Source organism: Pseudorasbora parva, chromosome 15 (assembly GCF_024679245.1).
Source record: "Pseudorasbora parva isolate DD20220531a chromosome 15, ASM2467924v1, whole genome shotgun sequence".
NCBI lineage: Eukaryota > Metazoa > Chordata > Actinopteri > Cypriniformes > Gobionidae > Pseudorasbora > Pseudorasbora parva.
The window spans coordinates 41,432,528-41,504,616 of NC_090186.1; the positions used below are offsets into that span (position 1 = coordinate 41,432,528).

A 72,089-nucleotide genomic window follows, 5' to 3' on the forward strand; every position below is an offset into this window, starting at 1 on the left:
CCTGCAGGAAGATCCATCAGCTCTTCAGAAGGCAAATAACCATCATAAGCAAGTCATTTTACAGTCCGAGCTAAATATGGCATATTTACTTTCAATCATATTATTCTCCAGAAACATAAACCAAATGATATTTTCTGAATTGGTCTAATATGTGTGGAAAACATCAATTTTGAAGAACATGATGTATATGCTTGGAGGTCAATATCTCAGCAATCCAATATACATAAGTCTATATGAGTTAAACCCTTTTACTCTAAGGATGAGAACTATGAAGATAACATGGTGTTCTAAAAATAGGATTTTTATTTTATTTTTTATAAATAATTCATGCCCTGGTTACACTTAATGTTGTCAAATATTTCTGGTTAAATAAACATAAGCCTGCATTAAAAAATAAAATAAAAAATAGGAAACCAAGTAAACTTCTAATTTGTATTTTCACATGAACAATGTTATTAATGTTCTCTTCCAAGTATAAATATAATCAAAGGAGATGTATTATCTTTTTTAAGTGACAAAGTGGTGATATCCAGCATACATACTTTTTAATTAGTCTTCCCATATAGTTCCATCATTGGTCATTCCCTATGGTAGAAATCTAGACGCATTCTAGCGGCAGCAAATCTAATCGGTCGCGATTGTCATATAGCAACTCTCAATACCCTTCTGAGCTGTAAAGGGGGGGGGGGGGGGGGCCTCAACATAATGACGGCCGAGTTGCATTTGCGTGCTTCTAGTAAACACAGAAACTAGCGAACGAAAAAAAAGAACAAAGAACAGCACTGAGGTCATTCTTAAGAAGGGAAGATGTGTTTTGAGTTTTGCCGACCGGATACGGCGAAAGTTTAATCTGTCAACTAGCTCCGCTTCACCTTCTTCATGGCTCTGGTTGGTTGTAGCGCTGGAAGCGCTATCCAACTGCGTGCAGAGAGAGTTTGAAAGACAACCGTTTATCCCGGATTGAGCTGTCAATGGTGAGTTTCCAGAGCAAACATCTCATTGTCAGGCTATAAATATGGGCTACAATAGCAGAAGACCCCACCGGGTACCACTCATCTCCACTACAAATAGGAAAGAGAGGCTACAATTTGCACGAGCTCACCAAAATTAGACAGTTGACTGGAAAAATGTTGCCTGGTCTGATAAGTCTCAATTTCTGTTGAGACATTCAGATGGTAGAGTCAGATTTTGGCATAAACAGAATGAGAACATAGATCATCATGCCTTGTTACCACTGTGCCTGGTGGTGGTGGTGTAATGGTGTGGGGGATGTTTTCTTGGCACAATTTAGGCCCCTTAGTGCTAAATTGAGCATTGTTTAAATGCCACGGCCTACCTGACCATTGTTTCTGACCATGTCCATCCCTTTATGACCACCATGTACCCATCCTCTGATGGCTACTTCCAGCAGGATAATGCACCATGTCACAAAGCTCAAATCATTTCTAATTGGTTTCTCCAACATGACAATGAGTTCACTGTAGTAAAATGGCCCCACAGACACCAGATCTCAACCCAATAGAGCATTTTTGGGATGTGGTGGAATGTGCCCTGGATGTGCATCCCACAAATCTCCATCAACTACAATATGCCATCCTATCAATATGGGCCAACATTTCTAAAGAATGCTTTCAGCACCTTGTTGAATCAATGCCACATAGAATTAAGGCAGATCTGAAGGCGAAAGGGGGTCAAACACAGTATTAGTATGGTGTTACTAATAATCCTTTTGATGAGTGTATTTTGATATGGGTAAACCCATACAGGTTTGGAACAACTTGAGTGCCAGTAAATGACAGAATTTTCATTTTTGGTTGAACAATCTCTTTAACTAACAGGCGTTACTATACAAGTCTGCTACAGCTTTATTTGTATTTGCATTGCCTTTCATAATCTTACTGCTCCCGTGTGGTGGATTGTGGTACTTCAGATGCCTCTCGTTTGTTATTGAGACGAGCCTCTTTCTCAATATTTTTTGTAATGCTTTGCAATGAAGCCTCATTTGTTAACATTAGTTATTGCATTAACTAACAAAAAATAACAATGACCAAAACATTTTACAGGATTTATTAACCTATTAATTTATTAATTATTGTTTTATTAGGGCCTATACTCATCATTTGCTGTTCTTATGAATCGAGATGAGGATGCTTCATCAAAAATGAAAAGCTTCATAACATAAACATATAATAATATAAATATGTGTCCAATCAAATGTTGACAGTTTTGACTCAAGATGATGTTCTGGTTAGCATGTCATTTGAAGAGTTAAACGTTACACCTTGAAGAACAGCGTCCTCTGCTGGACAGCCCTTTTCTTTACTTGTTTTGATGTAAAGGTTTGTTGGTGTATGTTTGCTTATGGGTTTTATTTGCTTATTTAAGTCCAATGTGTTTTACTGCATATATTTATCAAAATACGCTTTTTTTTGCAAGTGTCACAGATAAATCTAGTGGTTAATAAACCATAATGTTTTCAAAAATATGTTTGCGATGCTGCACATTAACCCTGTAATAGATCCTAACCCATGCATAGCAATAAAAACTAATTATACCAAACAAAACACATTTATAATGTATAAAAGAAACGCAGCAAAATGTGCCACACTAGTTTAACAGTGTACTTTTCCATTTCACAAACTTCCATTGAACATCAAATTACAATTCCTTGTACTAATGAAATCAAATAAAATATGTCAATGGCAAATGTGCAAACAGTTGCTCTTTAGTGGAGGACCCGGTGAATTATTCCTCATGTTTTATTGCCATTATTCCCATTATTATCATTCAGGGCATGCAAAGTGTTTTGGCCTTTCAGTGTAGTACCGAGTTTGACCAATGAGGATTCACTTGCACATCTCATTTTGCATTCATAACATGAACCATGACAACAATCCATCTCTCAAAGGCTCCTGAATGGACAACCTTAACACTCACATAAACAACCACAGACCAATTACTTAATGAACACATAATGAGGTTCCTTACAAATGATCATATAGATGCATTTAGGCAGGCGCAGTTGCACGTATGAGTTTCTCTGGTTTAGAAATAGAGGTTCATTACATTAAAAAATTACTTTTGATTCAACATGCATTCTATACGTTTAATATGCAAAAAGGTATACTGAATTATCATGTAAAATGTAATTTCATATAAAACATTTGGGGGGTGGGGGGTGAAATTATATGTTCTGTGAGATGTTTCAACTGGTAAAAATTACCCTACAAAATTGCAATAAACACACTTAAAAAGAGTTTTGAGATTTCTTTCTCTCCTTTTCACATTTACAAGTTGGAATTCAAACACATGTAAAGCTCAATCTCAATTCAATGCTACAAAGGATCATTTTACGCACCCAAGGCTGAGAGCGGGCCTTGAACCTGGGCCTTGTTCAGAATGCCTTATAAAGAAGCCCACTCAAGATGATTTTGTTTAAATAAAGGATAACGAAAAGCAATCCAACCCAACACCCAACTGACAACCATCACAATGAGTGTCTTCTAACAGGATTTTGTATTATATACATTAATGAGGAATTTGCATTAAGGATTTGTTGAGATGATCACCCAGTAGTTAACAGGGGTTGGGAGGTACTTGGCTAAGAGCAAAATGTCAGAAAATACAATAATCAACATTTCTGCAGATTACCTAAATTAAGGCATCTACTAATAAGCAACGAAGGAGAAAACTTACATAGGTAACAGCAACGTTTTGGCTCAATTGACATACTAAAGGAGATTTTTGGGGGAGATAAAAGCGGTCAGTTTGACCCACACCAATTAAAGCATACCATTCAGTTCCTTATTTTGAGCGAAAAAATATTTTTTGATAAAATCATGATGGAAGTAAATGGGTTCAGAGGAGCACAGATACAAGCACAAATGGCAACTGCATAATTGCCCTTGATTCGACAGTACATGCAAAGTCTTAATCAAAGTAGATTTGGAAAGGAAAATTACTTTGATCTGTGTTGAGTTAAAAAAAGAAGTGTTATTAAAGCCAATCAGGATGTTAATTAAAGCCAAGAGGACCTCTGAGCAAATAATTTGACCCAAATAAGTGCATTGGCTTTTGCGCATTTGGCAAGACAGCGGATAGTCTGCTTTAAAATGTCTAAACTTTGTTGGATATTAAAACTTCTAGAACAAACAGCAGATGTGACAAGTGAACTTTCTCACAAACTATCGTTTCAAGTAAGAATTATATAACAAATATTTGCAAAGGAGCTAGTCAGCTAGTCATAGTTGCAAAGCAAAAAGGCCTACGGCAGTGCAAAAGGTCACTAATTATCCAATAATTAAACAATCAAATGATTAAATAAATGAATAAATGAAATATTGACTATAGCAGAAATGATTTTTTAGGAAATATTACTGCCATTGCCGACAATAACCGATGGACCAATCAAAAACAAGTATGCGCAGTGTATTATTATTCATATGTATTATTGTATACAAATTTGATTGGCCGTCGTTCCAGGAGCGTTAACTGGAACGTTGCACGCTTTGTGATAGGTTTATGTCGTGTCGATATGTGTGAGGTGCTAAGTGGAAACGGAACTAGTTTTTTGAAAGTAGGCTACCTTCATCCTTTGAAAGTCTGTTTTGGTTTTCTCTTGCTCCGTGATCATCCCGGAAATTGAAAGGATCGGAAGACCCGGAAAATTTGATGGATTATAAACCCCAGGAACTCGGAACCGCATATGCTACTACTCTTACTATTTCTGCCATAAAAAGAGGTGTGGTAAAATTAGATTTCAGAATTCAGTTCAGAATTCAGCACGCAGTCCTTACTTCTAACTTTAATTTCTACATTTCCGTAATAATTCCATAATAGGCTACATTATTCTACATCGATATAAAGAGTTGTTCTGCGGTAAAGTGTATTCTGCGGGAGTGTGGGCGGTGCCTTGATATCGCGGCTCCACTTCACATGCACTACTGCTCAGACTTGGGTCCGAATCAGCATAAAAGTTCAGAATGAAGGTGCATTATCCATCTTTTCACATCTTTACATCTGACTTTACATCTGTGCGTTGCATGTGGAGACACAAAACCTTTTGTGCAGGGAATATAGAAATGAAGCCATTTTTTGTTGTTGTTCGAAACGTAAGTTTTGTAAAAATAACTTTTTTTTCTTTAATTTTTTTTATTATTATTAAGGCACACAAACATATACCAATCCACCCTCCCAACGTAACCCTATTCTGTACAATGGGCTACATAATGCATGAATAGCTTTTATTAACAGAAAAACGTTTTGTATTAATAACTTGTAGTCAGGAGACCAAGTGAATTCAGGTTATGAGAACTGGTGTCTTTTACTTTATTGACATATTTCCTTGATTACCTAATTGCTAGCTATAGAGAGCATTTCATTGGACAAAAATATTATTAGAGTGTATGAAATGTGCTATGTAAAGAAACTTTGATCACTTTTTTAAAACTTTCTTTTTAATGAATAGTCAACTTTTAGAAGTAGGCATACATTAGCATATCTACAACTATTTCATGGATGCGATGCATTGAAATTATCAACACTGTGCTTAAATTGGTTATTTATGTTATGATTGTGTTTATTGTTTTGAGCCAATGGTGCATGTAATGTTAATGTTTTTCAAGTATGTAGTAGTGTGACTTAGTAGCGTTCGTGGTCAAGTCTGTTGAATGCTGATTTAGTGTGCCGACCTCATGTTAGGGTATTAAACTGAAAGTAGGCACAGAAACGGCAGTGCATTTCAATGCATCAGTGAAACCTGGATCTTTATCTTTTAGCTTAATTGAAAAGAGTGGGTTTGTAACGGGGCTCTAAAATGCTCTTCGTGCAGGCAGAGCGCTTTAATTGGGCTAAATTGATGAGAATTGAAAGCACTCAGTTGAAAGCAAGACACCGCATTGGCAGGCGGCCTGTTGTGCCCAGTAACACAAAAGCACAAGGGCTCTTACCTGCGCATTAGCATAGAGATGCCAAGGGTGAGGATCCGCCCGTACACGATTTTAATAATAAACACATTTTCCCGTTAGCCTCCAGCACAAGAGGGAGTCAAACATTTTCAGAGGACGTTTGTCATGCATCTATAGACTACTTCAGCTCATTTTAGCTGTCATCCTGAACTAAAACATAGTTTTAGTCATTATGGCTTTGGCATTTTTTAAGAAACTTAAAAACCGGGTGAATAGTTTGAACATTTAATGCTTAAAATAAAGACTCAAACAGTGGAAATTTCAACATTCACCTAGAACTCATTCAACACCGGTATTAGCTAGGCTATAGTGGTTACCATTAAGCTTTTAGTGCAAAATGCCCCATGTCACCTGATACTAGCATTCTTTAAAATGTTTAGGGGCTATTAAACAGAAGTCTGTCTTATACTTAGCACGTTTTATTCATGGCTACAAACGATTAAAATATTATTCAAGGATTCAAGATGAAGTTTCTACTCATTTTAATGAGATTCTGAGCTACAGTCGAGTCAACCTCAACAATTTAAAGTGGAACTAAATGTGGGTCATACACTTAACGGCTGTCATTGCAATGTAAACATTGTAAAGGAGTTTGGCCTTATTGCATATGTAACCATTATGTGGTTTTGTACTATTGAAAGGATTAGATCGCTCCGATCTTGTCCAGCTGAGCTCTGGTGCTGTAATAATGTCTCTGTCCTTCAGTCATCCCAGTGTCTTGTGTCTCTATCTGCTGACCTTCAGCAACAGAGGTCACATCTGAAGCATTCTTATCTCTTCAACCAGAGCAAATGTGTTGACCTTGTGTGTTTATCATTTCTCATTCATTATTGTTCATCATATTTTCCCCATATCTTAGCTACCGGGTCTCTTAGTAAAATGGGAAAATTTATAAGAACTTGATAATATAAGAACACATTTTTTTTGGGTTGTTGTTGTTGATAAACTTATTTGTTGGATCCTCTTCCTGCAGTAATTTTGTAAGAATATTTGAGCAGGACCTTCAAATTATGTTATAAAGTTTGCATGCAAAACACAGTTGATATTGACTTTTAGAAACGGGCAATATATATATTTATCAATGAGTTATATATCAGTTCAAAGTTATGACATTAGCTATATATGTTTCATCCACCTATTGTTATGCACATTTGGATATCACACTGGAAATGTAAATGTGACCATGATTTCTAAAATTGTGCTTAAAAACGTATATATGTGCTCAATTGAGGCAATCACTTTTTTTTATTGGACAAGAAGACATGCACATAAACTATGATGGAAATACATTTACTGACTTAAAACCCCTCAATGCGCAATGAAAAATTCATGTGACTTTGCCTCAAAAGAGAATGTGATTGGATAACTGGACTAACCAGAGGACCAATCACATCGCATCTAAAATGTTGGTTTGTTCATTCTGAAATGTCTGAGCCAAAGTCTGTCATTAGTTGAAGGGGGTGCTGTAGTAGAGCCCTCCCACCATGCCTGTGTACCAGCTTTGGCCCGGCCCTAATGGCTGACAATTTTGACTTGTCCCAGTTTAGGACCCCAAAAGCCCTAAAAGAAATATAGCTGCATGCATTGATAATGGGCCCAATCCATGTATGCGATTTTCCAATTTTGCAAGTTAAATTCGCAAGTTTGAATGGAAACAGCTAATGTTGCATTTTTTTTCTTTCAGAATTGAAGGTCAAAAGTTGGGATATGCCAAAAACATCACACCTTTGGTTTGTCTAAAACAAGCTTCTTCCTTCATTCATTTTATGGTGAGTATCTGACATATCTAATAACTCACTTTCCAAAGACCACTGGATTTGTGTTGGGTATTGTAGATCGTTACCAGGGTGTTGTGGGTGGATATTTAGCTGATGATAGAAGGCTGTTTTTTTTGTCTTGTTGTTGGTCTGATCTCAAGGGCTATTGTATTGTTTTGCCTTGAAAATTAATGCAATCATAATATGTTTGAGAAGCGTTCTTGAGAGGAAGATAAGTGCATCTAAATGCTGCAGTGGTGGGCGAATAGCTCTGTTTCTCTTCATGGTCATAATTCTCTCCTACGCTCCATGATCTGGTCAGCGATTACAGTTTTGATAGACATCTGGTCTATGAAGGAACGTGCTGTTATTACATCAAAAATATTTGGACATTGAAGCCACACATATTGTTTGATGTCAAGTGTCTGTATCTGCCTGTCTCAAATGCAGGGTTTTTTCCTCATCGTTTTTCAAAGTCCCAATGTGTTTTAATTCAGCGGGTGTTTTGGGGAATTTTAGTGGATTTATAAAGTCAGTTCTCCTCAAGTTCACAGGTGTCACACATTGAATCCATTTTCTCAACCTTTATCACCATCTTTCCAGACCTGCATGCATTTCATTCTTCTCTCTATTTTTGCCCAAACAATGAAAGTCAATGCATAGTGGAAGCATTTTTCAAATATCTGACAGACATTTTTTATATTTGGGTTCATTTGAACTATCCTATACCATTTTCAATTAATGTTTGACAAACACAATTCTTTTGCCTCTTTTAGATACTATTTTATTGTGAAAAATAAATAGTTAATAGAGAAGGTCAAACCTCACTCCCCTGGCCTCAAGAGGCACACTAGAGTATGACCTACAGTCTTTAGCGTCGTTGTTAGCGGGTGCGCCTCCCATTCCGGAGATGCCAGTTCGAGTCCCGCTCGGAGCCGGTCGAGTAGGACTGGCTACATTCGGTGCCATGTAACAGTATGGAGCAGGTCACTCAGTTTGAAAGTGCATGACCAGCTGAATGCTACAGAGTTTATCTTGATAAACACCCTTATATTGGTCACTTTTACAGAATATATTAATATGCCTTACCTCCGTCCGCTATGTCTTCATGGTCTAGTAAAGAAGTTTGTGGGGGAAGGGGCAAGGTAGGTCCAAGTCAAGACCCCAGATACTGGCCAATTGGGCAGATCTTGCAATTGGAAGCTTTTAGCTAACTTGAATCACCTGAAAATAACTACCAATCTCAGACCAGACCTTGTGCTTCAGTCCTCCTCACTTCATCCTGTGTATGCTGTGCTAGCAGCTGGCGTGGGATGGGCCCTGAGCCCTCTGCAGGTGTCGTGTGCATATATAATCAAAACACCAAGGAAAGAGGGTGCCCGCCGCATGACCCTATTTAAGTTTTGTATCTCCCGTCTCCCTATCACTACTGTATTGCTCCATATTTTTTCCACATTCGACTCAGAAAGGTGCAATAATAGCAAGGGATATTACCATCTAGTCCTAAAATGTGACCCTGGACCGCAGTCAAAAGTTGCATGGGTATATTACATCAATGTATTGTTATGAGTACAGTAATATGCATTGCAAAGGCCTTCATTTGAACAACTTTAAAGGCGATGGCCTCAATATATATATTTTTTCTTCTTTCAGATTGCAGATTTTTTAAGTAGTTGTATCTCGGTTAGTTGTATCTCAATTTAAAAAAAAAAACCCTTATGACTGATTTTGTGGTCCACAAAACAACTATCATAGCTGATTGTGAGTAATGAATTTCCATGATGTTGTCAGTACCTGAAAACCGTCAGATGCTGCATCCACTCTAGGTATCAGTATAAAACACAAAATATTCAATTTTAACCAGCTAAATATAAATAAAAAAATCACAGTAGGCATTTGAATTTGAACGAACTTCGCAACCGTTAAAACAATACGATTTAAAGGTGCACTATGCAGCTTTTGTGCACTGGAGGGCGCCTATATGCAAAATAAATGCGTAATTTGATGACGCAAAGTGTGAGCGCAGCATCTTGGGAGATGTGGTCTTCTCATCACAGCCGGTGAAAAATAGGACTCGGGCAGAAATCACGTTCATGCATGCGGTTATTAACGTTACTGTAGTCTAAAGCAGAGCAGGACCGAGTGTTATGGACCTGAGCAAAGCTGCTGGAGCGATTGTTAAACAAATACCCGCCTTGTGAATACCGGGACTTTTATTATGACGGGACGGGACTCATTTGCCGGGCGCCTGCACAGATCCGCTCTTCCGGTTATGATTTTGAGGTAATGGAGCTCTGTTTATCATATTAGATACATTTAAGTGTGTTTAAAACGATGTTATGACGTTACTCCGTGCGTTCAGTTGTTCACACTGCTAAGATTAAAGCTCTCCTGCCAAATAAAAGCCGAAACCGAGGGTAATGCAGATATGACGCAATTGACAGGCGACTCTCTCAAATGCAATGCTGCAACGTCCCGTCCTTAGTTAAAATAGCAATTTTCTCACAATTTACAAATAGTTGGAAACATCTGGGATATTGTAGGTACTCAACTGAACAAAATATATAACACTGGCCTAGTGGTTTTTGGATATTTTACTGCAAAAATACTACATAGTTCACCTTTAATATGATTTAGTATGATTGTAATCCATATATTCATCCGACATCTTGTCATTTTCATGTGACCTAACAGCATCAGTTACATCCCTTCACCTCCATTCATAAATCGTCTCCTGTGGCCTCATGGGATAGTAAAGTATCCATCGGATGCTCACTTCAGAATCTTGCCGGAAGTAGTAGGTCATCCGGGTACTGTTCGCCCTCTGTTTTTCGAATACTATGAATTCGGACTTATTACTCTGTTGCCATATAATTTTTTTATATAATATAGTAGAGAAGTATTAGATTTTCAGCCCAAGTGTGCTAAGTGACATAAAGGGATAGTTCACCCAAAATTTTTGTTTTTTTCCACAAACAAATCACTCAAGTTTCTAAAATTGAGGCTTAACCGTGGAGTCACATGGACTAGCATGATGTCTTTACTACCTTTCTGGGGCTTGAAAGTGGTAGTTTCAGCTGTCAATAGAGGGGCTGAAAGAGTTCAGATTTCATCAAAAAGATCTTCATTTGTGTTCTGAAGATGAACGAAGGTCTTACGGGTTTGGAACGACATGAAGGGAAGTAATTAACGACAGAATTATAATTTTTGGGTGAACTAACCATTTAAGTATCTAAATAGATTTAGTGGACACTGACTGCATCCAACAGTCTTGTATGTTTGTTCTGTTTGCTTCTGCTCAGAATAACATGATCACTGCAGCGTAAATAACAAAATCGCTGTTAATGAACAATGAGACAATTCAGACCATGTTTACTCTTTATATCTATAATACCCATTTATAAAAAACAAACAAAAAAACATAGCAAATAACTAAATTAGAGCATCATCTAATGCGTTGTGTTTTTGTCTCGTATGCATTCTTAATTCTTGGATTGGCACGAAATGCATTCAGCACGCAAATGACACATTTATGGGACACAATAGCGCAGGTAGACCTCATTAGAACGGTATGCATGTGAGATGGAGCCGATCCATCAGACCGGGGCTAATGGAGCTGTTCAGAAATCCTCTAAAGTGTTTAGCGCTCTTGCCTGCGTGCTCTCTATCGTACGGGTCAAGTTCTGTCTGTCTGTTCTCTCGGTAAGGACCAACAGTGGGCTCGTTTTATGTTCTCTCTTCAACAATGAAAAAAATTGGTCTATACTTGTAATGTAAGTTAATTGATGCCCGGATCTCGACAATAGAAAATAATTTCTGTATTTGCATTTGTTGTTACAAAAAAAATGCATGAATGACTTTACTAGATGATAAAGTATCAAACGACGAGTGGCCTTTATTTGATTGAATAATGAACTTATTGCCATATCTTCCACCCTTTGAATGCAATTTAAATAGCTTTGGGTGAAGCATCGATCAGACAAATGCATAAACGGAAATGTTGATGGATGGAATGATACTAACAAAAGAGTATTGTTTTATCTTTTTGTTGGTGTTGGTGTTGATATAGTGAATCTGTGGTTACGCTACTGTGTGAATTTTTAAAGAATTGCCTTTTACATTCACTAAAAAGACATTGAGACTTTAGAAAAGTGAAGAGATGCAGCAGCATTTGAGTACATATGCATTTTTTATTTTATTTGCTTATTTAATGCAGCAACATTCAGACACTTTAAAGCATGTGTCCAAATACATATTAAGGCCACCATTAGTACATATGGTCAAAAATAATGATAGTGAAAATGTAAAAAGGCATGACAGTCAAATTGGTTGAACTATTACAAGCAAGTAAACATGATTCACTCTTCTACTCCATCAAAACGTCTCTTTGAGAAAATAGCCTCAAAATAGCCACGTCTGAAAACTGCACATATGAGCATCAGCGGATTCATTTAGTTGGTTAGAGGCTTATATTGCCCAAGAAATGATTGTGTTTTGTCACACATACAGTAGAAGAGACAGAAGTTATTACCAGAATCATTACGAGAGAGTGAGAGATCACTAGAATTGGTGTGCTTGAAATAATTATGCATGCAATTTTTCCTACACACTCATGACAGTTCATAACTATTTTACATTTTGGTGGATATGAATTTGAAAAATCTCATTCATACACTTAAGTATGATCTGCAATACCTGTTATTGCTAGTTTAGGGTTGGGGTGGACATTTATGCGTCTAAAAAATTATTTCTGTACAAATCACATCGAAGGAATTCATGCCAAATAATTCCATTAAATAGATGCATTTTCCCATGAGATTGGGTTGTATTTGTCTCTCTTTACTAATGTTAGGTAGTAGGTAGGTCATTTGTTCATGCAAGTGTGAACACAAATGCTTCTTTGCATTTCATAAGCTGTCGCAAGGCAGTTCATGCATTCTCAACATATTGGACATAAGTGCCGCAGTCAATTTTCTCTTTCAGGTCCGCAACAGGCAGAGAAGAGGAAACGTTTAGGAGAATCCTGCTAGTTAGTTAAAGGGATAGATCACCCCAAACTGAAATGTGCTTTAATTCGTCTGTAGAACACAAAAGAAGGTTTTTGTTGTCTGTACAATGAAAGTCAACAGGGTTCGATGTTTGGGCTTCAATGTTCTTCAAAATATCATCTTTTGTGTTCTTCAAAATAAAATAATGCATAGAGATTTGTGACGATGTTTTTTTGTGAACTATCACTTTAAGTTTAGACAACTTTCAGAGAGGGAAAGATTATCAGTAGATGGCAAATACACACACACACACACACACACACACACACACACACACACACACACACACACACACACACACACACACACACACACACACACACACACACACACACACACACACACACACACACACACATGTTGGTCTATGTGGTTTACAGGGACTCTCCATAGGCGTAATGGTTTTTATACCGTACAAACCGTATTTTCTATCCCCTTACACTGCCCCTGTCCCTAAACCTACCCATCACAGGAAACATTCTGCATTTTTACTTTCTCAAAAAAACATCATTTAGTATGTTTTTAAGGCCATTTGAATTATGGGGACATTTGATATGTCCTCATAAACCACATTTATAGTGTAATACCAGTGTAATACCCATGTGTAAAACCACATAAACAGGCTCACACACACACACACACACACACACACACACACACACACACACACACACACACACACACACACACACACACACACACACACACACACACACACACACACACACAATCCCTTTTCATGAACACACATCACTCTCTTGAAATGCCGTTCAGAACCAAACCCGAATACCTGCGGATGTTGGTGCATTGCGCCTCTCACCCCAGCCGTGAGTGTGTGCCCTCTCATTTATCACAATAGATCCCTCTGAGCCGTGTGTGCGAGTGTAAAACTGTCCCCGGGGGGCCGTGACGGGGCGGACCACCAACACTCCCGGCCGGCAGACAGGGTAAACAAACCCAAACAAAAGCGCAAAGGCACCCGAAGAGGAGTCTTTGTACCCTCCGACTCGAGGGATTTCCATTTAGCCCAGCAGCATTAGTCTGTTTCCTGTTGGCCTTCTTCCACAAACCCAGAGCTGCCCCCTTAACAAGACACTGGGCTCATTAGAGATAGATACCCTCACCCCTGAGCCCCCGTGTGCTGGGGTTATTGTGTGTCGCAGGGCTGCATGTGAAAACATATGTTTGAAGACGGACAGTAATGGAGGGCAGGTGCTGAGGGGGTGCTGATCGTTTCTATAGTGGCGTTGAGCTCATCCGTAAGCCCGCTGAAAGGAACCAGCTGTGGGAGAGACGCACATTAAAGGACACTTTTCTGTTTAATGATCCATTGCTGTGCTTTACCTCTGGTGTTATTAAAAACCAGTTTAATTAGTGGCCAAATGTGTCATTTCTCATAGCAATGTGATCACACCTCTAAGACTAAATATTACACTTTGAGTTAAGGTGAGGCCATTCTGCACCGTTTTGCTGTGGTTTCAAATCCGTGAAAAAATGCCACCATTATTGATTACTTGTCTGATCATTGTTATTCTATTTAATAACATATTAGATAGAATAAAATAATAATAATAATAATAAAAGAATAAATATTTATTTGATGTAATTGTGCACTTAAATTTGCAGTCAGGTTGTGCCATCCAAATAAGAGAAATTTAAGAAATATAATTTAATGCACAATATTGTGGCTCCCTTTCCAGTGTGGAAATGAGAAACAGTGGAATAAAGAATCAGGAATATGAATATATATAATCTTTATATGAAATAAGGCTTGTGGGTTTAATCAAACTGCATTTATATTATAGTAAAACGTGGGCCTATTTTATTATAATTTTTATTATTTTGCGTAAAACATTAAAACATATAACATACTATGGTATACATATAACATACTAGACTTAATTACAGAGATTACAGAACATAATTAAATTGTCAGCACAGAAGTCATGATGATTTTTTTTACAAAAATAGTAAATTTATTTTAATGAATTAAAAACATTTTCTTTGTTTTGCTGTTTTAGTAACTGTCAGCATCTGCAAAGTCACTTTCGTAAAACTTTCTGTATTAAATGAAGTATACTTAATTAAAAATATTTGTATTTTCTAAAGAAAATGTAAGCAATTCCGGTTTACATTGAAGAAGAGACTTGAGCCAAAGGGACCAGAGTAGCTCAGACTAGATTTGGACCTGAAAACCTATATTCTGACAGAATTTGTAGTGCATGATAAATTCTTAATTAAAAATCTTAATTAATGCAGGCTGAAATCTGGTTGTCTGTGGCAAGTACACAGAAAAAAATGTATGCATTATGCTATGACCTAAATGTATTTACACTCTAAAAATGCTTGGTTGTTGCATGTTTGCATACCTGTTCAAAATGGACAAACCCAACCTTTGGGTTTAAACATTTCATTTAGAAAATGTAAACTAAGGATTGGGTTTGTCCATATTTGACATAAACATGGGTTGAAACAGAGTTTAGTTATTTAGTAATTGTTTTGATACATCTTTAAATAGTTGCTCCCTGTCTCCAAGACTGAATACTGCTTTTATGGAGATCTCTGAAATGATGTCGAGTATTGATCGTTTGTCTTTAGAATTCCCAGTCAATCGCTCGTTTCTATGGTGGAGAGTCTTGGGATTGTGTTCATTTCTGGTCACATTGTGAGTAGTGCTCAACCTAATATATTTGCACATGACCAAAGCTTTTTATGTCCCTCAGAAGAGAACTATTAATAAGTAAAAACATGTCACCCATTACTCCCATAATGGAGCTGGGGGCTCCTGCACACCATTAACAGACGGAAAACCGAAAATCAATACTGTGTGCTTTCCTAATTATGGAACTAGTTATTTAGATACAATTGGCAAACGCCTTTAATTTACGGTGTTTACGATCTATCAGACATTATGTTGTTTTGAAAACCGGAAATATGAGTTTTATTAGAGTATGTAATGTGTGTTCATACTGACCTCAGACCAGTTTGTGAATGGCTGGATGGAGGCACTAGCAGTAATGATTTTCTACTTATAAATGTATGAATGTGTTGCATGTTGTACAGTAACAAGGAAATCTTTAATAGATTATCGTTTCTTTACTCTTTGGGTTGATGTGATGTTCTTTAACGTGATGTCTCGCCATATATTTGCCTTAACATTTAGAGTTGTAATGCATTCCTCAGGTTAGAATTAGTGCTAACAAAATTATAAATGCAACACTTTTGTTTTTGCCCCTATTTTTCATGAGCTGAACTCAAAGATATAAGGACTATTTCTCTCAAATTTTGTTCACAAATCTGTTAGTGAGCACTTCTCCTTTGCTGAAGAAATCCATCTGCCTCACACAGGTGTGGCATATCATTATTGATATTATTGCCAAGTGTGCCTTAGGCTGGCCACAATAAAAGGCCACTCTAAAATGTGCAGTTTTAATGACATGTCCAGTATGCATGCTGGCCAAGAACTTGGATGTTTTCAGCTGGGAATGGTGTACAGATCCTTGCAACAAGAGGCCGTGCATTATCACGCTGGACCATGAGGTGATGGTCGTAGATGAATGGCACAACAATGGGCCTCAGGATCTCGTCACATTCTCAGTGCATTCAAAATGCCATCAGGAAAATGCACCTGTGTTCGTTGTCCATAACCTACGCCTGCCTATACCATAACCTCACTGCCACCATGGCCCACTCAATCAACAACGTTTACATCAGCGAACTGCTCACCCATACGACACCATACACGCGGTCTGCCTTCTGCCCTGTACAGTGAAAACCGGGATTCACCTGGGAAGATAACAGCTCTCCAAAGTGCCAGACGCCATTGAATGTGAGCATTTGCCCTCTCAAGTCAGTTAGGACAACGAGATCGAGACCCTGATGAGGACGACGAGCATGCAGATGAGCTTCCCTGAGACGTCTCTGACAGTTTGTGCAGAACTTCTTTGGTTAGGCAATCCGATTTGGCATTAGCTGTCCAGGTGGCTGGTCACAGACTATCTTAGAGGTGAAGATGTAGGATGTGGAGGTCCTGGGCTGGTGTGGTTTCATGTGGTCAGCGGTTGTGAGGCCGGTTGGACATACTGCCAAATTCTCTGAAATGCTTTTGGAGACGGCTTATGGTAGAGAAATGAACATTCAATTTATGGGCAACAGTTCTGGTGGACATTCAGCATGCCAATTGTACGCTCCCTCAAAACTTGCGACATCTGTGGCATTGTGCTGTGTGATAAAACTGCCCAAGGCACACCTGTGCAATAATCATACTGTCTATTCAGCAATTTGATGTGCCAAACCTGTGAGGTGGATTGATTATCTTGACAAAGGAGAAGCTCTCACTAACACAGATCTAGACAGATTTGTAACAATATTTGAGAGAAATAGGCCTTTTGTGTACAAAGAAAAAGTCTTAAATCTTTGAGTTCAGCTCATGAAAAAGTGTTTATAATTTTGTTCAGTGTGTACACACACACACACACACACACACACACACACACACACACACACACACACACACACACACACACACACACACACACACACACACACACACACACACACACACACAGTGTTTCCATGTTTTATGGGGACTTTCCATAGGCTTAATGGTTTTTATACTGTACAAACCGTATTTTCTATCCCCTTACACTGCCCCTGTCCCTAAACCTACCCATCACAGGAAACATTCTGCATTTTTACTTTCTAAAAAAAACTCCTTCTGTATGATTTATAAGATGTTTTCCTCATGGAGACCAAAAAATGTCCCAATAAGGATATTGCCATCTTTGTGGGGACATTTTGTCCCCATAACGTAGGGATTACACGCGCACACACACACACACACACACACACACACACACACACACACACACACACACACACACACACACACACACACACACACACACACACACACACACATTTATAAAACTTTAATGTTAGATGTGGTTAATCGCGGTTGATCGATTTGACAGCACTAGTTAAAGCTAATATTTTCAAACAGCTAAATATTATATTAGAAATATTATATTACAGTACAAAGCAGCAAAGATGGATGGATGGATGGATGGATGGATGGATGGATGGATGGATGGATGGATAGATGGATGGATGGATGGTTGGATGGTTGGATGGATGGTTGGTTGGATGGATGGTTGGTTGGTTGTTTGGATTGAAAACATTGATGTAATCTGTCCGTGTAAAACTGCGTTGCTATTTCGTTCCTAAAATATTCAGAGAGCCTTCGATTGTTAGTAAATTGGTTGGTTGCTAGGGTGTTCTGGGTGGTTGCTAGGGGTTTTTGGTAGTCCAAGTCAAGAGTCACTCCTCAAGTCCCTGTGATTTTCTGGTCTCCAGTATCTGTCAGAGTTACAAGAAACAAACAGGGTAGGCATGTTTACAACATAATTGTGGTGACAAGCTAGAAAATATAATACAGAAAGTACCACAATCCTCACATAATACATGACAATAGCAACTGTAACAGCCTAAAATAGACTGAAGCATGAAGACACACACACACACACACACACACACACACACACACACACACACACACACACACACACACACACACACACACACACACACACACACACACACACACACACCAGAGAACGAGAGGGAAATGTGTGTATGTGAGATGGATGGATAGATGGACAACGAGTGAAAGAGTGTGTGTAAGAGAGAGAGAGCTTCACTGTTGTGTCCTGTAAGTGTTCAGGTGTAAGTGATGCTACAGCTTATTTTAATGGCCACTTATAGGGTTTGCTCTTTTCCACACACCCGTAAATGCATCTCTAGTGCTGTGTGTGTGTGTGTATGTGCTGTGTGTGTGTGTGTGTGTGTTGTCCGGTAGTGTGTAGCATGCTGCTCACAGAGACAGGTTTTTGGAAAGGAGTGTGATGTTTAATGCATACTGCAGTCTACTGTATCATGTGAAAGTTTCACAGACTGGGTTTAGATTAAGGCAGGATTAGGCCTTTGTTAAATTAGGATATTTAAGTAGCTTTTTAAAATGTGCATTAAAGAACATTACTGGTCTGCATTATAAGACAAAACAATGCACTGACGTATTTTCAGATTTTATTCTGGGACTATAGGCTTAAAGACCCCGTGAACCGGAAGTTGCAACTTTATTTTAGTGTTGTGATGTATTTCCAAGTGTATTGAGGATGGGCTTTTACTTTAGCGCACCTCCTCTGCATCCCTCGCTGATAGAAGACTGGCGGTCGGAGGAAAGTGGTTAAGGATATTCATTTAAAACTCAGGCCGTCAAACTGTCGTCATCAGAGTTGGAGCAAGATTTCTGTTTTTGATTAAAGATTACCATGACAAACTGTTTTTTCTTTTTCTTTTTCAGTTTACATTAAACTGATTTTAAAAATAAGATAAATCTTGTATGACTTAAATATGGCTTAACTTATTTTAATGAGTTTAAGCAATGTAAAAACATATGACATGGCTTAATTGATCATATCATTTTGCTATTTTTATTTTCAATCTGAGAGAGTCGTCATGTATTATAGTATTTATCATAGTTATTTACTAAACCATTAAAAACATTTTCATTGTTTAAAAGGAAAAAAAATCATTTGAATTTAGTTCTCATTTATTTCAACTTAATGCAATACGATTTAAAATAAAATATATAATATAAAAGTGCATAAAAAATTATAAAAACTATAGATATCCAATAAACAAATAAAAATGCAAAAATGCACAATGAAAATGACTAATATTTCAACTAAAATTAATATAATTCAAAATATTATTATTGTATTAATTATTGTATTAATATAATACATATCCAAATGTCCGATAAAGCTGTTCTCATGTACATATTTTCTATCAGACAAAGGAACTGTCACATGCCTGTCCTGTCTTGTGTGCACATGTGGGTTTTGTCATGTCTTGCATGTGCTCCTGTCATTGTCTGATCCCTCCCCCTTGTTATCTGATTAGTGTTGATTTCTCCCACCTGTTCCCTCTTGATTTCTTCCCTTTATAAGTTCCTTGTGTTTGTCAGTCTGGGTTGGATCCTTGTGTAATGTCTGCGTCTTCCGTCCTCCCCGTGATTCTGTTGGTTTGTTTAAGTTTATATTTTATTAGTCTATTATGTGTTTTTCCCCCTCGTGGGTTGTTGATTTGAGTTTTATGTTTTGTTTTTGTAAATAAATCATCTTTCTCCTGCACATGAGTCCTCGCACCATTTTCCCTTGTTTGTGACGTGACAGAAGGATCCAACCATACAATGAGGACTCAGCAGAGAAGTTCTCCCTCGGTGCCAGTCCCGGGGGTCCCGAGTCCGGGAATCCCGAGTCCAGACATGGCCTGGAGGGCTGTTATGGGAGGCTTTGTGGTGGCAGTCCTGCATGCTTGGGAGAAGCACAGGGTGTCATCCACAACTTCGGTGGTCCCAGTTCCGGTGGATCGTGTTCCGGTGGTCCCAGTTCCGGTGGTCCCTGTGCCGGTGGATCGTGTTCCGGTGGTCCCAGTGCCGGTGGATCGTGTTCCGGTGGTCCCTGTGCCGGTGGATCGTGTTCCGGTGGTCCCTGTGCCGGTGGTCCCTGTGCCGGTGGATCGTGCTCCGGTGGTCCCTGTGCCGGTGGATCGTGCTCCGGTGGTCCCTGTGCCGGTGGATCGTGCTCCGGTGGTCCCTGTGCCGGTGGATCGTGCTCCGATGGTCCCTGTGCCGGTGGATCGTGTTCCGGTGGTCCCTGTGCCGGTGGATCGTTTTCCGGTGGTCCCTGTGCCGGTGGACTCTGTTCCGGTGGTCCCGAGTCCGGAAACGGCCTGGAGGGCTGTGATGGGATGCTTTGTGGTGGCAGTACTGCATGCGTGGAAGGAGCACAGGGCTTTATCCGAAGCCCCAGAGGCAGTTCCGGTGGTCCCAGTTCCGGCGGATCGTGTTCCGGTGGTCCCTGTGCCGGTGGATCGTGTTCCGGTGGTCCCTGTTCTGGTGGATCGTGTTCCGGTGGTCCCAGTTCCGGCAGATCATGTTCCGGTGGTCCCAATGCCAGCAGATCGTATTCCGGTGGTCCCAGTGCTGGTGGATACTGCTGGACTGGAGAAGTTTCCCCAACGCCCTGCCTGCGCCGCTGAGGCGTCCTGCTCTCCGTGCGCCGCTGAGGCGTCCAGCTCTCCCTGCGCCGCTGAGGCGTCCTGCTCTCCGTGCGCCGCTGAGGCGTCCTGCTCTCCGTGCGCCGCTGAGGCGTCCTGCTCTCCGTGCGCCGCTGAGGCGTCCTGCTCTCCGTGCGCCGCTGAGGCGTCCTGCTCTCCGTGCGCCGCTGAGGCGTCCTGCTCTCCGTGCGCCGCTGAGGCGTCCTGCTCTCCGTGCGCCGCTGAGGCGTCCTGCTCTCCGTGCGCCGCTGAGGCGTCCTGCTCTCCGTGCGCCGCTGAGGCGTCCTGCTCTCCGTGCGCCGCTGAGGCGTCCTGCTCTCCGTGCGCCGCTGAGGCGTCCTGCTCTCCGTGCGCCGCTGAGGCGTCCTGCTCTCCGTGCGCCGCTGAGGCGTCCTGCTCTCCGTGCGCCGCTGAGGCGTCCTGCTCTCCGTGCGCCGCTGAGGCGTCCTGCTCTCCGTGCGCCGCTGAGGCGTCCTGCTCTCCGTGCGCCGCTGAGGCGTCCTGCTCTCCGTGCGCCGCTGAGGCGTCCTGCTCTCCGTGCGCCGCTGAGGCGTCCTGCTCTCGCCGCGCCGCTGAGGCGTCCTGCTCTCGCCGCACCTCCCTGGCGCTCCCTGCACTGGCCGCACCACCCAGGAGTTCTGCTCTGCCCGCGCCTCCCCGCCCTGCTCTACCCGCGCCGCCCTGGCTGCCTGAACTCTCCGGGCCGCCCCGGCCGCTTGAACTCGGTGGGCCTCCCGAACTCGGCAGGCCGCCCTGGCCATTCGAACTTTGTGGGCCACCATGGCCTCCTGAACTTTTTGTTTTTAGTGGAGCGGTAACGTGAGATCAAATCTTCCGGAATCTGGAGCAAGACCACGCACTAGACTAAAGAGTGACTGCGCGGTGTGTGTGTGTGTGTGTGTGTGTGTGTGTGTGTGTGTGTGTGTGTGTGTGTGTGTGTGTGTGTGTGTGTGTGTGTGTGTGTGTGTGTGTGTGTGTGTGTGTGTGTGTGTGTGTGTGTGTGTTCAACACGTCATCTCAGTTTCATTTTTGTATTAATGGTTACAAATGAATTGTTTAACCCGTTGAGCGGTATCCGGATAATTGTGCTTTCGCTGAGCCAGAGACGGACGCGCTCAGCGCTGTCATATATCACAACTATGCAGTGTTTTCAACCTCATAATGTTTATTTTAGGTTTCAGCCATTTTAATACACATAAGCACTAGTGAAACAATACATTTGGAGTTTGTAATACACACTGATGTCTGTGGAAGCAGCAATAACAATCTATTCAAATATAATTTGCCGACGTGTGTTATTCACATCAGACAAACATAGTGGAAGTAACTATAAAGTTTACTCTATTCTTCTCTGAGTTCACCGGCCACTTTCTTGCATGTATTTCGGGAGAAACTGATGGCAGACAGGATTCTCTGAACTGCGTCGCAAAGAAACATTGCGGCGCCCATCTCACGTTATATATCAAGATTATTTATGAAGGTTTTGAATCGACCAAACACACTCACTTACAAATTTTTGAGAATCGGAATATCAGATAGTTGATGACATGGTAAGCAAGTTTGTGAATATTTTGAAATAAAAAAAGGAAAAAGGAAATTAAGGCGATCTGTTATTGTGGCTGCGGAGTGTCACGTGACAAATGACGCGTCGCCATGGAAACATTAAGCGGGAATGTTCTAAAAAAAAACAATAACAAAACTAAAATAACAGTCGCCTTGAAAAAAACAATAACTAAACATGGATAAATTTGTGACACGGACCTCAAAAGTTGTCGAGCCAGCGCCAGCAGAGAGACACAAGCCAGACGGACCTAATCAACCAAAAAGCCAACCGAACAGAAAATATGATGATGGGTATCTTGCTCTTGGATTCACGGCAGCGGTGGTGGGGGCAGAGGAGAGACCGATGTGTGTTCTGTGTCTTAAACCGTTAGCAGCAGATAGTATGAGACCCAACAAATTAAGACGACACCTAGAGACCACACACCCCAGTCACGTCAATAGGCCACTTGATTTCTTTCAAAGAAAACTTGAAGAATACCGTCAACAGGAGACTCGCATGGTAAAAGCAGCCTCAGTAAACAGTAAAGCACAGATGGCGTCATATAGAGTGGCATACAGAATTGCACAATCCAAAAAACCACACACAATTGCAGAGCAGCTCATTCTCCCCGCTGCGCTAGACATGGTGTCAATTATGCTCGACGAGACAAGCGCAGCAAAATTAAAAGCTATTCCCCTGTCAAACGACACAGTTGCAAGACGTATATGCAACATTTCAAGTGATCTTGAGGAACAACTCATAGAAAAATTAAAAGACAGTCGTTTTGCATTACAAGTGGACGAAGCTACTGACAGCAATAAAGACTGCTTGTTCATCTCGTACGTCCGCTTTGTGAATGGCGAGTCACTGTGCGAGGATTTGCTGTTTTGCAAATACATAAAAAATAGAGCCACAGCTGATGAGCTGTTTAAGATCATGGACAGTTACCTCAAAGAACACGGCCTTAAATGGGAAAACTGTGTGGGCTTTTGCTCTGATGGCGCACAGACCATGGCAGGGTCAAGAAACGGGCTGCAGGCACTAATAAAGAGGGTTGCGCCAGATGCGCACTGGACGCACTGTGTCATTCACAGGGAAGCGCTCGCGTCAAGGCAGCTCAGCCCTGAATTAAATGAGGTTTTGACAGAAGTAGTGAGCGTGGTAAATTTTATCAAAACCCGACCCCTGAAAGCGCGACTGTTCTCCGCACTTTGTGAGGAAATGGGAGCTGATCACACATCTGTGCTGTTTCACAGTGAAGCAAGGTGGCTGTCCCGCGGCAAAGTGCTGTCGCGCGTCTTTGAGCTCAGGGCAGAGATTCGGACGTTCTTGGAGGAGGAGCGTATGTATGAGGCTGCAAGCAAGTTCAGTGATGAAGAATTTCTGTTTAAACTGGCCTACCTCAGCGATATGTTTGGCAAGCTGAATGAATTAAATCTTCAGCTTCAAGGCAAAGACAAGCACATACCTCACCTGGCAGATAAGATCAATGCATTCAGCCGAAAGCTTGAGGTATGGGGCAGGCGCCTCGATCAGCAAAACATAGATGTCTTTGAGAACCTGAGTGAAGTTGCTGAAAACACTGATTCTGGAGCCACCACAGTTATCCCTTGTATTAAGCAGCACATCTCTTCCCTCAAAGAATTGTTTCAAAAATACTTCCCGAACAACAGTGCTCAGTATGCCTGGGTTATGGATCCATTCAATGCAGCAGGTTGGTATTTTGACATTTTATTGAATATTATACTCATATATTATACATGCATTTTATTTATGGTATGCTACTTACTAACTGGAATAGACTGTTGTCAAACATATTTCTTTGTCTTTATTATGCAATGACAAATAAAGTAAGCCTATTTATTTATATTCTGTCTGCAGCACCTGCTGATTTTGGGTCTGCTGAGGAGGACCAGTTTATTGATCTGACATCTGACTCCACCCTGAGGCTCAGGTTTAAAGCTCAGAATCTAAGTGAATTCTGGTTTGGAGTGGAGAGGGAGTATCCACTCATCGGGCAGAGAGCTGTGTGCATTCTTCTTCCCTTTGCCACATCATATCTCTGTGAGATGGGGTTTTCAGCTGTTGCTTCACTGAAAACGAAGTACAGATCTCAGCTGAACATTGAGCATGACTTGAGAGTGGCAGTATCAAGCCTGCAACCCCGCTTTGAGAAATTGTGCAATGCAAAACAGGCCCATTGCAGCCACTAATGCAGGGATAACCTGCCGAATGGATTTCTCTTCTTGTCTTTTTTTTTTTTTTTTTACAGATTGCAAAGTGGCACTTTTATATCTTATCTATTTTTGAAATTAGTAAAAAATTTGACACAGCTGCACTTTTATTTTCTTTATTTTTGAACATTCTGTTATTTTATGTATATAGTTTGTATTTTAGATACAACTTGTTACTCTGATAATACTTGTTAGTTCAATAAATTGGAACATGTTAAGCTTGTTGCGCATTTCATTAGCATTGTTTTGGGGCGATGGGGGTAGGTGGGGCTTTAAAATTCCCCCTTGTCTAAAGTGGGGAATGACCAAAAAAGTTTGAGAACCACTGATCTAACTTGAAGGTGCAGTTTGCAACTTCTCCATCTGCTAGAGGTCGCCTATTCAAAACAAAGGCGTAGTTTGACACAAATTTTGAGCGCAGCATCTTGGACACGTGGTCTTCACCTCACAGCCGGTGGAAAAGAATCGGGATAGGACTCTGGCAGAAATAGTGTTGATGCATGCGGTTATTAACGTTACTGTAGTATGAAGCAGAGCAGGGCCGAGTGTTGAGGAGCTGTTTGTGTTTGGGATATTGTAATTACTCAATTGAAAAAAATAATAACACTAGTCTAGTGTTTTTTGGACATTTTACTGCAAAAATGCTACATAGTGCAGCTTTAAACCTTTGGCATTCATTTATCAGCAAATGTTTGGCCATCTGTTTGAGCCAATCAGAAGTCGCTCCTCTGCGGAGGTCATGACTGAATCTTTAAGAGTTTCCTATTGTTGAGAGAGACTTTGAAAAGGTCAGGACCAGTAAATGAGGGTTTAACTAAACATCTATTAGAGTAACCCGGGACGGCATTCCTGCTCAAACAGGGAAATGTAATTGGCATTGTTGCAGCAAGCTGTTTAGTTGTCGTGCTGTCGGGTGGAAGTGCTAGTTTGTCTTTATTAGAGGATCACGTCTTGCCTGTTTTTAAATAAGAAAGAAAGTGTCAGTTCAGCCTGCAGTGACAGATGAAGGCTGAACCAAAGAAAATAATTCGAACTGCTCTTAGGGCAATATTAAGATATTAAATATATATAAAGGAGCTAGATGTCATGAAAGCAATTACAAAATACAGAAATAAAGGTTCTAAGAGGGTGGAATATGGCTTTAGACAATACAATTATAAACCACCTTTTATACGAAATATATAATCTTGCATGTAACATTTTAAAGCCATATATATAAAAATCCTCAAAGAACCTTTCAGTGAACAGTTCTTAATAGAACCATTTTTTCGTATAGCGTAATTTACATTTTAATAATCAAAGAACTCAGTGGATGTTAAAGGTCCTTCATGGAAACTACAATGCTGATAAAGAAGCTTTATTTTTAAGAGTGAAGGTTTTCTGTGAACCTTTGCAGCAAATAGAGGTCGAGCAAAGAACCTCCGATCAAGAAGCAGTTTTTGGTTCTTGAGCTGAACTCTGGCTTGTGGTTCTTCATGTTTGTTTGAGTTTCTTCATATCTGTGTATTGGTTCTTTAAAGCAGCAGTACAAGATAAAACAAAACATTTTTGATTCAAGTTTTAAGACCTGAAACCCAAATATTTCCAGCTACTCAATATATGATTTCTCTTGTTTAGAGAACAGTGCTTCCAGTTATAAAGTCAGGTCAACTACAGCTATAAATTCCATTTTATTTCTCCAAAATGTGTTTTCTATTTATTTTATATATTTAAATACATGTTATAATCAAAGATCATACACTCTAAAAAATGCTGGGTTAAAAACAACTCAAGTTGGCTTGAAAATGCACTAACCCAACAATTGAGTTGTTTTAACCCAGTGGTTGAGTTGTTTTAACCCAGTGGTTGGGTTAAATGTTGCTTAAGACAACCCAATTGCTGGGTAAGAACAACTCAAACATTGGGTTAAAACAACCCAATTGTTGGGTTGGTGCATTTTCAACCCAACTTGGGTTGTTTTTAACCCAGCATTTTTTAGAGTGTAATTAATCAATTGAACAAATAAAACTTCTGTATTGTGACAAATCCAAGTGTAATAATGGATGATCAAAAAACATTTTTTTTGGTATAATTGGTTTTATGCATCATTTGTTGAATGGATTATGAGCGTTGCACTCAGAAGGGAAGGCAGTAATTTTCTTAGTTGTCATGATTAATAATTCAATGGTTAGCAAGCTCATGGAGCTCTGACTGTACTTCATCTATGTACTCATGTAAAGTGTGGTCGTGGTGATGATGGCCATATGGACAGTGTAAAAACTCCTGCCTCATGCTATGTTATGGCCAAAATTATCAGGTGTACTAATTTCTGCTCTGATCTATTCATCACATCATAAATAAACTCTAACTGGAGATATTTCCTCTTATTTATTTTAGTCATTTGGACAAACCACTAACACGACATATGCATCTCATCATAGATCATTTGGGCTGACACATTTGAACCAGTATGAAACTAATCAAGACATCCTAGTAACCACTGAGCAATATTCCAAAAACACCCAAAACTCCCTACAGCAGTCTAAGCACCTATAGTAACCTTCTAGCACTGTTCTAGCAACCTCACAAAACACACGAGTAACCAACTAGCAACCTTCCAGCAACATTTTAATAACCACCCAGAACACCCCAGTAACCACCTAGCACCCTAGTGTCCACCTAACCTTCAAGAAATGTTTTAGCAACCACTAAAGACGTGTGTGTGTGTGTGTGTGTGTGTGTGTGTGTGTGTTTATATATATATATATATATATATATATATATATATATATATATATATATATATATATATATATATATATATATATATATATATATATATATATATATATATATATATACGACTATTGCACAAGTTGTGCTTTCAAAAGGTGTGCATTCATTAGAAGTGCTCTGAGTTTAAATGTACACAGGAGCCTGTGTGTGTGTGAGAGAGAGCGTGTGAATATCTCGTTGAACATAAATGGCACACAGTGTCTCGTGTTTTGTTTTGTGTGCAGCGGCTCATTGCATTGATTCATCACGTCACTTGTCTTTTTCATGTGCCACTCATTCTCCGTCTCTCCTTTATGAGCCCTCCCCCTCAATGAGTGTGTTTCTTATCTTGTCTCCATCTGTAGCGCTGGGTTTCACAGAGCACTCTGAGAGCTGAAAGACCCACGGACACCTGGAGGTTACAGCATGGATGTCTTTTTAGGCCTGAGAATCTCAAATGAGGGACAGCTGCATCTTTATGAGAGGCTTTAGCTCACCTTAAACCTGGAGGCAGAATCTCTCGCTCTCTTACCAAAAATGCCATTTATGTCATTTATTCACCTTCATGTTGTTAAAAAAATGTTAACAACACATGCAGTAGTTTAATAACACATATGCTGCAAATACTCACAACACAACCAAATACGGAAACACACTGCAAATGTTCACAACACAACCAAATACAGAAACACACTGCAAATACTCACAACACAGCCAAATACAGAAACACACTGCAAATACTCACAACACAGCCAAATACAGAAACGCTCTGCAAATACTCACAACACAACCAAATACAGAAACACTGCAAATACTCACAACACAGCCAAATACAGAAACACTGCAAACACTCACAACACAACCAAATACAGAAACGCTGCAAATACTCACAACACAGCCAAATACAGAAACACTGCAAATACTCACAACACAGCCAAATACAGAAACACTGCAAATACTCACAACACAACCAAATACAGAAACACACTGCAAATACTCACAACCAGTGTTCGAACTATATCGTGGCCTTTGGGGGAGCCCACTTTTCGGGTGTGGGTGTGTGTGTGTGTGTGTGTGTGTGGGGGGGGGGGGGGGGGGGGGGTTGTGCGCGTGGAAGAGAGGACGTGTATATTCCTTCACACACTGGTGAACGGGTCAATCTATTGCTTAATGCGTTGCGGAGACTCTTAATATACAATTTACAATCATTAAAGAACATCTTTGATTTTAATGAAGGAAGAAAAAACAAGAATTGATAGGTCAAAAAGCCCACAAATAGTCTATAAACAAAGCATCCGGCTGTCTTTGAGTTCACATGAACGGTTGAAGTTACTCGTCATACAGAAGAATACCATAATTCCTCCATTTAATTAACGTTAGTCTTATTAGGACATCGATAGTCGCGCAGACCTATATCAACCCAGCCACAACACATAATTGGGAATAACATGCCTTATCACAGAATCGACCACAGAGGCCTGGGGTCAGCTTCCTTTGCTGTTCTTCCAGAAATCCAAGATCAAGAAGTGGATATTCGTTTTAGTTTTTTCTACGAATCTTTGCGTTGACATGTACTAAACATGAGTGGAATTTGCACCGCAGCGCCACCACACCTTGATGGTCATGACAAGAACAGCATGTATAGTTATCTTTATGAAAGTGAATTAGATTTAAATTGCCGTCATGCATGAATTAATTATATATTTTTAGCAATTTTACATATAATAATCCACGATGATCACATTACAGAAAACTGAAATTGCACCTCAAAATAACACGGTGTCAATATTTTTGAGACCCCCCAAAATTTCTCAAATCACGTTTTCAGGGGAGCCCATGTCTTATTTAGGGGAGCCGAGCTCCCCCTAGCTCCCCCTTAGTTCGCACCCTGCTCACAACACAACCAAATACAGAAACACTGTAAATACTCACAACACAACCAAATACTGAAACACACTGCAAATACTCACAACACAGCCAAATACAGAAACGCTCTGCAAATACTCACAGGACAACCAAATACAGAAACACACTGCAAATATTCACAACACAACCAAATACAGAAACACTCTGCAAATACTCACAACACAGCCAAATACAGAAACACACTGCAGATACTCACAACACAACCAAATACAGAAACACTGCAAATACTCACAACACAGCCAAATACAGAAACACACTGCAGATACTCACAACACAACCAAATACAGAAACACTGCAAATACTCACAACACAGCCAAATACAGAAACGCTCTGCAAATACTCACAACTCAACCAAATACAGAAACGCTCTGCAAATACTCACAACACAGCCAAATACAGAAACGCTCTGCAAATACTCACAACTCAACCAAATACAGTAACACACTGCAAATACTCACAACTCAACCAAATACAGAAACACACTGCAAATACTCACAACACAACCAAATACAGAAACACACTGCAAATACTCACAACTCAACCAAATACAGAAACACACTGCAAATACTCACAACACAGCCAAATACAGAAACGCTCTGCAAATACTCACAACTCAACCAAATACAGAAACGCTCTGCAAATACTCACAACACAATCAAATACAGAAACACTGCAAATACTCACAACACAACCAAATACAGAAACACTGCAAATACTCTCAACCCAACCAAATACAGAAACACACTGCAAATACTCACAACACAGCCAAATACAGAAACGCTCTGCAAATACTCACAACACAACCAAATACAGAAACACTGCAAATACTCACAACACAGCCAAATACAGAAACACACTGCAAATATTCACAACACAACCAAATACAGAAACACTCTGCAAATACTCACAACACAACCAAATACAGAAACACACTGTAAATATTCACAACACAACCAAATACAGAAACACACTGTAAATATTCACAACACAACCAAATACAGAAACACTCTGCAAATATTCACAACACAACCAAATACAGAAACACTCTGCAAATATTCACAACACAACCAAATACAGAAACAAACTGCAGATACTCACAACACAGCCAAATACAGAAACACACTGCAAACACTCACAACACAACCAAATACAGAAACACTGCAAATACTCACAACACAGCCAAATACAGAAACGCTCTGCAAATACTCACAACACAGCCAAATACAGAAACACACTGCAAACACTCACAACACAACCAAATACAGAAACACACTGCAAACACTGCAAACACAACCAAATACAGAAACACTGCAAATACTCACAACACAGCCAAATACAGAAACACTGCAAATACTCACAACACAGCCAAATACAGAAACACTGCAAATACTCACAACACAGCCAAATACAGAAACGCTCTGCAAATACTCACAACTCAACCGAATACAGAAACACACTGCAGAAACTCACAACACAACCAAATACAGAAACACACTGCAAATACTCACAACACAACCAAATACAGAAACACACTGCAAATACTCACAACACAACCAAATACAGAAACACTGCAAATACTCACAACACAGCCAAATACAGAAACACTGCAAATACTCACAACACAACCAAATACAGAAACACTGCAAATACTCACAACTCAACCAAATACAGAAACACACTGCAAATACTCACAACACAGCCAAATACAGAAACGCTCTGCAAATACTCACAACTCAACCAAATACAGAAACGCTCTGCAAATACTCACAACACAACCAAATACAGAAACACTGCAAATACTCACAACACAACCAAATACAGAAACACTGCAAATACTCTCAACCCAACCAAATACAGAAACACTGCAAATACTCACAACACAGCCAAATACAGAAACGCTCTGCAAATACTCACAACACAACCAAATACAGAAACACTGCAAATACTCACAAAACAGCCAAATACAGAAACACACTGCAAATATTCACAACACAACCAAATACAGAAACACTCTGTAAATACTCACAACACAACCAAATACAGAAACACACTGTAAATATTCACAACACAACCAAATACAGAAACACACTGTAAATATTCACAACACAACCAAATACAGAAACACACTGTAAATATTCACAACACAACCAAATACAGAAACACTCTGCAAATATTCACAACACAACCAAATACAGAAACACTCTGCAAATATTCACAACACAACCAAATACAGAAACAAACTGCAGATACTCACAACACAGCCAAATACAGAAACACACTGCAAACACTCACAACACAACCAAATACAGAAACACTGCAAATACTCACAACACAGCCAAATACAGAAACGCTCTGCAAATACTCACAACACAGCCAAATACAGAAACACACTGCAAACACTCACAACACAACCAAATACAGAAACACACTGCAAACACTGCAAACACAACCAAATACAGAAACACTGCAAATACTCACAACACAGCCAAATACAGAAACACTGCAAATACTCACAACACAGCCAAATACAGAAACACTGCAAATACTCACAACACAGCCAAATACAGAAACGCTCTGCAAATACTCACAACTCAACCGAATACAGAAACACACTGCAGAAACTCACAACACAACCAAATACAGAAACACACTGCAAATACTCACAACACAACCAAATACAGAAACACTGCAAATACTCACAACACAGCCAAATACAGAAACACTGCAAATACTCACAACACAACCAAATCCAGAAACACTGCAAATACTCACAACTCAACCAAATACAGAAACACACTGCAAATACTCACAACACAGCCAAATACAGAAACGCTCTGCAAATACTCACAACTCAACCAGATACAGAAACACACTGCAAATACTCACAACACAACCAAATACAGAAACACTGCAAATACTCACAACACAACCAAATACAGAAACACTGCAAATACTCTCAACCCAACCAAATACAGAAACACTGCAAATACTCACAACACAGCCAAATACAGAAACGCTCTGCAAATACTCACAACACAACCAAATACAGAAACACTGCAAATACTCACAAAACAGCCAAATACAGAAACACACTGCAAATATTCACAACACAACCAAATACAGAAACACTCTGCAAATACTCACAACACAACCAAATACAGAAACACACTGTAAATATTCACAACACAACCAAATACAGAAACACACTGTAAATATTCACAACACAACCAAATACAGAAACACACTGTAAATATTCACAACACAACCAAATACAGAAACACTCTGCAAATATTCACAACACAACCAAATACAGAAACACTCTGCAAATATTCACAACACAACCAAATACAGAAACAAACTGCAGATACTCACAACACAGCCAAATACAGAAACACACTGCAAACACTCACAACACAACCAAATACAGAAACACTGCAAATACTCACAACACAGCCAAATACAGAAACGCTCTGCAAATACTCACAACACAGCCAAATACAGAAACACACTGCAAACACTCACAACACAACCAAATACAGAAACACACTGCAAACACTGCAAACACAACCAAATACAGAAACACTGCAAATACTCACAACACAGCCAAATACAGAAACACTGCAAATACTCACAACACAGCCAAATACAGAAACACTGCAAATACTCACAACACAGCCAAATACAGAAACGCTCTGCAAATACTCACAACTCAACCGAATACAGAAACACACTGCATATACTCACAACACAACCAAATACAGAAACACACTGCAAATACTAACAACACAACCAAATACAGAAACACACTGCAAATACTCACAACACAACCAAATACAGAAACACTGCAAATACTCACAACACAACCAAATACAGAAACGCTCTGCAAATACTCACAACACAACCAAATACAGAAACGCTCTGCAAATACTCACAACACAACCAAATACAGAAACACTGCAAATACTCACAACACAGCCAAATACAGAAACACTGCAAATACTCACAACACAGCCAAATACAGAAACGCTCTGCAAATACTCACAACTCAACCGAATACAGAAACACACTGCAGAAACTCACAACACAACCAAATACAGAAACACACTGCAAATACTCACAACACAACCAAATACAGAAACACACTGCAAATACTCACAACACAACCAAATACAGAAACACTGCAAATACCCACAACACAGCCAAATACAGAAACACTGCAAATACTCACAACACAACCAAATACAGAAACACTGCAAATACTCACAACTCAACCAAATACAGAAACACACTGCAAATACTCACAACACAGCCAAATACAGAAACGCTCTGCAAATACTCACAACTCAACCAGATACAGAAACACACTGCAAATACTCACAACACAGCCAAATACAGAAACACTGCAAATACTCACAACACAACCAAATACAGAAACACTGCAAATACTCTCAACCCAACCAAATACAGAAACACTGCAAATACTCACAACACAGCCAAATACAGAAACGCTCTGCAAATACTCACAACACAACCAAATACAGAAACACTGCAAATACTCACAAAACAGCCAAATACAGAAACACACTGCAAATATTCACAACACAACCAAATACAGAAACACTCTGCAAATACTCACAACACAACCAAATACAGAAACACACTGTAAATATTCACAACACAACCAAATACAGAAACACACTGTAAATATTCACAACACAACCAAATACAGAAACACACTGTAAATATTCACAACACAACCAAATACAGAAACACTCTGCAAATATTCACAACACAACCAAATACAGAAACACTCTGCAAATATTCACAACACAACCAAATACAGAAACAAACTGCAGATACTCACAACACAGCCAAATACAGAAACACACTGCAAACACTCACAACACAACCAAATACAGAAACACTGCAAATACTCACAACACAGCCAAATACAGAAACGCTCTGCAAATACTCACAACACAGCCAAATACAGAAACACACTGCAAACACTCACAACACAACCAAATACAGAAACACACTGCAAACACTGCAAACACAACCAAATACAGAAACACTGCAAATACTCACAACACAGCCAAATACAGAAACACTGCAAATACTCACAACACAGCCAAATACAGAAACACTGCAAATACTCACAACACAGCCAAATACAGAAACGCTCTGCAAATACTCACAACTCAACCGAATACAGAAACACACTGCATATACTCACAACACAACCAAATACAGAAACACACTGCAAATACTAACAACACAACCAAATACAGAAACACACTGCAAATACTCACAACACAACCAAATACAGAAACACTGCAAATACTCACAACACAACCAAATACAGAAACGCTCTGCAAATACTCACAACACAACCAAATACAGAAACACTGCAAATACTCACAACACAACCAAATACAGAAACACACTGCAAATACTCACAACACAGCCAAATACAGAAACACACTGCAAATACTCACAACACAACCAAATACAGAAACACTGCAAATACTCACAACACAACCAAATACAGAAACACACTGCAAATACTCACAACACAACCAAATACAGAAACATTTGTCCAATGAAAGCATATTTTATAAGATCCAATGAAGCTTCTAAACCACCGTTTCAGTCAGTTAACCTCAACGATTAAAATAAGAACAACAATAAAGCTGATACTAATTTGAATAATAAACAGGCTGGATACAGAGTGCTTGAATGGATATGCGTGGTTTCAGTTCAGCATAACACTACTTGAATAAAACACACAGGATTAGACTGAATGATCCTTTATGTGATGGATTTTTTATTTATTTATTTCACGCTGATAACACAAAAGATCTTAACCCGACAGCGAGATGTTTCCACAGAGTTCAGCTTCTGACGCGCTGATCTCTGCCTGCTTTAAAAACACAGAATTCATCATCATTTGCTGAAGAGCCTCTCCTTCATTGTTTCCATCTCATCAAACCTGAAATCCCTCTAAAACCCACAAACACTTGTATTCCAGCAAAACGGGCCGAAACGCACAGATTTCCTGTGCTGTGAATTTGAGGAGCGTGTCAAGTGTGCTTCTGGTTAGGCGCAGGGTCATTAGGGGCAAATTAATTTAGCTTCATTAAGGTGTCAATTATTCAAACATTTGGCTGAGATAACGTGGATTTCCGTTGGATTTGTGAAGACGTGGCCACACTTTTGATTGCATTCGATGTAGACATGATTTGTTGAGATTGAAGATGAGGATCATGAGAATCAGAGATGCTGCTGAGAGAAGTGTCTGGAAAGTATTTAATACTCATTAACTCAGTCCACCTTCACATCGAAAGGAAACACACACACAAATAAAACGAAACTTTCAGATACAGCATAACAATCCAGCACATTCAACTATGTGTGTGTGTGTGTGTGTGTGTGTGTGTGTGTGTGTGTGTGTGTGTGTGTGTGTGTGTGTGTGTGTGTGTGTGTGTGTGTGTGTGTGTGTGTGTGTGTGTGTGTGTGTGTGTGTCCTGTCCTGAATAAGATGTTTACACATGAGACATAATAGCTGACTATATGTAATAATGACCCCGTTCAAAAATGTATGCCGTTTTTTTGTTTTGTGGTTATTCATGAGTCTCTTGTTTTTCCTGAGCAGTTAAACTGCCCAGTGTTCTTTAGAAAAACTCAAACTCCTGCAGATTCTTGTAGTTTTCCAGCATCCTTTGCATATTTGAACCCTCTCCAGCAGTGACTCTATGATTGAGGAATTGAGGAAAACTGATGGACTCAGACACAACTATTAAAAAAGGTTGAAACAATTACTGATGCTCCAGAAGGAATCAAATATGCAAAAGGTGCTTATTCAGTGTCTGTGTAACTTCCAATTACCAATTACTTAATTACTATAGACAAACTTTTCATTATTTAGTATTTTACAAATCATAATTAGGGCCTTACATAGGTCAGGTGACTTAAATTTGTTTTTAAATATATTTATAATTCTGAATCTCTACATATTGTATTTTTTTCATGTGCAAATTGTCTTTTTATTGTTTACAAATCATAATTAATGCAAAATACTAATCATAATTATGTAATTTAAATAATATTGTTGATTGCTTTTGTTGTTTTACATTGATATTATTTTGTATTTTTATACACTATAATTCAAATATATTATTTATATATGTTATAATATATTTTTACATTTATATTTATTTTATACATTATAAAAATGTATTAAATAATAATGAATAATATTTATAATTATTAAATTATTTGATTTGATTTTATATTCAGTTTTACTAAAAAAGAATTTTCATACTTTTTTGGTGGAACTATATTGCCTCCTAGTGGTCACTATTAACTTTGCTCTTTTGAAAATGTCTATTTTTAGAAGTAATGCTATTAAATTTATAATGAAAGCCAAATGTATAAGACTAATGAGTTTAATTTGATCTGAGCGTTTATCTGTAAATTCTATTTAAATTGCAATAATATGACCTAAATAGATAGGCCTATTTTCTCTTTCTTCATTTTTTATGCTTCCAAAAAAGGAAAAAGGAATGCCCATGTAAATAAGGCTCGCACCAGTTTCTGAATGCTCATAAATACACTGAACTAAGCTGAAATATTTTTGTCCTTCATCCTTCATATGAGATTCTTTTAGAAAGAGCTTGACCTTCAGGTGCTCCTGAATCACAAAACTGATGCCAAAGCCGTTTATTCCTGACCTCTGTGACCTTCTGCCCTTCACTGTTAATCAAACCCCTCCGCTTTCACTCACAGTGAGGGGAAACCTTTTGTGATATATTGTCCTCTTTCAGTTTGTTATTTTCAGTGACCTCTAAGAGTAACCCTGAGCAGCCAGCCAGTTCTCTTTTGGACGAGATTGAAGCAACTATTGACTTTTGTTGCAAGATAGATCGTCTTTTTACAAGATACAATTTCTGAAATAGCGTTCTGGGGATTAATAGTTCAGTCGATATTATTTATAACATTATTGTAATCAAGGTTTTGAGAATGATGCTACAGAAATGAAAATATGCTACAGGAGGTGTATAATAAAAAACTATCCAATGCAATATTTAAGATTTCACGGAGCTAGTGTTATAGATATTACTAAATGGATTATATTTACTTTTACAGAAAAGAAAAGAAAAAAAGATCGATCAGTTTTGACAACCTATGTTCAAATTAAGGCCAAATAAGTTAAGAAATGTTCAACTTTTTGTATAAGTTATACAAGATTCAACTTATTTTTAAGTCAGTTTAATGCAATTGATGTGAATAGATTAATTCATTCAAAAATGTCTTTTTTTTTTAATAGCAAGTGGTACAATTTCAACCATAAGTGACAGAAATATTTTTTAGTATTATAAATGTATTTCAAATAACTGCTTTTGTACTTTCTGTTCATTAAAGAATGAAATAAAAAAATAAAATATTTTATCATGGTTCCCACAAAAAAAATATGAAGCAGCACAAATGTTTTCAACATTGATAATAATCAGAAATGTTTCTTTAGCAGCAAATCAGCATATTAGAATGGTCCCCGAAGCACCATGTGACACTGAAGAGTGTTGTAACAATATTTCAGGATATTGCTGTTTATTTTCACAAGCGCGCCAGGCTTCACCGATTCCCAGACACCACCCTCACCTGCAGCTCACCATCACCTCATCATTGCCTGCACTTAAAGGCGGGTGGACACTGTGAGAATACGGACACTCGGGAGGTCCTGAGATATTGCAGATGCTATGAGTCAGTTAATTTGATAATTGCATCGCATCAGCTGGTACACGACACGACACGACTGCACTGCACTGCATGGCGAGCCGGCGGCGATCACACGAGCTTTTGCGTTTAACACAGAGACTGGAGCTTTCAATGTTGCTGATAGCTTCTAATACAAAAAATAAAGAAAAAATGTGTGCAAATTATTTGTTGAAAAGCAGAGAACAGTAGCCATTCCTTTCAACCGAAACAACCAGAGGGAGAGAGAGGGCATGTGTGTGAGAGAGAGAGAGAGAGAGAGAGAGAGAGAGAGAGAGAGAGAGAGAGAAAGAGAGAGAGAGAGAGAGAGAGAGAGAACGAGTGTGTGTGTGTGTGTGTGTGTGTGTGTGTGTGTGTGTGTGTGTGTGTGTGTGTGTACGCACGCTATTGCAGCCACTGAGCTATAGCCTAATAATACTCATAGACCAAGCCTATGTGACGTGGTTTTGCATGATTTTGCAATATGGGACAGCCATACGCTGGTGAAAATCAGGTTGACTCCACAAATTTTTAAAATGTGATTAGCGTAAGGTCGGGAGGTGCTCCTAACATGCTCGGCTTGTTTCGCATTTCCTCTCACACGCTGTGAGCCACAAACATAAGAGCATCCATGATGTCCACGCGATTTCTCCCGAGAGAAAACAAATGTCTGCGAGTTCGTATGACAGCAAAAATCGCACTGTGTATGCCTGCCTTAATTCTGCATTCACATGCTCTCGGAATTATCGTAAATATAGCTTTAGGTAATAAATAATAATATTTTTCTAGGTAAAAATTGCACATGAACGCCCTCACATTTCACAATTTGAATGGGATGAGCTCGTAATCACAACTTCAGAGTGGGAATTATCAAATTTCCGATAGCACGTGAAGGCGGCATAAGCCATAGGCTCACTCATGTTCATAGAGATCAGCGCGTCAGAAGCTGAACTCTGTGGAAATATCTCGCTGCCAGGTTAAGATCTTTTGTGTTATCAGTGTGAAATAAATAAATAAAAAATCATGTTCATTGTCCTCATCTCCTGTCTCCATCATCTCCCGGGCTCCAGCGTTCCTCCTCATGGTTCTCCTGCAAAGGCATTGAGTATTACCCATCGGTTATCTGCTGCATTACCCTGCTTATCTGCTACTTCACTGCTCACCTGATCCACTCCACTCACTGGCTTTCAATAAACAGTCTCATTACCTTCATCTGTTCTCCTTGTATCTGTCCCTTAACAGAAGACCGGACCAACACCACACACTCCCAGCATGAGCACCCTGGATCCATTCCAGGGATTGGTTGACGCACTCCGACGCACGTTTACCAGCATTCCTCCCACACCATCACCATCCCCAGCGAGCATTTCCACCACGGACATCACATCTCCTTTGCCTCTGGCGAATGCCAGTCCCATGGCCAAACCGGTGCCCTTCCTTCTCCAATGCTTACTGGTCCTGGAGATGCAACCTAAGCTATCCAAGATGACTTCCTTCATATCCCTACTCTCTGACAAGGCCCTCCGGTGGGAAGAACCATTGTGGTCACAGGATAATCCGCTAACCCACTCTCTTGCCAGTTTCACCACTCACTTTCAAGAGGTCTTTGGAGAACCCTCGTGGGATTCAGCAGTTCGTAAGCAACTTTATCATTTAAAGAAAGGCACGAAGTCTATTAATGAGTATGCTCTCCAGTTTCGCAGTCAGGCAGCTTCTAGTGGGTGGAACAAACGATCGCGTCTGACCACATACCGTCAAGGGCAGACTGTCCAGAGCTGAGCGGCAGAGGCGGCTGATCCCGTAATCTGTGTCTATATTGTGGTACACCCCCGGGCATTATATCACTGAATGCCCAGACCGCTCTCCTCGTCCAGTGGTGAGTGCTATCATCCTGTCTCTTAACCAGATGACACCCTTTACTACCATTGTAATAGCACCGGAAGCATTACTGCTTCCGGTGTGTCTCTTACAGTTGTCACCCTCCTCGCTTCTTGGTCAGCCGGCAACTTTATCTCGGGCACCCTCTGCAATCTCAGGACGACAGGTACCCCGTCAGTCTACCAAGTCCACTCGATAACTGGGAAACTGCTAATCCGTGGGCCCTCTGCAGCTCAGAGTAGTACTTCTCCATGAGGACCAACAATATCTACTGGTTGTGGAGGAGTCCACCGCTGACATCATTTTAGGGCGCACGTGTTTGGAGCAGCACATGGAGGACTCATCTCCTGGAGGACTGGAGAAATCCTGAAGTGGGGCAACGGCTGCTTCCCGAACTGTTTCTCTGTACTTCCTGTCCCAGTCTTACCCCTTCCTACGAACCTATCTGCCTGCTCCACGTTGATTGAGAGCCCGTTAGAGAAGCGCTCTGTGGACATCCCAGCCTGTTACACCCAGCTCCGTTTTCTGCCCCACACGTGCCTCCACAACAGCCATGGGACTGCACCATAGATCTGCTGCCAGATGAGTCAGTGCCCGTGGGAAAATCTACCCACACTCACACCCAGAGGAGAAGCCCATGGTGAGGATCCAGGAGGAGCTCGACCAGGGTTACATACGTCCGTCTACTTCCTCTGCTGCTTTCAACTCTTTCTTCGTGGTGAAGAAGGACGGAGGCTTGCGGTCCTGCATAGATTACAGAGCACTCAACAACATAACTGTCAAATTCTGTTATCCTCTTCCTCTCGTCCCTGCTGCACTGGAACATATCCGTGGTGCCACTTTGTTCACAAAGCTGGACCTCCACAGCATGTAAAACCTCATCCGGATATGTGAGGAGAATGGATGGAAGACCGCTGTGACACCAACAGGCCACTACGAATATTTCATCAGGACATATAGATTGGCTCCGTATTCCAGGATTTCATCCATGAGGTGCTTCAGGAGTTTCTCAACAAGTTCGTTCTGGTCTATATCGATGACATCTTGATCTACTCCCGGAGCCTGGCCGACCATTGCCGTAACATTGCGGAGGTCCTCCAATGCCTGAGGAGCTTCCATCTCTTTCTAAAAGCTGAGAAGTGCTCCTTCCACCAGCCCTCAGTGCAGTTTCTCGGCTACATCATCGATCATAGTGGCATCCGGATGGAGGAGAGGAAGGTGGAGGCCATTCAGTCCTGGCCCATTCCACCTAACATCAAAAACAGCTCCAAAGATTCCCGGGTTTCACCAATTTCTATTGGCACTTCATCCAGAACTACAGCTCAATCGCCAGTCTCCTCACTCATCTCCTCCAAAATCAGCCAGTCTCTGTCCTGGACCGCCGTAGCCACCCAAGCCTTCGAGGCCCTGAAAACCACCTTCAACACTGCTCCCCTCCTTGTTCATCCCTAACCTGATCTCCCGCCTCTGCGGTGCTCTCGCAGCAGAAGAATCTCAGCAGAATCTCAGCAGACTCCATCCATGTGCCTTCTTCTTTTAAGGCGGACGCTTTGTCCCGCATCCACAGTCTGGAGGAAAAGGTAGAGGATTCTGAGCCCATCCTTCTGAGCCAGTTATTCGTCAGCCACATTGTCTGGTCCGAAAAAATGTAGGCTTTTATTCACATATAAACATTCATCAACTCACACATCAGTTATGGTATACAGAACAGAGAACCAATGAGGTTCATTCTCGTGTTACGCAGCACGTTTGAGCTTCAGTGAGAACCAATGAGGTTCATTCTCCCCTATCCGCGTTGGCATGATCATGCACTGTTTAATAAATGTCTAAATGCAGTGTATGTCTTTTTCCATGTGACGTGTCATGGTCCCACAAAGTCCTCTGGCTCTGCCTGCCACAGTAGCCATGCCTTCCAACTCACACTATAGGTTGAGCTCATAGACTGTAAAAAAATTGACATAGTGTCCTTGACATCACCCATAGGTTTCTGAAGAGCTTTTCTGAAGCCTAATGTGCTTCCATTGCTATCTTGGCAGCGCGTCACTCCCATACATGAATATGGGCGAAGTGGAGCTAACAGGTGGAGTGTGTGAAGCTAACAGACAACTGATAAACGGCTAGTAGTGACAGCAGCGGCAACCTGTCACTCAAGTGACCATGCCCTAAATTATGCAGAACTTTTAGGCTTAATATGATTTTAAATAATGAGTTATAAAAAAAACCCACCCTCCTCACAGTTGTCATGAAGGACAAAATTAGCAGTATCAATCAAAACCATAATTTGTACCAGGCTGTAAACGTGCTGTTTTTTTTTTGTTTTTTTTTTACGGTAAAATTGGCCATTTTAACATTTTAATCAGATTTTGCTCCCTTCTGGATCCTGTCCCTAGTTGATGTATTGTAGTTAAGTCGCTTCCGTACTGGCTTCAAGAGAAACTGGGGAGGTTGTCGTTTGGTTTAGCTGTAAAGAGTTTGACAGATCTGAGCAGACCGCTCCCAATGCTTTGAATAATCGCCTGGGGTGCTCAATGTGTATGCTTGGGAGAGATAAACCCATTGATATATTAGTAGACGAACAATAAACTGGGTTGAGAGAATGTATTTTAAAGTTTTAAAAAAATCGTACACACTTCATCTGTAATGCCTAAACGTGTCATTTTGTGACCTTTTATACTTACAGCAGTCAATCTGCCCAAATGCCAACACCAGGAAGTGCTTTCAGCGAACACCAGGTGGTGCTATTGTTCAGGTTTTAATTCTTCTTATTCTACAATTCTCATTTCACGGCTGAATCTTTCCATCAGGCTGCTAGCAAACGTCTTCAATCACATGATTCCTGTCTGTCTGCATCTTTTAATTAATTTTTAGCCATTCACTTGTGAGCTTTGTCTCCATAGAGTTCTGATCCGTATTTCTGAATCAGAGTGTGGTTATGAGAGTGTTGCTATTGTTTTAACGTGTTAATAGTTGCAATACCACTAGAGACACAAACAAACCGTTGAGTCTCACATGGTTTCGGCTACATAGCCTTGGTGGTTGTCGCAACCTGCTTTCACAGCAAGTGTCATTCTCACCCCTTCTAAAGCATCCCAACATGCACCTGGCTCCTGTTCAAAGTGTCTGGCCATGTGCCATCCCAAATGGGTCCTTTTGTCAAACAGCACTATGATCCCATGAGAAACACTGCTCCTCAGAAAAGAGAAGATCTGGATCCGATCTAATAACCGACTGATTGGTGTTCTTCTCAGCTAGTACTGAAGCTCACATTGTACAATACAAATAGAACCCTGGGTTCTTGACTACATTTTAAAGAACCTTTTATGCCAAAAAGGTTCAATATAAAGAGAAATGTCTTAAATGATTGCATAATACTTTAACGTTTAATGTTGTCTAATCATAATGTATGTTTAAAAGCTGTTTAATTCATAGAATGTAATCTAAAATATTAAAAATCAATTAAAGGAAATTAATTAATAAAACATTAATCCATAAAATGATCTATGTTTGGAGCCTCTTGATGTTATATTATCTCCCCTTACATATCAGAGTATTAGCATATGAATTATAAATAGATAATACATGAAGTCTATAGAAATAGTTATGAAAAAGCCATGAAAAGAGATGCATTTTTTCATATTGTTGTATTAAATATAGGACATTTTATACCCCAACTTAACCCTTTTAATTGCTGGTTGTAACTAGTATATGTGTACACACACACACACACACACACACACACACACACACACACACACACACACACACACACACACACACACACACACACACACACACACACACACACACACACACACCAGATCAGGCATAACATTATGACTACCTTCCTAATATTGTGTTTGTCCCCCGTTTGCTGCCAAAAGAGCCCTGACCCGTCGAGGCATGGACTCCACTAGACCCCTGAAGTGTGCTGTGATATCTAGCACTAATATGTTAGCAGCAGTTGCTTTAAGTTCTGTAAGTTGCGAGGTGGGGCCTCCATGGATCAGACTTGTTTGTTCAGCACATCCCACAGATGCTCGATTGGATTTTGATCTGGGGAATTTAGAGGCCAAGTCAACACCTGAAACTTGTTGCTGTGCTCCTCAAACCATTCCTGAACCATTTTTTCTTTGTGGCAGGTCACATTATCCTGCTGAAAGAACCACAGGCACCAGGGAATACCGTTTCCATGAAAGGGTGTACATGCAACAATGCTTAGGTAGGTGGTACAGTACGTGTCAAAGTTAATCCACATGGATGGCAGGACCCAAGATTTCCCAGCAGAACATTGCCCAAAGCATCACACTGCTTCTGACACACACACACCCGGCCATCAACATGATGTAAGAGAAAACGTGATTCATCAGACCAGGCAACTTTCTACCACGCACGCACGCACGCACGCACACGTGACAATGCTTTGCATACTATTTATTGATTTAGTTGGATTGATAGGATTTATTTGGCCTATGCAAAGGATTTGTTTGAGACCAGGGGTGTCCAAACTTGGTCCTAGGGCCACTATCCTGGAGAATTTTGCTCCAGCTTGCTTTAACACTCCTGCATAGAAGTTTCTAGTATCCCTAATAAGATTAGCTGGTTCAGGTGTGTTTAATTGGGGTTGGAGGTAAATTTTGCAGGACATAGGCTACTTGCCAGGATTAAGATTGGATTGACTTTTTTTCAATGCTAGGGGGCGCCATAACTGAAAAAAATCTTTAACAGTGTGTTGAAATTTACCATTAAAGCAACTTTTATATCCACAGCAACATAATGTTTGTTCAGTTGAACCCTCTGACTATATTTAATGTTTAGATTACTTTTATCATTTTACAAGTAACTTGAACTTGACAGTGTTTGGTGACCCGGTCCTCTGTTGATCCTCGTGGAGGTAATTAATGGTCGTGTGGATCTCAGTCTCTGTGTGTGTGGAGAGGCACAGGCGGTCCGGTCTGATGGTATCGAGCTTTGGCTGAGATCAGATCGCTGGCACCATCACCAGCCCCTCCTGCGAACCTGCGGCGCTGCTGCATGAAGGAACCAGGTGCTGCCTATTCATTAGCCATTAGCGCTCAAAGCTCCAGCCAGACGGGCTTGCTGCTGCAAACAGGTCTGATGTCCAGATTCATTTCCTTTACTTGGTTAGATGAGTTGGTTTAGTTTATTAATATTACAGAGTCATAAACAACATCTTAAACGTATATAGACGGATGCAACAACTTGTAGGCTTATAAATATTATAAAGACTTTCTTATAAAGATATAGAATATAAAGAATATAAAGATATTCTTATGAATCTTCTTTTTTCTTTCGGCTGTTCCTTTTTCAGGGGTGGCCACAGCGAATCATCTGCCTCCATCTATTCCTAAGACATATTCTTTTGAATAACGTGTAGATATTTTAGTATCTTACTATTATATATATATATTTTTTAATATTCAGAATTTGATTTAAAAAATATATATTTTCAGTTTTGATTTGTCATTTGTATTATTATTATTTTTAATATGCCTGTTTATTAAAGTTTTAGTTTTTTTAGTACTTCAGTTTAAAGGGTTAGTTCACATAAAAATGAAATTGATGTCATTAATGACTATGTTAATGACTCCCCCTAATGTCGTTCCTCACCCGTAAGACCTCCGTTCATCTTCAGAACACAGTTTAAGATATTTTATATTTAGTCTGAGAGCGTATCTAAGTGTATGCACACTATACTGTCCATGTCCAGAAAGGGAATAAAAACATCATCACAGTAGTCCATATGAGACATCAGTGGGTTAATTAGAATCTCTTGAAGCATCGGAAATACATTTTGGTCCAAAAATAACAAAAACTACGACTTTATTCACCATTGTCTGCTCTTCCGCGTTTGTTTTCAATCCTCAAATAAAGATTCAAACAGTTATGAATCAGCGTATTGATTCATGATTCGGATCGCATGTCAAAGTGTTCGTCGCTCGAGTTGAGACTGTTTTCCAAGATGGCGCCTGTCCATGAATGCGTAATGTACTGTCTTTATAAAGTATCTTCTTATTAAACTGTTTGTTCACTTACAAAGTTCTCAATGCTTTGGTTTGCATGTAGGGACCCTCATGAAGCTACCGTGTTAGTGTGAGGCTATTTTGAGCCTTGTTAGTCGTATTAATAGCAATTTAATTTCACTTACCCTGTGCCCCATAGACAAGCGTTATAAGCTAATCTGTTTTTAGAGATAGCACTCTTTACATTCGATTTTTATGAAAACGCATCCCAGAGAACGATCTACTCGGTAACCATCTGTTAATTACCCCTATAGGGTCATTTCTCACCGGAGTTGTCCTTTAAATTTGTAACACAACTATTTTAGATTTATGGCTTTGAGTTTCTCACAGTTTTAGAGTAAAACATTTCTTTGAATATATATATTTTCATATACAATTTAAAAATATAATTTTTTTAAAAACTATTTCATGTTTTTCTTTTTTCTCTTTTTTCTTTTTAATTTTAATCTGTGCTCCAAAGCATTCAAAATTTATGAAGTTTAAGTTGGATATTTCATTTTATAAATGGATTATAACTACTGCATAACTAGAATTTTGTACCATACAATTCCCTAAAAATATAAAATAAAAATAATACTTTATATAAAATAATCAAACAAAAATATAGTACATTCATTCCATTGACATTTATTATTGTCAATGGAATGGATAATTATTTAGTCAGGTTTATCTGAGCACCAATTGTCCAGGTGCAGACAGAGCACAGTATTTACAGAAGCTGCAATAAAAGTGCACAATATTTAACTACCCTGATTTGTCCTGTGTGTGTGTGTGTGTGTGTGTGTGTGTGTGTGTGCGCGCGCGCACTCGCCCGCAGATGCTGAAGGAAGTACAAACAACCAAGGACCTCAGATAAGACATTTGCTCTCCCTTGTGTCTCCCAGTATGAGGTAAAATTATGACAACCTTAATATGCAGAACTCTATTTTGTAATGCATTTTAAGACTAAATCACTGCATGAATATTATAATCGTGTGCTGTAGTGTTTCCAAATAGATAAATACTGATGGAAATGAGAGGGGCAGGAGAGCATATTTATCTCCAAGTATAAAAATAAATGTCTTTTATTTTTAAATAAATGTCTTTATTTTTAAATTAAAGTCTTTATCAAATGCAAAATCTAATTTTACATGATCAGATCTTCTATAACATGATAAATGGTGCAACATTTGAATTTTCAATCAATCGCCCATCTGCATGTAGAAATGCTAGTGCTGAGGTGTATGTGCATTAATGAATGGCTCTGAATTAAACGCTTGTGTTTTTAATCTGGAGATTATGTTCAGATAGGCCTCGCTCTAAAGCCTGGATTAAATGCAATCCTCCCTTAGAGCACAAAACATCCAGCAGCTTCATTCTCTATAGCTTTGGCTTTTACACACACCACAAAAACAATGAGTATAGCTAACAGTTTTGAAGAAGAAAAAAGCATTTTTAGTATTTTTTACTTTTTTCATCTGTATAGTTTTAACCTGGAATATTGATCCAGAATGTGTTATTTGTTAACTGTTGTAATATTTACCCTGTGTATGACATTCACTTACTGTATTCATCTTGTGAATGAAAAACCATCAGTGCACTAATGTGCGTTTGTGTATCTGAATTATTTATATTTCGACTGTCTCCAGGCGGCACCCCTGTTATTTATTCGCTTTGTCCAAGAATATAGTGTAGATGGTTTGATCTTGAGTTGAAATATCCATTCGGTTTGTTTTATGAATATCGTCTACGTCCTAAAGCAGAGGAGACAGTGATGTGAGTGATGTCATTTGGGGTCTGTACTGACAGAACCCAGAGGATCTTAATGTACCAGCGCAGCCACCCTTCTCTCTGTACTTTAATGCATTACTGGAGCGGTCAGAACACAGCTTGTGCACTTAATGTTATGAACGTGTGTTTTGTGGCATCTGGATGGTTCTGCTGGCAGGCTTGAGGTCCAGTACTGACACACACAGACACTGAGCAGACGCAACATGAATGAGGAAAATAACAGATGATTATTATAAGACACACACACACACACACACACACACACACACACACACACACCTTTGATCAGAGATGTGAAGGTCCATTAACAGAGCTGAGATCTGATATCTATCTATCTATCTATCTATCTATCTATCTATCTATCTATCTATCTATCTATCTATCTATCTATCTATCTATCTATCTATCTATCTATCTATCTATCTATCTATCTGTCTGTCTGTCTGTCTGTCTGTCTGTCTGTCTGTCTGTCTGTCTGTCTGTCTGTCTGTCTGTCTGTCTGTCTGCTGTTCTGTCTTTTGATTGTTTTGTCTCATCTAATTTTTATTTTCCTCTCTTTTTTTCTCAGTGTTGGCACGCTGCTGCTGCTGTTTTGGCTTTAATCTCGGCTGATTTCAGGTTGAACACACTCTCACACTTCCTCTCTGATCTCTGCGAGCCGTCACATGGGCAGATGGTCGGCTGGACCTCTCACTGACCTCCACACCTGTAGCATGGCCTCACCTGTGTATCTTGTTGTGAGAATTATTTTCCCTCCTAGAACTCCTGAGAAGGTTTGAGACATTACACTCGGTCTGTTACTGGTTCAGTATATTGTCATGATAAATTGACCCCTTTGTTGTACTGAAAAAAGATATTCAAAAAGTGTCGGAAAAAGAAATTACATTTTAAGTACTTTAAACATAATGATTGCATAAACATTTTGTACATTATAACAATAATATCATTAGAACAATTTAAGTACCCATTTGGGGACAATTGAGAACCCTGTATAAGATATTCATTAACCAATCTGAAATTAAGATTTTAGCATTCAATTTAATGCTCAAATTATATATTCATTTACTCACCAAACATTATATCTTACAATAGTCTAATACCTAATAGTCTAAAGGTACTGGAAAGTGTGTCTGTGACGTGTTTTTTAATGCCGTTATTAAACAGGCCTCTGAGATGAAGGAAATCAGAATGGCCACAAGCAACCAAATAATTCTTGAATTTTCAAGGATTTGCATTTTTAGCACCATTCCATTTGAGGGTTTAGTTCCGGCACCACTGCTCTTTGTTGAAGGGAGCTACAGAACGGGAACTAGTAAAACGACAGTTAATCCAATGAATTCCCTCCCGGCTAAGCACTGGTCATCCAGGCATTCAAAATACAGCTGTACTGCTGAAGACTTATTTCTGCTGGCCAACTCTGAATCTGTGAACCGCTGCCAGGTATATGTCTTAGACAGCACACCGAAGGCTTGAATCTTCACTCCTAAATCCCCCTTCTGTCAGAATACCATGCACTGAATGGTCAAATGAAAGTTTAACCAAGTAATTGCAGTCAGCACACTATTCTGACTGCAGTTTCACTACATTTCACAAACTCAATCTGTGCAGCAGTGCATCTAGTGACCCTCTTAAAACTAGAGCCTTCACATGTGGTTGACCTCTGGAAAAGAGCTCATAGTTACGCATATGCAGACTGGCCTTCATTGCAACCTCAGTTCAAACAAAACTTGCCAGTATTTTTTAAAGAGTCATTGCCATGACCTGTGCCAATCTAGTGTCAGGTTCTTCCTAAGAAGTGCTCTTTCAGACTAAGTGTTGGGACGCTTAGTGTTAAAGGGTTAGTTCACCCAAAAATTTAATTTATGTCATTAATGACTCACCCTAATATTGTTCCACACCCATAACATCGCCAATGTCACGTGATTTCAGCAGTTTAACATGCAATCCAAACTGCGGAAATCATTGGCGATCTGAATCGTTGATCGATTCACTGATTCACGACTGGTTGACTCTTTATTTGAGGAACACGGAAGAGAAGACAATACTGAATAAAGTCGTAGTTTTTGATATTTTTGGACCAAAATGTATTTTCGATGCTTCAAGAGATTCTAATTAACCCCCTGATGTCTCATATGGACTACTGTGATGATGTTTTTATTCCCTTTCTGGACATGGACAGTATATTGTGCATACACTTAGATACGCTCTCTGACTAAATATGATATATCTTAAACTGTGTGAAGATGAACGGAGGTCTTACGGGTGTGGAACGAGATTAGGGGGAGCCATTAATGACATCAATTTCATTTTTGTGTGAACTAACCCTTTAAGCCAACTAATCAAATTGGATCTTGCCATTTTGCCACGAGTCGCCTATTAATTGGATAATATGGATGGTTATTATAAATGATTCATTAAGTTAAATGCTGCTGTTTGTCCCTATGTTTTTGATTCTGTTATTTAATGTTGCTGCTCCAGGGGTACAGCAGCTTGTCACTGGGGCAGTACCCTTAAAAGGATATTTGAAATTTGTTTTACTCCTAAAAGGTGCACTGTAAAAAAAAAAGTGTTCAATTGAAAATGTTCTAGTGACTGATCACATCTAAATTTTTTAGTTGAATACATTTTTTTTTTGTAGTTGAATAAATTCACAGAAATAAACATTTTCCAACTGAAAAATGTAGATGTGATCAGTCACTAGAACATTTCAATTGGTGACCTAAATGTATTTTACAGTGTGCATATAGAGTAAATGGGGAATTGAGATCCCCATTGTTTTTTGTTTAATTGTAATAATATAAATTACATAATCTAATACATTTTAAAGAATTTTTCCCTTACATACATTTAATTTAGTTAACTACTTATCAAAAAAAAAAAACATGTAGCTTAACTATTAAATCATGAGTAGCTTGTAAAGCTGCATATGCATTAATTGTGATTTGGGTACAGATGGAGTTCTTTTTCCCTCTCTTCCCTCTAGGATCTACAGGTTACGGTTCCCGTCATCATTAGCAGGTCTGTGTCAGCCAGCGGCCCAGAGGGAGTTCAGCGAGGACCAGAGTTGTGAGATGAGGTGAAAGCCGCCCATATTCCCACAGTGACGGTACAGTCTGTTCACATTATCAGGTTACAGAAGCCATGGCAACATGGGACATCTTGGCATTTTGGGATTAAGCAAGACCAGCCTCACTCACCCTTTTTCTTTCTTTCTTTCTCCTTTCTTTACATACACTATTGCTTAAAAATGTGTGGATTCATCTGCTCATCAAGGCAAGCATTTATTTAATTTACAAAATCCAGTAAATATTGTGTGATATTATTACAATTTAAAATAAGTTTTCTATTTGTAATATATTTTTCTGAATTTTCAGCATCATTACTCCAGTCTTCAGTGTCACATGATCCTCCAGAAATCATTCTAATAGGATGATTTGCTGCTCAAGAGACATTTCTGATTATTATTATTATTATTATTATTATTATTATTTTTTGGAAATTTGAGATTATATATTAATGTTGAAAACAGTTGTTTTTATAGAACCCTTTTTTCAAGATTCTGAAATAGAAATCAGCATCCCTGCTGAAATAAATGGATTAATTTCTTAAATCTATTAGTATTTTTGATTACACTTTATTTGAAGGTGTCTGTGTTACAGTGTAATTGTACATGTAAGTATTGAGTAATAATAAGTAACTACATGTAGGGTTAGGATTAGGAATATTGGTTTGGTTTAGGGTTAGTTGCATCATGTACAGTAGTAATTATGCATAATTTACTATTTTTTTATTAGTACTAAAGTAACTACATATAACATATGTAACACTGACACTGTAAAATAAACCGTTACCCTAGTATTTTTTTTTTTTTTTGCAAAGTCAAGCATTTCTGTTAATATTGGTCATCGAGGTTCATCTGATGCATGTTTTTTTCTGGATTTTTTTATGCCATATGCAATATTTCTCTCAAATGTGACATAAAACAAATGCTTTTGAGATGTTTTTGAACTGATAATGCATTTGAATCTGCTCTTTTAAAAATGTGTTTAAAGGGATAGTTCACCCAAAAATAAAACTTTCTGTCGTCATTTACTCACCCTCATGTTGTTCCAAACCTGTATGAGTTCCTTTATTCGGTTGAACACAAAAGAAGATATTCTGAAGCATGTTGGTAATCAAACAGCCATTGGGCCCTATACTATCTGAGAGCATGGTCTGAAGCGGAAGGTGCAGGCGCTCTTAGGACGTGTCCGAATCCACAGATCTCTTAAAGGTCATGGGTCTGTTTTGGGCATAATGTGCAATAAACCACTCAGAGTCTCATCTCCCATTCCCTTTAAAAGCCAGTTGCGCTTGCACCATGCCGGAATTTGTGAGGGGAAAGACTGAACGATTCTCCAGAGAGGAATCCTTTTATTTTTAATATTTAAAAATGTGTATGTGTGTTTAATAAGCAGAGTGTACGTGTGTTGTGCACCCGTCTATTACTAACGCACCCTTTAATTAACACAAAATCAACGCTATTGACTTTAGAGCACGTTTTTGTTGGTCAATGGTGCACTCGTTTTACACTTCCTCAAAATAGCAATGCACTAACCATGCGCCTGAACACACCGTGTTTTCAGACCAGATGCCCATGGGCGAACAGATGGGTGGCAGTGTATTTGCTATTTAAACAACTTGGTGCAGGACATGAAAATGATAACTGCGTTGGAGCCACAAACTAGCAAAAAACACTTGCGTCATGCCTGGCGTCACGTTACACCGGGTGTAGGATAGGGTCCACAGACTTCCACAGTAGGGAAAAAAATACTATGGCAGTCAATGGCTACCGTCAACTGTCTGGTTACCAACATTCTTCAAAATATATTTTTTAAAGAAACTCATACAGGTTCGGAACAACTTGAGGGTGAGTAAATGATGGCATAATTTTCACTTTTGGGGGAACTTTCCCTTTAAGAGATGTTTTTATAGAAACATGATACTCTTGCAGTACCCCAAGAGCCACCCAGAGAATCATAGCAACGCACTAAATACTTGCATAGCAACACCCTGGCAACCGACTGGTTGTTATGGTGTTATTACTTTTCCATGAGAATTTTCTTCACAAAATCTACTCTATGCTCTATCCTGCTTTGATTCTGTATGTTTTCTCTTTTTATTGGTTGATACTGATTGCTCATTAGAAGCTGGATGGTGTTTAATTAAAAAGCAATTTTGTGTGTGTGTGTCTTGAACTAATTAGGAGCGGCAATTACCCCAAACTGTGACTGCGTCCTCCTACCGGCCACAGGAACAATGGACTGTCTGTCAGCGGCGGTGTTGCCCAAGCATAACAGATGTGTGTGGACACACTAGACAATGGCGTGGCTGGATAAGTGGGTTCCTGATCTCAGAGGCGGGGGGGAGGACGGCAGCTTGTGTCCGAGACGCCCGTGTGGGGCGAGGGAGAACTCCACAGGACCAGCACAGAGCCGGATCCGTAATACACTCTCTCTCTCTCTTACACACACACACACACACACACACTCAGACCTGTCACGGCCCCTGTGGAGACAGACCCTGCTGATCGGCTGCTAATGGACATCTGCCATAAATGCCTCGCACCCGTCGCTCTGATGAGATGGAGATTAGTGTCTATCGTAGACGCACGTCCGCTCACCTCACACAAACAAAGCAAACTGACAAGAAATGATGCGAAATCCACTCGGCTGAGTGGAAAATCCCCCTATGAAGTAACACGCAGTCCATGAGGAAGGACGGATCAGCCGAGATACGTGTCAGTCCATCTGAACTGGGGCCAATTTTCAAATTAGCTCTGATTTCTCCCTGGACAACAGCCGGGATTGCTTTCCGTAGCTTTTATCTTGGGACGTTTACTAGTTCAGTTGTAAAATATAGCTAATATTGAAGCTATGCATTGGTTAAAATGTGTAAATTATGCACCTTTAGCATTACCAAACATGCAAAATGATGATTATTTCAATCATATTCCCCTGTCTTCCATTGGTCGGGGTAATGGACCAAAACACTTTTTGAAGAACTTGACCCGCTAATCAACCTTTTACAACTAACAGTTGCACATAAAACTTGAGTTATTAGTATTATTTATATACTATTATAGTATTTATTGATATTTTGAATTGGCTTTTTTTATATTTTAGTTGTGATAATTTTGGTATGTCATTTATATTAGACTTTTTACATTTCTATTTAGCTGGAGTTTACTTTAAATTTAGTAATTCAACTTTTTTGTATATAATATTTTAGTTATAACATTTAAAAAAAAAAAATTAAGTTCAAAGTTTTTTATGTAATAGTCATATTTTATTTTATAATTTAAATTAACAAAAAAAATTTAACAGTTATATATAGTTATCAGTTATCATAGAAAATTAGTTAACTTTCTCCCAATCAGTTTTTTTGCTATTAAAAATAATTTTAGTTAATTTAAATTATATAAATATTAGATGAGAAACTTTCAGGTTGTAGTGGTAATTTTTGTATTTTTTTTATATTTAAGTTTGAGATATTACATTTTTTTAATATAAAATAATATTTATATTAAAAATAATATATATATAATGAGGTTGTAGTAGTCATTTTTGTAATTTATTTATTTATTTATTATTATTATTATTTTTTTTTATTATTATATATTTTTTTATTATATCTCAATTGGACCCTACTAAAACCTTTTTTTTCTACACAAATAAAACCATAGTGATGAATTGCATAATTCTTGACTAAGTGCTGCATGTAAAATGCTGTGCAGAGATCCAAACGAATCATTGAATCATTTCTTTGAATCAGTTCATTAAGCACATAATCGGTTAGATGAATTGGACCTCCCAAGGCTACATTTGAGAGAATAAATTGCATTGGACTGTTGCTTCAGGTCGCATTATGTCTATGCAGCATAAAAACAACCACTCTCTCATTTATTACTGGAAATGATCCACTATATTAAAAACAGCTGAGCTACTATCACACTACTAAAATAAGTTGCGTTAAGCAGTGTTGCTAATTTGAGTTAGTTGTTCCCTCATGCTGGAGTTAACCCAGCTCTCAGAGATTGTGCTGAATTGTGAGGTTTTTGTGTTTGCTGTCAGGAACAGCATGGCGGTGTCCGTGGAGCATGTTGGAATGGCGTGTGAGCACATGTCGGTGCAGAAGGCAGCTGCCACCATCAGGTGCTGGAGGAGGAACCTGCTCTGACTCACTGCCACCTTCAGCCGCAGGAATCCCCGATGTGAACAACTCATTATTCACTTTTGTCCTGTCTTTGTCTCTGTGGCTGAAGCTGTCAAACTTGTCATTGCCAGCGGAGCTCAGTTATTCCTCAGGGATTCTCTCTCTCTCTCCCCCCTCTGTTGGAAATGAAATCACAGCCATGTGAAATGGAATCGGTTGCCCGTTCCTGGTTCACTGAAGGAGAGGCTCGTACTCCAGTAATTTTTAATCAGCACAAAAGCCTGTGAGAGTTATATTCAGATGGATGCTTTGCAAATGCTTTATATTTCGTCCGGTTCTTCGTTTTTGTGTGACTCAAATGTCAGTTTGAGCATTTATTAATTTTGGTTAATGTTTGGTTGTTGTACATTTTTTATGTTCTATAAATTAACATTAGTTGATGTATTATGTGCAAACATACATTTATTAACAATGAATACTAAATCATAATTTTTTTATTTAATAAATGCAGCATTCTTGAGCAGAAGAGCCTTTTTTCAAAAATATAAACCAATCTTACTGACTTAATCTATACACTTTATTGCCAAAAGTATTGGGACATCCCTTAAATCACTGAGTCCAGGTGTTCAATCACTTCATGGCCACAGGAGGAAAAATCAAGCCCTAGGCCTGCAGACACTTCTACACACATTAGTGAAAGAATGGGTCGCTCTCAGGAGCTCAGTGAACTCAAGCGTGGGGCCGTGATAGGTTGACATCTGTGCAATAAGTCCATTCCTGACATTTCCTCACAACTTAATATTCCACATTCAACTGTTAGTGGTATTATTATAACAAAGTGGAAGCAAATGGGAACAACAGCAACTCAGCCATGAAGTTGTAGGCCACGTAAAATCACAGAGCAGGGTCAGCGCATGCTGAGGGTCACAGTGCACAGCAGTCACCATCTTTCGGCAGAGTCAATAGCTCCAGACATCCAAACTTCATGTGGACTTCAGATGAGCTCAAGAACAGTGTGTAGAGAGCTTCATGGAATGGGTTTCCATGGCGAGCAGCTCATCCAAGCCTTACATCACCAAGAGCAATGCAGAGCATGGGATGCAGTGGAGTAAAGCAGCCGCCACTGGACTCTAGAGCAGTGAGACCTGTTCTCTGAGTGACCAATCATGCTTCACTGTCTGAGTTTGGCGGTTGCCAGGAGAACGGTACTAGAGGTACACTGAGTGCATTGTGCCAAGTGTAAAGTTTAGTGGAGGGGGGGTTATGTTGTGGGATTGTTTTTCATGGGTTGGGCTTGGCCTCTTCCAGTGAAAGGAACTCTTAATGCTTCAGCATACCAAGACATTTAGAGCAATTTCATGCTCCCAACTTCGTGTGAACAGTTTGGGGATGGCCCCTTCCTGTTCCAACCTGACTGTGCGCCAGTGCACAAAGCATCGGCCCATAAAGACATGGATGAGCGAGTTTGGTGTGGAGGAACTTGACTGGCCTGCACAGAGTCCTGACCTCAACCAGATAGAACAGCTTTGGGATGAATTCGAGCGGAGACTGAGAGCCAGGCCTTCTCGTCCAACATCAGTGTCTGACCTTACTAATGTGCTTCTAGAAGAATGGTCAAAAATTCCCATAAACACACTCCTAAACCTTGAGGAAAGCCTTCCCAGAAGAGTTGAAGCTGTTAGAGCTGTAAAGGGTGGGCCAACTCCATATTAAACCCTGGAGAGAAGAATAGGATATCATTAAAGTTGATCTGCATGTAAAGGCAGGCATCCCAAAACTTTTGGCAATATAGTGTATTAAAGTTTGTAATGTAGTATTTATATTTTGTATTTGAATTCATGTAAAAAAAAAAAAAAAAAGTCTTCATTTCTTGTTGCATTAAGAAATGCTGACAAATTGAATGCTTTTTTAAATGTTACCATTAAGTTTTGTCAGTGATCATATTTTAACAAGCAGAAACCAAATTTTGGGGGAATGATGAATTGAAAATGTTTTAAATCTATAATATTGTAAGCTGGGTTCCCATTGTATGACTCTGGCCATGATTTGGCTGTCTGAGACCAAATTTGTGATTCCTAAATTTTTCCTCGGATTCAAGGCCATTGACATGCGTTCACATTTTACCTCGACAAAATTCTGGCAGTGTGAGAAGTTTCGACACACAGTCCTGTAGTCTGGCTTCTCCTACAACAACGTCAAATCAGAAACCAATAGGAAACTATTGACGCAATATTGAGACAAAAACAAACTATTAGAAGACTATTGAAAGCGTACAGCATGCACCGCCTTTAGTCGAGTAATCTCTGGTAAATGCTGCTGATCTGGGGTCTGTTGTGGTAGAAATCAATAACTGTGTTTCCAGGCTTTTTTCGCCTTGTCTTTTTTCTGTTGTCTCAATAACACTCAGTATCTTCTCTTCGCGGGCTGCTGTTCTTTTATGTGACTATCACACATACCCTGAGTGCTTCATTCTAGTGGTATTCTATCGGTTTGTCTTTCCTCCAGCGAGACCTTCAGTGCAGCTGATTGCAGAGATCTCCAGTCACTCTGTTCTGGGAGAAAGTTGAAGGAGTTTGAGGATGAGCTGTTGGTCATCTGAGGTCACACTGAAGGTCTTTCTTCATCCAGCCGCAGGAGGAGGACTGACATTCAATTGCCTTTTGTCTGTGTATTTTTCTTACAGAATTGCAAAAATAATGACTGTTTTCAAACAGGTTTCCTGAACGCTTTCTCCATGGTCAACAAACGGATAACCCTGCCCAGTCTCACACCATTGGTTCAGGTAATGTTGCCATTTAATTCACTTTATTTTAAGGTGACGTAGTTACATTGTACTTGCTTAAATAATTACTGAGTAATATTCATTTATTACATGTACTTACTATAGAGTCAGGGTTTGTTTAGGGTAAGTTATGCATCATTTACTGTTATTAGTAGAGTAAGGACACTTAGTAACTACTTCACCTTACAATAGAGTTTTACCATTTATTTAAATAAAAAATGTCCTTCCTTCCTTCCTTCCTTCCTTCCTTCCTTCCTTCCTTCCTTCCTTCCTTCCTTCCTTCCTTCCTTCCTTCCTTCCTTCCTTCCTTCCTTCCTTCCTTCCTTCCTTCCTTCCTTCCTTCCTTCCTTCCTTCCTTCCTTCCTTCCTTCCTTCCTTCCTTCCTTTCTACCTCCCTACCTATCTTCCTTCATTCCTTCTATCCATCCTTCGTCACTTTCCCCCTCCCTTCCTTTCTACCTCACTCGCTCCCCCTTCCTTCAATCCTTCATCACTCCCTTCGTTCCTTCCTCCCTCCCTTCCTCCCTTTGTTCCATCCTTCCTCCCTCCATCCCTTCCGTCCTTCCATCCTTCCTTCCTCACTCCCTTTGTTCATTCATTCGTTTGTCCCTACCTTCCTTTTTTCCTCCTACTCTCCTTCACTCTCTCCCTTCCTTTCTAACTTCCTTCATGCATGGTCTCTCTGTCTTGACAAGCCTAAAGCGAGTGTTGATTTTGAACCAGAACTGATGAATCATTAATAGGATGTGCGTTATGTCTTTTTACATAGTTCAAAGGCTCGTGAAACGACGGTGTGTGGGAGCGAAAGCGTTCCTCACCTCTTACACCTAAGCATGCTTACTCTGAGTGGAATTTGTTTGTCTCTGTCTCTCTTTCTGTCTCTCTCTCCACACGTGGCTGGGTAAAGAGGATTAAAGTGATGCAGCGCTGCATCTGTCTGTCCTCCAGCTCGCAGCTTTCAGTCCCCAAGCTTTGATGTGTTAAATGGCGCATCTTCAGTGCATGTGTGTGTGTGTGTGTGTCAACCTGAAAGGCAGGGGAGAGCAGAGAGGATGTAGAAATGCATGTGAAAAAATGAATCATGGGTCTAATGGAGCGCACAGCCTGTGTAAACCATTAAAGTTCCCTCAGCGCTTGACAAATGCAGAATATCATCAGACTGGCAGATAGAAGGATAAGCTGTGTTTTTTCGTTCATTTGTGTTTCCATCTGAATTAATCAGCATTCAGGAAAGGTTCGTTTGCTCAATTAATCTTTCTGTATGTCTGTTTACTCATTCATTGGCCCCGTGGCGTCTTACTCCAGCACAAAGCAACAGGCGTTCTGATCACGATAGCATTCAGCTCAGGCTGAGGCTGCTTAATTCGTGCTTGTAATTTGTGTTCTCAAATTGCCGTTGATCACGACCCTAGCGTATAAATCTACAGGTATTGTTATTAAAATGAGCCCTGTTCGCTCGGCTCAAGAAACAAAAGAACAAAAAGGGGTCAAACATAAGGTTGTGGTTTATTCTTTTCGCATTTCTATGTAATACAAGTACAACCGCCATATCACTAACAAATCAGTACCGTGTAATTTACCTTTTTTTTTTGGACATGTACCAAAATATACTTTGAACCTTGGAATGCCATGTAAATAATGTGTTACATGAATTTCATAGTAAGATATCTCTTTAATAATGGTATATTGATAATACCTCATTATTTTTTAGGTCTTTTGCCCAACAGATAAAAACAGAGATGTATATTGAATGCGGGACCAAATCCATAGCCCAGAGTTATCAGAGAGATTTGGATCAGTAATTACCCAAATCACCCTAGCAACCACCTAGCAATGGCATAGAAACCATTTAGAACACATTAGCAACTGCCTAGCAACACCCTAGACACCAGACAGACAACACAGAACAGCACCCAGAAAGCTGTAGAATCATCCTATCAGAACACATTTACATCTACTTATCAGCCAAGCAACGCCTTAGCAACACCTTAACATCCACCTAGCAACATTCAAAACAACCCAGAAACAGCCAAACCCAGAACATTTTAGCAATCACTTAGCAGCTGCCTAGGAAACTTCTAGCAACCACTCAGCATGCCTTAGAAAAAGCCTTGCAACCACCCAGAACACCCTAGCAACCTACCAGATAATCCCTTGAAACCAGGACTCCAGAAATGCTCTTGAAACCAGCAACCACCAATAAGGCCTTAGCAACTGCCTATCAACACCCTAGCAACCTACTAGAAAATCCTTTGAAAACAAGAATCCAGAAATGCCCTTGAAACCAGGCAGAACACCAGAGACCCTTCATAACCACCCAGTAAATCAAAGGAATGCCCTAGAACTATTCAGAATTGGAAACGCCTTAGTAATACGCTAGCAACACCAAAGTAATCGCTCAGAATAACATAGCAATGGATTTGTGTGTGCCTTGGACATTATTAGTCAGATTTCACCAGTGTTGCATTGTTGTTGTTTTTTTTCAGCAAGTACCACATTTCTTCTGAAAATGTAAAAATCTAGTGTTTTAGGTTTTCTTGTTTCTGTAAAGCCCTCATTGTCATACAGTACACTTGGCATAAATAGACCTGAAGAAACCACAGAGGCCCCTCAAACATTCGGCCCGGCCCTTCTTCCAAAGTTTCAGCTCCTTAACCGGGTTTAAACAACATTGTTTCTGGGCCTGTAAAGAATACATAGTGTCTGCCCTGGGGTGAAAAGGCTGGGCGGCAGGCAGATCAGGGAGGGGGCCGGAGTCTTTATTAACCCTAGAGTGGCCAGCTAATGTGATTGAAGAGGTGCCACCTGGCTGTGTGTGTGTGTGTGTGTGTACAGTCAGCTGCCGTAGATTGGGGAGGACCAGGTGCTGAGATTCGGCTCTCCTAATTGTTGCCATGTAACAGCGCGCTTGACTGCACCGTGAGGCTTGGGGCGAGAGGATTAGAGCAAAGAAAGACGCTGTTGCTGACACAGAAGTCCATTTTCTTTCTTTCTTTCAAGATCCCCACCCCACCCCCATCCTCCACAATCCCGGCACTCCTCCCCAAGAAAAACCGAGGGATGAGGGCGGACAGACAGAGGGAGAGAAACCGGCCGTATTGTTTAATACACTGGAGGTGGAGATCTGGAGTGGATTTTGAGAAAGCGAGATATTGGCTCCATCTGTTTACGAGCTTGACGACTCTAAAACTCATTGGAGACAGAGACACTCCTTCACCTCATTAAAATACAGTCAACTGTACATCTTTGAACCTCGAGACGAATGAAAAAAACTCAATTGGAGATATTGATGGGATACTCTTGTACCCAAAGTCTGGAATCAAAAGGGGGGGGGGGGGGAATCCATCAATGGTGAGGAAGGAGGTAATGTTTTTTTTTTTTTTTAGCTCAACCAAAATAGTTATGTCCATGTAAGTGTTTGTAATGTATTTTTTGTGTTGTATTGTGAATGCACTCAAAGGCCACCTGCCACCCTGTGTTTAAGTGGTGTGAACACCGTACTCAGTGCTGTAATGTTCCAGGAGCTCTTCTGCGGTGCTCTGGAGATCTCCGTCTAAAGCTTAATGTGAGAGTGACAACCCCTGTCTCGGCAAACACACAGCGCTTTTACTGGTTAACCCACCCTTTCCCCCCTGGCCTCAGGAGACTCCGTCAAAGCCCGTGGAGAGACGCGAGTCAACCTCGCCTCTGTCCTTTCAAGCTCGTTACAACTTGTGTTTAATGCAACGCTGCTCTTAGAACCGTTCGTCTAATTGTTCGCCATTGTGTTTAACCCATCTGAGCCTCTGACAGCACTCAACAATTGGAAACGCAGTCGCAGGGTAGCAGTTGTCAGCGCGAGCGTGCTAATTTGAATATGCAGCGAACGGGGGGCTTTCAGAGCGAGACAGAGAGGGAGGCCATATTGAGAGCCGCCATCTGTGTCCGTGTCGCTCCGTGCGGCCAAAGCAGGGAGATCCCATATGTCACACGAAACCCCGCTGGGTATAGCACTCTTGTTGCTGTTTGTTGTTGTTATTTATTTACGAAAGGCCCTAGGAATTAAAAAACCGAGCTAGGTTGGCGGTGCCAGGGCCGAAGGGCCGATAATCTGGCATCGTTAGGTCCATCTAACGAGCAGAATCCATGTCAATTGGCCTGATTCTGTGTGTGTGTTTACCATCTGCGAGATGGTATGCGCACATCTGCTGAATCACCGTGGTCCATTGGGCGTTGTGCCGACGTGGGACCATGTGGTGCGGTGGCAGAGACGGTCCCCTGAGCTTTCAGCGACAGGCCTGGGCTACTGACATCACAGACACACCTCTACATGAACTGACATCATGGCTAGGCACTCGACTAGAAATAAAGGTGACAAGTTAGCCTCAGGGTGTTTTCACACTAGAGATTTTGAAGTCAGAGTTCAGTTGGTGTGCAAGCTGTTTTACAAACTCAAATGCACATCACCGTTTAAGCAGTGTCTGGAAGACATTCAGTCATATCACATTTTTTTCATGGTTCTGGGGTGCGACCATAGAGAAACTAGACCTAAAACAAAATGTATTACATTAAATAGCTTCAATCATGGAAAAAACAAAAATGTATGCTGTGTCACAATGGAAAATGGTCTGGAAAGTAGTTTTTCTATAAAATTATGATTTTCTTTTCTTTTTTTCTCTTGGATATTGATATATTTATATACTTGGAACTCATGCAAACCAAGAATAAGTTGATCCATATCTTTTAACCTTCAAAATGGTTAACTCATCTTCAAAACGTATCCTCTCTCTCATCACATGGAAGAGCTAACTCTACACTCTTCCTATTGCCCTTTCCTTTAAATATTGCTGTATTCATTTTCTGAAAAGAAGAAATAATTTTGTTACTTATGTATGTACACAACTATACTACAATAAGCTCTTTAAATAAATTAAAGAGCTTTTATATTGCAATCATATTGTTGATGCTACGGTCTATACAAATCCCAATGAGGAAATACATTACTGCAATTCCACTGTGGTACAGCGTTGCCATATGGAAACATTGATATTTTCTCAATTTACAGTAAAACTGTTAGACAAAGTTGATTTGTGAATGAAAATATCAAATTTACTGCCACAAAAAATCCCCCTTGAGATGTCCTCCGAGTGAGGGTGACATTGGGAAAGGGAGTTTTGGAGGGACATGTCAACAATGTCATTTGACTTTGAAAACTTAAAATCCATACACTAAACTTTAATATGATCCAATGCTGTTTTGTGTCTTTTCCGAGGAAGACAAAGAAAATGTCATGCAAGATAGAGCTGCTTTACAGTAGAATTCGTCTCATATTTGATTAAGTTTGCATCATTCATTCTGTTTTTTCCGTTTATTACAGTGATGTATTGTATAATGTGACCTGACTCCTGGGAGGGCCACTGTCCTGCAGAGATCCGTTCCAACTCCAATCAAACACTTGAACCAACTAAACAAGGTTTTTAGGCATGCTAGAAACTTGATTATTTGTTGAGGCAAGTTGGAGCTAAATTCAGTAGGACAGGTTTTGAAACCCCTGACATAGCCTAAATAATGACAGAATTTTCATTTTGGGTGAACTATCCCTTTAAGTTATACTCTTGGTTTTACATGTTTGAACAATACCCACATTTTTCCAAGTACCCTGTTAAAGTACCTCCTGGTTAGAAATCACTGGGCAAAGGTATGATTAATGTGGACTCTTGAATTGGTATGCAAGCAATTTGTGCTTTTGATGACATGTAATTTGCTTGTTTTAGTACAATGCATTTGTTGCATCTATTTTAGTACGACCACAGCGGATGCAAGTTCTTTTGAGTTAAAGCAAAAGAGACAAAGAGACAAAACCATGGGATGCTGTTGTCTTCCCCTTCTGAGTTGTTACCTAGCTACAGTGGTAAACAGCTGCTCCTGGTACTCAACAATTGCACTCACACACTGATGACACAAGGGTACTGAGATGACCACATAATACAGTTGGGGGAAAAAAACACCTGTAGTGGCCAAAAAAAGGGGGATTTGGTCTCGAGATTTAGACCAAGCATCTCCAGAATAACCAGTTGTTTTCCCTCAAATGCAGCTCCTAATGCACCTCTGAAAACCCACGTTGTGGAGTCAACGTTCTGGGAAATGGACTCAGCCCTTACTGTAAGAGAATGCCCCATAGGCTCAATTAACCTGCCAGCACAGCGCTGTCTTCTCCCTGTGTTAATTAGATGGCTCCAGTTCCTGCCAGCACAGCGCTGAGACGTCTCTGTGCGGCGCGTAAAATACTCCCCACCCTCAGGCGTCCACTGATGTCATCTCTAAAGCAGTAAGGGTAACTAACTCCCGATTCCAGCTGAATTCCGGATGCACCTCATTAAAGTTAATGAGACAAAGCCTTTCTATAGCCTACAGACTCTCAGAAAAATGCTACAAAAGCTACCCTTTCAAAATATACTAATATGTAGGCTACATTTTCATACAAATGGCCAGAGGAGAACTGGCACCCCGACTGAGTCTGGTTTCTCCCAAGGTTTATTTTTCTCCTCATGCCCTGATGGAGATTTGGTTTCTTGCCACTGTCGGCTTTGGCTTGCTCAGTTGGGGACACTAAATGTCAAGTTATTCAACTAAATAGCCAAATAAAATTAATTTATAAGGTCTTAATTAATTGTATAAACTATAATACTGATCTGCCAATACTGTTGCTATATGATAAATTAAAATAAGCTGATAACATCACCGTTTTCTCCAGATCCACTGTACAGCCGAATCAAATTCTGTTGCAATATTGTCCGGTTTAACACAAGCGCTATATAATTAAAGTTTACTTGACTTGACAAATCAGGCTATATCTGTACCTTTATCAATGAAATTACACACACTTTTACCCTCAATTTCCAAGTTTTATTTTGTAGAAGCCATGGAAACACTAAAGAAGCTTTAATATGTGTCTTATATGACAGATGAGCAACTGTTTGGATAAATTCATCGACAAAAAACAAAAAATTGTTATACAGCTCAACACAGTATTATTTTTACATCTTGTTTTCTTGATTTACCATAATTAATATGTTTTACATGCCTAATATTGATCTAGCTTACTTCACTGTGTACAAGTGTCTCATAGTCGCCGAGTGAACGCACAGATAAGCATTACAACATAACTTTCAACACGCTCAAATAATGTATCTAATATAATAAAACAGCGCTGTTTCCCCACATACGCATGAGCAGAAGAAGCGGAAGTGCTCGTCTGAGGCAGAATAAAAGCCCTGCGAAATCCAGCCGTCATCAAGATACGCCTTTGTTCAGAATAAGCGACCTCTAGCGGCGAAAAATCACATATTGTGGCTTTAATATTAGGTGACTTACATTTTAGACACAATTTTTGCTATTTCGGCAACATGTTTCATTACTGAATGAACGAGCTGCTTTGAACAAATCGGTTGAATAAATGCTTCCGTGACACACTCATTAAGTGTTTCATATTTAAAAGTAGACCGATAATTTTATTTTTCCATCATATTTCTATATTCAAAATGTTATTTTTAAAACATTTATCTCAACATTATTGTTAGTGATTTGATTTTTAGTAGCTCTATGGTGTCTTATTCTAATTGTAGTTATTGATTAAAGGTAACACCTTTCTCAAACAGTAGATATAGATCATTTAGTCTCGGTTCAGGTGGTCTTGACTACAACAGGTACAAAGGTGTTGCTTTTGAAAGGAAACTGCCCAGTGTTTTCTAAGAGCACACCAGAAATCCTGGGAGTGCAACTTTTTGAACAAACACGGTAACACTTTCTCCTTGTCATTCAAGAGAGAGAAAATGAGTCATACAGTTTTGAGGTTTCATGTTTTAAGGTACGTGCACAAAACATCTTTCCCTGACTAATGCGGTGTCCATGTCAGATTTATTTAGCCCAAATGTGATTACTCACGAGCGTAATTACTTTAACAGCATTCAATTTCCTCGACACACTCACCCTCGTACTGACGCAACGTGGACTTCTTCCAGAAGCTGCATAATCAAGCTGCCTGTTGGTGCTAGCCGTAAACTGATCTATACCGGCCCTGAAATGCATATGAAAATGTAATTAGTGTGCTTATTTTGAGTAATGGAGATGAGATTGGATTAGCAGACTCTGATTCCATCCTCATCATGACAGCGGACGCATCTTCTTGTCCGCTTTAGCACCTTGTTAAGAAGCGGGAGCTGATGAGGTTAATTGGAGTCTTTCAGCGTGGCTTTATTGACTTGAAGGGGCAAATCTTGCGACTGGCAGAACGCGTGGCACATCCGCACGGACCGAATTCTCATAGGCTTGGATTTTGTGATTGGCTGAATGTCAACGAGGCAATTATCCGCAGGGATTCAGGCCGGCCCAGTTGAGGAGCGCCAGGGAAGGGCATCTTGATCCGTAGAGGTTAATTAGCTGACCTCATCCAAAAGAAGATAACTTGTGATGGTAGCCGCCGTTTTTCCACGTGTTGGGCTTAGCACACTGTTTGCATGTATGTCATTCTCCTTTTTCAAAGCCCTGACCTTTGCTAAAATTGTGTCACTTTTTCTTCTTTTTTTTGTCAATAGCTGTGTCTTTGTATTCTGAATGCTGTCCCTCTTAAATTATCACGCATCTATAATAGATTTGTAGGGTCTTCTGTCTTGGGCTTGTGCCTTGCGTCTGGTCAACACATCCACTCTAGACCACACTGAATGTCAGAGTAGACCGTTGCTGACCCCTCATGACCCTTGCGAACGTTAAGTCATCCATCTCCAAAAGGACAAACAATATGAAGTGAACAATGAATTCAAAGGGCTTTCCTTCACTTAAATATGTTCAATAGTAATGGTAAATGGATGCATTGATTTGCGCTGTCCATGGTACTTTGAATCGTTACATGCATGCTTAGTATATTAACTAATGATGAACAGATGTTTGGGTTTAGGTCTGTGTAAGTTAGTTAACTTTTAAATCTTTACATTTGTTTAGTCCTTAGCTGTTTGTTTCATACCAGGGGCCAGATTTACTAACAGCTTCCGTGCAAAAAAAGCTTTTGGCATTAAAAAAATGTGCTGTGTGAAAAAAGGGCACAGTTATTATATGCATGTGGAGTTTCCCTTACAGACGCAAAATATTAGCCTGACAAGCCAGACCCACATCTAGATGTTTGGTCTGGAAACTCACCATAGACAGGGCTCAGTCCGAGGGGCGGATAAACGGTTGTCTTTCAAACTCCCTCTGCACGCGATAGGATAGCGCTACACCAACCAGAGCAACGAAGGGGAAACAGAGCTAGTTGACAGATTAAACATTCGCCGTATCCGGTCGGCTAAACTCCGAACACATCTTCCCTTTTTAAGAATGACTTCAGTGCCGTTCTTTGTTCTTTTCTCAGAGAAAAGCTTAACTCCAAGTCTTCCAGAGTCGCGGTCAAAGCTGATTCGAAAGACCGCCGTTCGCCAGTTTCTGTGTTTACAAGAAGGAGCACGCAAACGCAACTCGGCCGTCGTCATTATGGCCCCGCCCGCCGACTCTATACACGATGTGATTGGCCCGTCCAGATTGTGAGGAATACAGCTCAGAAGGGTATTGAGAGTTCCTAGACGACACTTGCGGGCAGATTAAATTTGCTGCCGCCAGGGTGCGTCCTGATTTCTAGGCTAGCAAAATATATGTGTGGAGTGGAGAGTATTTAAATGAATCAGACAAGGTGGTTTACTATGGTTTACGCTTGTCAGTATACTGATGTTTGCGCCATTACTTACCACCTAAAAAAGCGTGTCTTAAACCAAACGCTAACTAGACTGCATTGGTCATTATGGAAATGATCCGACTGTGTCTGTGTTCTTTAATTTGTGTCATCACATCACACACAGATTTTTTCACTCCCATTGGCACTTTTTTGGAATTGCACCCTCACGCTAATTTGCCCTGTTTAGTAAATCTGGGCCTAAATTTACTTTTTAGTTGCAATAATGCAGTTTGAGACAGCCGTTTTAGTTTTTGGTCCGAGCTAATTAGAGATGAAATTGCTAGCTAAAATTGCTCAAAATGAATTACTGTGGCAGTAACCAAACTCGGGAGCCAAATACACAGGATGTGTTGATATTCAGGTCAACAGTTTAACAAACTATTTCTCTGCCATGACATTAGTTGACCTAAAGAAGAAAACTGACTAATGTCCACTACAGCGCCTCTTGTGGCCACGTGGAGCATTTTCCGACACATTTTAGATGCTATAAAGGCCCACTGATGTGCCTTGAGACATACAGTGTCATTCAGTGTGTTGACGTAATTTTAACTGAAACAGGAAGACAGAGCGGGACATTTCAGACATAGCTCAGCCAGTAAAGCTGGTCCGGAGCAGACTGTGTGCACGCTAGGGTGCGTGTGACACTAAAGTGAAACCAGATTTAATTCGCCCCAATGGAAGCATATTTACACTGAATCATTCTCTATCGCCTATATAGTGCACTATGTGCCATTCACCATGTAGAAAACAGTAAATGAGTGAACAAGTGACCGAATTTAGTTGTTTATAATCTATCATTTTGTCTGTTTATAATGTAGGGGGCGGTGCTTCATATTCTAAAGAGCATTTGATTGGACAGAAAATCTGATGAAAAGCTGAAGTGCAGAGTGATGTCATCAAAATCGTTGATCCACATTGAACGCTTATATCTTCTAAATGCAAATGCGTCACTGTTTCGGAGCACACTAGCTTATCGATAACCTTAAAGTCTCGCACTCACCGGGACGATTTTTTTAAAATCACACTTTTATGCTCTCCATTTTGCGCGTCGGTGCACATTCACACTGGCGCCCTTTGAGTCATTAAATTTTGGCGATAAGCGTGCACGAGAATAATCCCAGTGTGCACGAGGCTTAAGGCTAACATGCTCATGCTAAAACCCCTGCAAAAAAACCTTACATTTTGATTTCATGATGTTAAAGGTGCACTATGCAACTTTCCGTCCACTGGAGGGCGCCTATTCAAAACAAAGGCATCAAAGGTAGTTTGATGACGCCCAAGTGTGAGCGCAGTATCTTGGGACATGTGGTCTTCACCTCACAGCCGGTGGAAAATAGGACTCGGGCAGAAATCATGTTCATGGATGCAGTTATTAACATTAATGTAGTATGAAGCAGAGCAGGACCGAGTGTTGTGGAGCTGAGCACGGCCGCTGGAGCGATTGTTAAACAAACACACGGCTACTGAGTACTGGGACTTTGACGGGACGGGACACAGTCGCCGGGCACGCGCACTTCCGCAGCAAGGTAAAGCAGCTCTGTTTATCATATTAGATACATTTAAGTGTGTTTAAAATGATGTTATGACGTTACTCTGTGCATTCGCTCGGCGCTGCTGACATGTTCACACTGCTAAGAGAAAAGCGCTTCTGCAGAATAAAACCGAGGGTAGCGCAGATATGACGCGATTGACAGGCGACTCCCTAAAACGCCATGCTGACACGTCCCGGTCCTTGGTTAAAATAACAATTTTCTCACAATTTACAAATAGTTGGAAACATCTGGGATATTGTAAGTACTCAACTAAACAAAATATATAACACTGGCCTAGTGGTTTTTGGATATTTTACTGCAAAAATACTACATAGTGCACCTTTAATGTTTGGTGATAACTGGTATCAGATGGTACTTTGATTAAAAAGTTACTGAATGATTACTATTTTCCTAAACTATTGTATTTGAAATGTTCTACAATACAAAGTATAAATATATATTTTTTCATAAGCCCAATAGAGTTTAATCAGATGTCACACAAATTCACTAAAAACAAAGCACGTAATCAACAATGATCTTCCATGCATAGCTTGCATGATGTTCTCAATCTGTTGCTCCACAAGTCATTCAGTGACTAAATGCATAAATAAATATATAAAACTCAAAACAAAGACACAATCAGCAAATGAGCATTGCTTTTTTTGTGAGTGAGAGCCCTTTCAGCTGTGCTCACATTGTATTCTCTGCTGAATACCACGGTACTCAGGAAATGACCCTTTATGACATGGTCCTTGTTGCTATGGCAGCGTGGATAGTGATACACTTCCCGTTCCCAACAGAATGCAACATATTTTTAATGAAATTGCTTTAGGTGGGAGGTCCGTTGTGAACCTTTGGTCTGCTGTCCTCAATGGATCGCAGATATTCCAGCTAATAAAGTAGAAAGGTTTGTTTGGAAATCTGTTCAGGACAAACAGCTGAGTCTGTGCATGTCTGCAGGAAAGACCGGTCACAAGTCAGATCTTTAACGTTACCACTTCACTTACTTTAAAGTTGGTCTCGTATATGTTTCAGGCTTCTGACAAACTTTGAAGTTGGCTTGAAAAAGCCTGACCAGAAAGTAAGACGTTTTAAAAGCTTTGGATTTCAAAGGTTTTTAGTTTGAAATAGTTTGAAATTTAAAGTAGTTTTAAAGCTTAAAGTTAGTGAAGCAGTCAATCAGAAAACAAATGATAGATAAATAGATAGATAGATAGATAGATAGATAGATAGATAGATAGATAGATAGATAGATAGATAGATAGATAGATCACATTAATAAGCATATTCCTAGTATAAACTAGCACAATGCTAGTATGAATAAGTATATTTTGTACATTGCTAGCATGAATTAGCACATTGGTACCATGGTTTGTTAAATTGCTAACATGAAGTAGCACAATGCTAGCATAAAACAGCATTGTTTAACATTTTGGTAACCTAAATTAGTATATATTGCTAGCATGTTTTAACATTGTTAACATTACTTAACATGTTATATTAATTAGCTCAATGTTAGCCTGAATTAACATGTTTTTAGCAGATTGCTAGCATATTTTACCAAATTGCCAGTATGAATTTGCATTTTTTTTAAACATTTTTAACAATAATTAGCATATTGGTAACATGTTTTAACACTTTGCTAGCATAAATTAGCACGTTTTAACACAATCCTAACATGTTTTTTTCCCCTACATTAATTAGCATGTTGTTAGCATAATTTGACACAATACTAGCCTCAATTAGCACATCTTGTAACATGGCTAAGACTAATTAGCATGTTTTGTCACATTGCTAGTATGTTGTAACACATTACTAGCTAAAATTAGCATTTTGCTACCATGATTTACATTTTGCTATCATTATTTATCACGCTGCTAGCTTGATTTAGCACATTGTTAGCATCATTTAACATCATTATCTATTGTTTATGTTGTAAACTGTTACACTTTATTTAATGATGACGTAGTTACACTGTAGTTACTGAGTACTGTTAATAAATACGTACTTACTATTGAGGTTAGGGTTTCGTTTATGTTTAGTTACTTGTAATTATGCATAATTTACTGTTATTTCTATAGTAAAAACATGTCGGTATGTGTAAATATCAGCCAAAATTAAAGTGTTACCAATGCTTTTTTGTGTGTGTAATTTGTCCTATAAATAAAGGTTCTTAAATGGTTATTTGGCTGAATGTATGGTTCTTTCATTACACAAAAGGTTCTTTGTAGGTTCTTTAGACTATAAAAAGGTTAGAGAAAAATAGTTTTTTAAAGAACCGTTCACAAAACTGTTCTTCGGGGAAACAAAAATGGTTCTTTAATGGCATCACCATGAAAACCTCTCTTTGGTTCTTCCTGGCACCTTTATTTTTAAGGGTGTACAGTGCAAAAGAACATCATCTGAGCAATACAATATGAAGGACAATTGTGTTTTTGAACAGGATGCGTTTCTGCAGCATGCGTTAAAGGGTTAGTTCACCCAAAAATGAAAATTCTCTCATTAATTCCTCACCCTCATGTCGTTCGACACCCGTAAGACCTGAAGAATCTTTGTTTTGAAATCGGCCCATCACTATATAAGTCGTTGTTTAGTTTTTTTGCGCTTCATGAAAGGATAGTAGAGCCGCTGTAGTGAGATGGGCTTTGTAACGACGTCTTTAGTGCCTTTATGGGTCTTGAGAGAGGAAATGACATTGGTGTCAATGAAGGCCTTTCTGAGCCATCGGATTTCAACACAAATATCTTCATCTGTGTCTGAAGATGAACAGAGGTCTGACGGGTGTCCAACGACATGAGGGAGAGTAATTAATGACAGAATTTTCATTTTTGGGTGAACTAACCCTTTAACGATGCTGGAATTCTGATGTGTGTGTGTGTGTGTCTCCTCTGACAGCGTCCTCAGGTGCATGGTGTTGCGCTCTTGAATCGGGCTCTTTCAGCGATTTGTCACGGTTCTGTTGGGCCCTGCTGCGTCGGCACGTGCCAGCTCACCGCCGCGGCGCTGCTCCCTGTGTGCCAGACGGCCTCTCGTCGTCCTGACAGCCCGCC

At 39.8% G+C, this 72,089-nt stretch overlaps 1 protein-coding gene and 2 long non-coding RNA genes across 3 annotated transcripts in view; all 3 read left to right on the plus strand.

Annotated features, from left to right (window-relative positions):
* The first annotated feature begins 22,630 nt into the window (after window positions 1–22,630).
* On the plus strand, window positions 22,631–39,882 carry LOC137041060 (protein FAM200A-like). Its single transcript, XM_067416985.1, has 3 exons — window positions 22,631–24,149; window positions 24,317–24,582; window positions 39,346–39,882. Exons 1-3 carry the CDS (start codon window positions 22,631–22,633, stop codon window positions 39,880–39,882), a joined length of 2,322 nt encoding a protein of 773 aa, XP_067273086.1.
* Window positions 39,883–44,764: 4,882 nt separating this feature from the next.
* Window positions 44,765–48,556, plus strand: LOC137042057 (uncharacterized). The gene is made up of 3 exons (XR_010898208.1): window positions 44,765–45,091; window positions 46,840–46,912; window positions 48,361–48,556. It is a non-coding gene; the product is annotated as an uncharacterized lncRNA (long non-coding RNA).
* Window positions 48,557–71,940: 23,384 nt separating this feature from the next.
* The window catches only part of LOC137040850 (uncharacterized), a 4,135-nt gene continuing 3,986 nt past the window's right edge, over window positions 71,941–72,089 (plus strand). The window contains exon 1 of the long non-coding RNA XR_010897996.1: window positions 71,941–72,089. This exon is cut by the window's right edge and continues 166 nt beyond it. This is a non-coding gene — a long non-coding RNA (uncharacterized lncRNA).

What these genes read in the sequence shown, in the direction of transcription:
- LOC137041060 (XM_067416985.1), top strand. Translation starts at nt 22,631, where the DNA reads ATGGATAAATTTGTGACACGGACCTCAAAAGTTGTCGAGCCAGCGCCA. An exon ending in GGATCCATTCAATGCAGCAG is followed by an intron (nt 24,150 to 24,316) that starts GTTGGTATTTTG and finishes TTCTGTCTGCAG; the next exon opens with CACCTGCTGATTTTGGGTCT. An exon ending in AGCATGACTTGAGAGTGGCA is followed by an intron (nt 24,583 to 39,345) that starts GTATCAAGCCTG and finishes GTCCCTTAACAG; the next exon opens with AAGACCGGACCAACACCACA.